This window comes from Corvus moneduloides, chromosome 3 (assembly GCF_009650955.1).
Source record: "Corvus moneduloides isolate bCorMon1 chromosome 3, bCorMon1.pri, whole genome shotgun sequence".
Classification (NCBI taxonomy): Eukaryota; Metazoa; Chordata; class Aves; order Passeriformes; family Corvidae; genus Corvus; species Corvus moneduloides.
In genome coordinates this window covers 97,005,436-97,077,524 of record NC_045478.1, presented here as the reverse complement: position 1 = coordinate 97,077,524, position 72,089 = coordinate 97,005,436, and the positions used below count along the sequence as shown (strand labels likewise).

General features: G+C 39.5%; 1 protein-coding gene and 1 long non-coding RNA gene across 3 annotated transcripts; both read right to left on the bottom strand.

Moving 5' to 3' along the window:
- Window positions 1-42,038: 42,038 nt before the first annotated feature.
- On the bottom strand, window positions 42,039-46,502 carry LOC116441218. Its single transcript, XR_004238967.1, has 3 exons — window positions 45,612-46,502; window positions 44,808-45,078; window positions 42,039-44,647 (listed from the first exon to the last, which is right to left on the bottom strand). It is a non-coding gene; the product is annotated as an uncharacterized LOC116441218 (long non-coding RNA).
- A 15,810-nt stretch (window positions 46,503-62,312) lies between these two features.
- LOC116441217 (cytochrome c oxidase subunit 7A-related protein, mitochondrial) lies at window positions 62,313-71,867 on the bottom strand. Of its 2 annotated transcripts, XM_032102865.1 has the most exons (3): window positions 71,713-71,867; window positions 63,995-64,126; window positions 62,313-63,117 (listed from the first exon to the last, which is right to left on the bottom strand). In XM_032102865.1, exons 1-3 carry the CDS (start codon window positions 71,782-71,784, stop codon window positions 62,977-62,979), a joined length of 345 nt encoding a protein of 114 aa, XP_031958756.1. In that variant the 5' UTR covers window positions 71,785-71,867; the 3' UTR covers window positions 62,313-62,976. The 2 variants fall into 2 exon arrangements, with proteins under 2 accessions (XP_031958756.1, XP_031958757.1); XM_032102866.1 differs by lacking the exon at window positions 63,995-64,126 and having other exon boundaries at window positions 71,713-71,856.
- Between the last annotated feature and the right edge of the window lie 222 nt (window positions 71,868-72,089).

Sequence of the window (72,089 nt, the reverse complement as noted above, 5' to 3'; positions counted from 1 at the left end):
ACAGAATTATGAATAATGTGGTGGAAATTACTGAGGGAAAGAGATTCAAGCTAATTAAAAAAAAAAAAAAATCCTAAAATGCTGTGGCTTGGGACTTCTAAGTTTTGGTCTGCCAAATGGAAAGAGTTTATTTGGGGGTTTAAAGCATTTTTCCATGGGCCTTGTGAATTGTTAAGACCTCCTTGTTCTTTCCCTGTACTGCACTCAGTGGGAGTAGATGTTTACTCATTTTGGTTTACTTGCTGGCATGATTACATTTTTGCATAAATCCTTTCATAAAGGATAGTGTTGTGGGCTCATTCTGCCTGTGCTAGCACATTGGCATGCTCTGCCTGATCAAAGAATGAGTCTGCCACACACTGGGGGTGAATATATTCTCATCCCTGCTACACCAAGGAGAAACTTCCCGTTAAAAAAAAAATCCATCTTGAGAGCAGGAGGTGCATGCACGTTGCTGTTTCTGTGAGAAGTTTCAAGAAGTTTGTTACAAATGTTGGCAGTACTATGACTTTCCAGATGTTGCACTCGAATACAAATATCTTAGACCTACCTTGCATTCATGAATTAACTCTCTAAACATGTAAATATTAGCTAGTATCCTAGAGCAAGCAGAAATAAAACTCAAAGAGAAGTTTTAAAAATCAAGGTACTAAATAGTGATAAATTTAATTATTGTGAGATAAAGGTTTTCTGTCTCACAATTAATATGGAGATTAATTATGCAAATTATTTTTAAAAGATTTGTTAGGATGGTCTTTTAGGATTCTGTAAAGATTTAACCTTGAATTTCCACACCACTTTCTCTGACAGTGTCTTTGGATACACTGACAGACTGATGTTTTATTTATGTTTAGATTATGATTACAATAATACACATCGTTGATTGGATTCATGGCTTCTGCTTTCCACTGTGAAGATGATTCATTGTATGGATTTCTGAATTGGGCCTCTACTGAAAGGGACAAAAGAAAATATGCAAAATTAGATTTGAATGTGTTTGGAGTTTAAAAATGTGCCTTTAACAAAAAACCATTTGGTCATGACAACTTTGGACCAGTTCAGATGACAATCAGTAAAAATTTATCCATTCACACTTATTTTCAAAAAGCTCTTTTGAGTACATGGATTTAACTTCTTTACAAGTGTTTAAATGCTAAACACATAGCATTTCAACCATACCAAGTTCCTATGTCTCCAACTTAAAAAAAAAAAATCAGTATTTTAGGACACTGTTTTGCTGAAGATGTGCAAAAACTTTGAATTTAAACTTCTGAATGTATTTTTGGATAAAGAAATTTAGTTTATTGCCTATAAATAGTTGATCAGTATTTCCATAAGCAATTATTCTTCAGCACTATTTGATTATTATAAATAACCAAAAATTAGCTCAGTGACTACCTATTTATATCTGCTGAGGGTTAAACTTGCACATTTGTATTTGATGATATATATACAATACTGAAGTAATTTAAATCACTTTAAAACTTTTGTGAACACATCACAGATGTCAAAGTATCCATCTTAGTACATTTAATTTGATTTCCCTAAATAAATGAGTATTTAAAAATTTTTTCAGTAGAGGTACTTACTCTGTTTCTGAACTGATTTCTACTGGTAATTGTTATAGTCTAGGAAAGTAGTTACACATTGTTAAAATACTTTGTAAACACAGTATTTCTGTGTACTGTCCCAGGGCTGTTGTCTTCCTTTTACTATGCAAGACTTCCATAGTGTTCTAAAATTGAACACTAGAACTGCCAGTTCTAAGGCTGCTACTCATTTCTATTGTGTGTTTCTTTGTACTGTGTTGCATGTCAATACTCAGTTCACTTTAGTAATTAATGTCAGTAACCAAAATCTGACATACAGCAGTCTTCCTTACAAAACTTTCAATTCTGTTCATCAGAAGAAGCATTTGGATTGTACAAGGGCAAAAGAGAAAACAATGCTTTCTTGTAATTTCTGGTCTGTTATCAGGCCAGGAACAACGTGGAGACTGTCTAATGTAGCATAAAACAAATAGTCTTAGCCTCGAATGCAAGCATACAACTGGGTTATTTTACAGGTTGCCTCTCTCTCTAAAAATGTACTTCTTACAGCCTAATGAAAGTAAATCTTGACGTGATTGGGAAATGATTCATGAGCTTCCAATATTTTTCCCTAAGCCAGAGGACACCAGTAAATTTTAGTCCTTGGGAGGCGTTGCCCACCTTCATGTAGAACCCTGCCAGCGTCTGTGGCAGATGTGCTCCTGTCCTTACTGTGAGCACCCGCATCCGAGGGGAGATGCTGAGTGCAAGCTGCTGTGGAGCTTGCTGCAGCAGGCATAAGGGCATGTTTTTAGAAGCTCCTGCTTGGATGTGCATGCAACAGAAGTCTTGTAGTTTCCTGCTTAAATTGTAGTTCCTCTTGATTGCTTTATAGAGAAAAGTACAGCTGTGATAGCATCACCATAGTGAAGCAGGAGGGTTGTGAATGATGTGGACTTGTGAGGAAATTTCCTCTGGTTGTGCTCTTTTTCTTTGTTTTCTGTGTCCTTTTCTTTGTTTCCTCTGGTTGTGCTCTTTTTCTTTGTTTTCTGTGTCCTTTTCTTTGTCTATTCCAAGACAAATGTCTGCCATTGATTTTCAGTGTCTTCTTTCTCTGCTGTGAGGAATATCGCTGCTTTTCCGACAGTGCCTACATGCTGCATCACAAATCAGGGTGGGATGGTACAGCTATGCACTGTACAAGCTGGGCTGCTTTGGGCCCTAAGTGTTAGAATCTCATCTAAAAGCACTTCCCAAACGGAAACCAGGCCTAAGGGTACCAGATTTTCAACAATATTTGTGCTCCTAGTGAAAACCCTACCCTTCAAATGACTTTGGCATCCTCTAAAATCTGCTGTTGAGCTCCACAAATGCCCAAATTCACTGAGCACAACACTCTTGCAAAAACTGACCTTGCCTGAAGCAGAGGCTCAAAGTCATGCTGAAGTCCTTACGGCTCCTAAGTGGATTCAAACTAGAGATTCCCCCCTTTCCTTGCTGGTAAGGCCAAGTCATTCATCTGGGCTGTGACTGCATCCGCTTCTGCTGTTCCTGCACATGTCTGTCTCTCTTTAGGAGCCCCTGTGAGGCTGTCCTGTTAGGACTTTTTAGTTACACAAACAGTAAGGAAAAATAAAGGCCAGAGGTAAGTGAATCTGAGTCCAAACTGCAAGCACTGCAGACACCTCATCTGACAGGCAGGGAGATTTGGCCATAGAGGGGTAAAGGGTTAAGGCTCTGACATGGAATTCAAATAACGTTTTTTGAGGGTTGCAGAAAAATGCCCCACTAACTTCTAGAGGATTCTATGGCCACTGTAGGTCAAAAAATTATGATCTCTTTATAGTGAAAACAGGCTGGAAAAAATGTGAAATTTTTTTGTACAGGCATGCAGCTTTTGGGTTATTTGCTGGTATGTAGTGGTAGTGAGACTGCAAACATTTTAAAACACAAAAGAGATGAATGCTTAAACAAACAAAAAATATATCCACAAACGCTGTTCTTGTAGTTCAAACCATACAATGGTACAAAGAACCAGTGTTGGAAGATGGGGGGGGGGGAGGTGTCATTGGTTGGTTTTTGTTCTTTTAATTCCATCCCATTTACCATCTGGTGTTGGTTGTAGGCATTTTTAAACAAGAAATCATACACTGCACTTGTTATTTAGGTTATTTCCTGCTTCAGTTCTTTCTTAAATCTTGGATAAATATCTTCTGGTCCTGATGAACCTGTTTGTAAACTTTTTCTGAACTTCAGTTGAATGAAGAATCACTGAGATAATATTTATGGGGAAAAAACTGTGTTTGTGTGGTGGGAAGAAAGCACATTTCTGATGAGAGAATTTTCTGAACTCCTCTGCATTCATTGTGAATAAAAATTCATTTAATTTATCTGCTCTGGTCTTATCTTCTGAATGCCTCTTTTGTGCCTTTATAGAAAGCTTTTGGCTTTTGATGGTTCTGTAAAAGGTTTTAATATTACTTTTTTAATCTTTAGTAACTTTGTTCTTTAAACTCTTTGGCCTGCCTTGTGTTTCTAACGTGACAGAGCTCATTCTCCATTATTTTCTTCATTTGAACACAATGCCAACTTTTTAAAGGTCACCTTCTCCCTTCTGAAACCTGGTCTAGAGCACATGGAACTGATCAAAGCAATGATGCAGTGAGTTAAGGTGAAGCCACTGCGGTCAGTGAAAGTTGCAGTGTTAATGAGATATCCATACAGGAGGGGAGGGCTGGGGGATAGTCAGTAATTGAGCTCAAGAGGACTCAGAAGTTCAAAACCTCTTTTTTGCCTCTCTATGGCAGCTCCTGCTTAGAAATCTGAACAAACTGCTGTTGCTTTTTGTTGTCCTGAATACAGTATGGAAAAAATGGCAATTTAAATGACCAGAATTGCATCAAAAAGTCTTTATTCAGTTTTTCCTCCTAATGGACCTAAGACCCTCAAAACTGGGCTATCCATTTTGGTCAAAAAAGAAAAAATATTTAAACTGTCGAGTGACATTAATGTCAAGCTTAGAAAGATGCCATACATTGCAACTATAACACAATAGAGTGAAGGGATACAGATTTTGCCATACAGTAATCTTGTATCAAGGAGAAAATGCAAATAAAACAGTGCTATGCTGTACTATTACTAATTATGTTAAGACTTGTTACTCGATATGCTGAAAAGCCTTAAAGCAGAGCACACACAATAAAAATCAACACAAAGTTCAGTTCAGCTGAGACAAATTTAAAAAAACAATTCCTTTTTGCTTTTAATTCCAAAACTCTAGCAAGAGCATTTAAGAATAAAGTAGGATTTTTTTCAAGGAACAAAGTTTGACGAATCTGCAAAATGAAAACAAGCAGCTTGATGTGAAATGGCACCTGTATCTGCAGCATCTACTCTATTTTGACTCCCCTTAGGAATATATAGAGTAACATCAAGATTTTCTTTTCAAATATTTTAAAACTTGGAAATATGTACTTGCACATGCTTAGTGTAGATGGGGTGTAGCTTCACTTAAGAAAAAGAAAACAGAGTAACCAGCAATACCTCTTATACAAGCAGAGTTTGAGAGCTTGGTCTGTTACAGCCAAGAGTTGCAGTCAATTATTTCTCTGTGAACACCAATTGGCATAAAAATGCTCCATAACTCTGCTGCATACAGGGGATTTCCCGCTTTTAATTCTTTTTCCTATCACAGCTTCAGGCTGGCCTGTAAAATTCACTTCAATGTATTGTTAGGTGTGATGGGATTTACATAGATTTGAAAATCCCCTTACAATAGAGCCTGGGTGATAATTAGGTTATGTGACTCTTTGTCAATTGCCTTTATTACTTGAGAAATAGCACAGAATTTTTTATGGATCACAACTGAAATTAGATGAAACTTTGGAATTGCAACAGTGGCATAAGATGGTGGCTATACTGTCATATAAAACACTTGTACACTCACATTATTTGTGCTCTTTTCCATCAATGTGAAACCTTTGCTTTTATAGTTCTGCTTTTTATGGCTCCTTGTAGTTTCATAGGCATAGCAGTCTCTGAGGTTATTGTTTTTAACAAAATCACTATTGATTGGTGGTGAGAGGAACAAAACAATGAAAAAATGCCATTGGGCAGCTGATGTAAAAGTATTTTTTTTGCTCCTATTACTGATGCTGTCAGGAACTAGGTCGTATTAAATATGTGGTGCCAAGTCCCCCATCGGTCGTCATGGAGCTGCAGAAACTTACTGATGCCTCAAATATCTAGAAATAAAATAAAACACTTTTGAGACAATTTTAATATAGGAAATAATAAAAAAGCTTGTCTTTAATTGGAGGCCTCCAGGGGCAGGTATGGAAAAAGGCCCAGACCACATAGGGCGAATACAGTTTTAAAAGTTTAGCAAATTAGCATAATTGACAAGAATTCCCAATTAGAAGCACAAGTAATGAGGTAATTCTCCCCCTTGGTTCCACCTCTTCTGGAGCCCCCCTTTCTTGCTTCTAGCTGTACTGTTTTTTATGAGAAAGTGTCTTGGGAGAGTAGCTCGTCTGTGGTTCCCAGAGGAAGAAGCAAGATAGGACTGGGGCCTTTAGAATGTATTTTCTTTCTTTCTTTCTATCAGCACTGGAGTTAGCTAGGATCTATATAACTATACTGTGATATTCTACAGAGCTAGAAATATATATGAAGAAAATATAGAAGCAAAAATCAGTTTGGCATCATTACAGCCTGTGGTGGAACCTTTGCTCTGCAAATCCCATAGTGTATAGCAGTGTTGTGATTAATACTGTAGGGAATTAGCGCAAAAAACTTCAGTGTAAGACACCATGGAAGTAGAGTGTGATAGCTACTTTAAACAAAACCAATCTCACTCCCTTGCACTTGGATTTCATCCTTTGCCAAGACATATACCCATGTGGCTTGGCCTGGACAAGGAGTGCTGGCTATTGCATCCTCATCTCTCTTGTATCTTTTGTGACTAGAAGCAATCAAGCATATTTTGAATGTTTATGCCCCACAGGTGTGGATGGCGTCTGGATTTATTTCAGCTCATTATTTTGCTTCAGACCTTGTAAATCTTGGTCAAAATTTTTGTGTTTCCTGGTTCTTTTTGCCTAACCTTTTCTTCATCTCTTGTCCTCTAACCATTAGGCTGGCTTATTGTTTGTATGTGGCCATTCAAATGAAATCACAGAGATAGTGCTCTCTAGCAATTCATGTATGTCACTTTCACGCTCACATTTCCATTCGTGCTTTTTCCATAGCAGTCGATATTTGTTAGAAATTCCCACTGTCTAGCTCTAGGCATCAGCTATTTCTCAGGGAATAGCAGAGCTGGAGAAACATGGCACCCCACCCAAACCTTTCCTAAGAAGGGATGCAGAGGAACTAGGGATTACAAAACCCCTGAACAACTAAGTCAGTTAAGGATTTTTCAAGCAGGAATTACCTGAAGGGCTACCACTCTGAAACTATCCTCTCGGTGTCAGTACCACTGTTGTTTAGCTTTTCTGCCAGAAACACATTCATGTTTCTACCTGCCTTTTTTTCTATTTTTAGAATAATTCTGATCAGGGCTGGGATAATTTTCCTGACACACAGACAGCTTAGTTCTGCTTCTCCCCCATGACTTCACCACCTCTCTAGCCTCTTGTAAAAATGCTGTCTCTTCCAAAATGCTGCTGTTAAATGTACATTACTTTGAAGTCCTGACTTCTGGATTTCTACCTCTCTTACAAGATTCTCTGTCTCTCCTGTCCAGAGCCTTCTCTCTCCTAACACAATTTGTAAAGTAACACTTTCTAGAAGCACAAGGAAATAATGTTTTTTAAATACAATTAAATGAACCTTTTAAGCATATTTTAAACTATATAGAGCTAAAACCTTCACCAGAACTAAACTTCACAGCTTACTGGCTCCAGCTCAGGTTACTTTTACTTCCTAGCTCTTGCAATTTCAGAAGCTGTCAGCTTGAAATCCCAGTTTGAGCTCTCTGCTGAGTTTGCTGGCCAAGTTCCCCTAAGGGTGATTGTAAGTGATGGAACAATTAATCAAAAATTTGCAAAGAAACAAAAATCAAGCAATTCAGAATGAAAATGAATACAACTGTGTATAAAATTTTCCATGTGTAGTTCCTAGGGAATCTAGATGCATTCAGATCCTGTAATAAGATACTTAATCATCAAGTGAGGTTTAAATATTTTTAAAAATCAAATAATATTTTCATCCCATATTCGTCCTTAGCTAAGCAGTTCTTGTTTTGGGAAAGCAATTGCAAAAGGCTAAAGTCAGCTCTAGTACACATTCCCAGAGCAGAAAATTAAAAACAGCAGTTATATAGAGCTATTTCTTCTAGGATCTAATCAACAAAATTAATTCTTTTAAAGGATAAAGGGGACACCATCAAGTGTGCTACTACATGCATGATTTTGATGTGTTCTGACCAGAAAACAACCATGCAAATAGCAGCTTGGACCTGGGAATCTTAACCTGGAGCCCTCTGCCTCTAAACATGAGATTTTTTAAAACAGTTTTTCTTTCAGCCTTTGTGACAAGAGAACACACTCGGAATAGAAGGCACCCGCTATTTCATTTACTGTATTATACACTGGGCTTATTTGAAAGACTGATTTATACTTATATCGCTCCTCTTTAAACCTCAGCCACAGCAGAGTTCATCCTCAGGTTTCATGCAATTCTTTAATTAATATTTTTCACTCTATTGCCAAACAGATATGGATGTTATGAATTAGCTTGATTAATGGAACACAGATACTGGTCATCTTTTCTTCCATAGCTCAGCTGATTCTAATATATGTAGCTTTCACACCATCAAACAGCCACAATTTCACCAGGGCTTTTTAAGCTGGAAAACTTAGGACTGCATGGTTATAACAGTTTAACAAAGGTACTCCTTTCAGTGATCTTTATAGCAAAGATGCTGCCTTCTGCCCTGGTTGTTGGCCATGTGCAGTCCTGTTGTTTCTTGGCACAGGTATTATGTGTTGATTTGACCATAGGAAATGTTTTGGCCTTTGGCTGTGTTAGACTTAAGCTGCAAAAGAGACCTCATAAAAGCCATGTGGGGCCAATACCTTAGGCAAAGCTTCCTAAGCCTTTCTACTGCTAGGATGTCAAAACTTTTTGAAAATCACCTATCAAGCCAGCAGAGTCTGCAGACAGAAATGAAGAATTCCTGTACTCCAAAAGCTGCTAGGTTATATTGTTTTGGGGTTCCAAAATTGCATAAATCTGACATAAGTTTGTGCAGCAGCCTAAGGAACAGCTCTGCTCCTGCCCCTATCTATAGATTACCAGAAAATATTTTTCTATTGACTTTCTTATGCAGTAGAAATCCTGTTACAGTCACGTGATTCTTCTCCCAAACCAAAATAAAAGCAAGGCGATGAACCCCATTCATTTTTCAGCTGGTTCAGCTACCTGAGCCAGCTTAGCAGATAGTTTACAAAAGCTGTCCTGGCAGAAAGAGGAGCAGGGATAAGCACTTGAGGATTTAGTCGGCTGAGGTATGGGGAGTCAGCTCTTTCACTAGGATAAAAATGCTTATTTTGGACAAAAGAAGCAGAGCCTTTGAAATGGTGGTTTTCATGCTTCAGTGTGGCAGTTCTGTTTCTGTATTGTTTGCTCTTCTGTCCATTATTTCTGAATAACTTCAAAAACAAACATCTATGTGAATTATCATTGATGAGCATTCAGATGTCATGACTGTTATGGTGACATTTCTGTCAGTTTTAATGGACACCTGTAAGTGAAGGCTTAGGGCCTCAGCTTAAAAAACACAGGCAGAGGTCTCCAATTTTTCAGCTGGCAGGATTTCACTTGGTTCTCTTCAGGTCTTTGGCTGGGGTGCCTATGAGCAAAGCAGGGGTATCAGTTGTGGCACTTTGCAGGGATGCTGCAGAGTGAGTCAGCTGCAGGTCAGGAAGAACTTTTTCACTAAGACTTATGAAACAGAGCGCAAACAACTAATCGGTGTCAACAATTGTTTCGTTGATGCTCTGAGCAGTGAGAAGGTGAAATCTGCCAGATTGCTACAGACTCAGCTGTAATGCCTTCAGTCAGAAACTAGCAACTAGGAAATTAAATGTGTGCTGGAGAGTCTCATCAAACTCCACCCGAAAAAAGCATTTAAGTCTGCTGTAATCTCAAGCAGGGAACAGAGATGCTTGTGACCAGGGTGATAGTAGCTCCTCTTGCTGCTATACTCTGCTATTCCTTCATTCATGATGTGTCTCTGTATTTGGTCTTTGAATGTCTTCCCATGCAAAGCAGTAAACAAAACAAGTGGAAACTAAACTCAGGCTTGCAACAACACCCCCTGTAACACAGCAATGATGGTGGCGCAAAACAAGAACTGTAAAAAATGTGATACAGAGCTGTATCTAAACTTTGTTTAATACATTTAAAAGGCCAATATATGCAATGGAGATTATACAACAAGGTAAACTTATGCTTTATTTCATTAGAAGAAATGCTGCATCTTAACTCTTCTTGGTTATGAAAGGTCTGGGAGCCTTGGGGTTAAATCTGATGCAAAGTCACTTTTACGAGAGAGTCCAACAAGAAGATTTTCTGCTTCCAAAATACCCAACATTCTCGGGAAAAATTGGAATCAGAAGGTCATATTTTTTTCCTAAACTATAAAGAAACATCCAAACTTGTCTTAGTAAATTGTTTTTTAAAACAAGACTTCACATTTCTTTAAAATCAGGAAAGCTATGATGCTTAGTTTGCCCTTAGTGCTAACAGACCTTAGTGACACTGAATATTTTTGGGTTATTCCAGCAGATGAGAAGCAGTAGTTGGAAAGTGTTCTGACAACTGCTTTTGCTTCCCATTGGCAGCCCAGTAGGCTCCAAATGGGGGAGGCTGAGCCATGAGCCTTGTGACTGTTATTTTTTTCAGCCTTTTCCCCAACATTGAATTCTTTAGGGAAACTTATTTCATCATCTTGAGATCTCCTTTTTTTTGCAAGCCAAGAATCCTCTGAGTGGAAACCTGCACCTGGCTATTCACTTGAATGCTGGGGGAGGGAGAATCCATTTGCTCACTATGTTGTTCTCCATCCTGGACACATCCTCCCCTTGTGATATATTTGCTCTGACAGATGTGACCATCAAAAAGATAATTTGACTAAGCCGACTTAACTTCATCCCAGAGGTATCCATCCACAGCTAAAGCTCCTACTCTGCCCTTCCAAGGCTCTAATACAGAACACTTTTATCTATTTCCCTAGTAATTTTATTAGTCTTCATTAAAGAATTTTCCTTTCCTGATCCTTGCTGGATTTGCTGTCTGTAACTGAAAAATCTCTTATGCTAGCAAAGCCACAAACAGTTTGCTCCTAGTGGACATTAATAAGGGATCCAAATATTATATAACAAATACAGATATTTTAAAAAATAGTGTGATAGCTCACACTTGCAAATTATTGGTCCAGATAGTCTATAACTCAGTGACTGAATGCTGTGACAATATCTCACCTGGTGTCTCACAAGTTCTCCCAAACACCTGTCTAATATTCTCCCATCAAATTAACTTGGCTGCTGCAGAACGGTGGCTGAATGGCCTCATTCCCTCAGGATGCTCATGGGAGTGCTGGCCAGATGAGATAGTGAGCCTTGGCCTGACTTGTTCTTACAGTTTTCTGAAAGACTGGCTTTTACAATGCTGGATCGTCTTATTTATTACTCCTAGCGCAAGTTTGGGGTGTTTTGCTCTGTTCTAGAATGCTGATGGTCAAAATAAAAGTTGAGACAGCATAAATGAAGGCGTGAGACTGCAGTGATGGAATGCTGTGTTTATACCTGAAGGAAATTTCCACTGGTGCCACGTGTGTTTGTGAACCTTGAAACACAGCACTGAGGTGGGAGCTATTTCCATGCTTGGAGAGCTGGGGTTTTTTCCCCTGCAGAAAAAGCAAAATTAAAAGCTGTTTTTCTCCAGGTGATTTCTCTGCTCTGTACAGGGAGAAGAAATTTCCCTGATTTATTTAAAGAAAATCACCTGGCATGCCCATGTGCTTAGGTTTCCATCTTACTGGGGAAGTGAATTACCAGTCATCAATCCAGATGACTGATGGAAAAGAGTTTTCTTCTTACGCTTGCGTGAGCCTCTCCATTTCCAAGTCCCAGAGCAGTTTATCTGCCCAGCAGATATGTGTTTGATTTACAGGCACTACTCCAAGAGTAGGAGGGAGTGAGGTTTCCACAGAGCAGGGCTCTCAACTGCGATGTTGTATTGCTGAAAACATCCTCCTGAAAAAACCCCAGTGAAATCGCCTGAGCCCCTCTGTGTAGGGGAGGAAAGTAACTTATAGCCAGTAACTAACAACTGTGATTTCTTTGCTTCTCAATGCTTCCATTATCCAAATTTACTTGCCAAATAACTGATACGAATAAGGCTTGGTCTGTAGATTTTCCCAATCATTTCCAGTAATAAAGTCACTCAATTTTTAGCTCTTATTAAATACAGAGGTTGCACGGCATTCACATTCTCTCTCCAGTTGCACATAACTTTTAGAAATAGGCTGCCATTTCTAAGGTTTCTGATTACAAAACCTATTGTGCCCATCTATTCTGCTTGAAAGTAAATGTGTAACATTTGCTCCCTCTCTAGTTTGTAGTCAGGAACATTCCCAATGTGCCATTGCCTTTGTGGGATCTCTAAGGAGCACCAACATTGCTGAGCAGAGAGCTTTAAACATTCTGAAAGATTATTCTTAAAATGTGTTTAACTGTATTTGATCATCTGGCTTCAAATGAAGGATACTATCAGAGATAAGCTGGTAGATAACTGAGCAAGGGGAAAAGAATACTGAAGTGATAATTAGCTGCTCTACTTGGAAAAGAAAAACAGAATGAACATATGCTAAGCAAAATTAGAGAATTTCTGATTCCTGCCGACCCAGCACATTGACGCAAACACCTTTGTTTCTGCCCTTTGTATTTCCAAGTTCTTCAAGGATCTCCAAGTTTTCCTACAAAATTGCAGCAGTTACTGAAGTGGGAGCTGAAGTCACAACTGCCCTGCCTCGCAGCCAGTCCCGAGCAGCTGCTGCAGTGCAGGCTGCAGGGGCTGCAGTCCCAGTCCAGCTGGGAGCATCCCTCTGCCTGAGCTTTCCGAGGTGCCTCATTTCTCACCACCTGCCTTTTCTTCAAGTCTTTAAGCAAAAGGACTTCTCCTCATATAATGCTGCATGATATTGAAGTTAAATGAATTGAAGTTATTGAATTTAAAGGACTTTATGCCACTTGAGGCATAAAACCCACTAAATGTTAAAAAATTATTTCAAGCACACAGGCATAAGTGAACCTAAAACATCAAATGCACATCAGAGAGGACATTTTGTCTAAAGTCTGTACTTTTAAAAGAAAATTAAGTCAGGTCTGTTTCTACATGGCTGAACTTCTATGTGATAAGATAGACTTTTTTTCAGTGTACAGTAAACTCTCCAGTCTGTGTACACGAGTGATTAAAATATCTACAGTATGATGAAATGTGATCTCATATCCTATTTGAGTGGCCAAGTTAAATTAGAGGCAATTAGGACTAATTTGGCTTCTTCCTGAAATCATAAATGTGCAGATGAAAGCTCTGATTAGAGGACAGGGAGTGTAGCTTTATTTGATTTTTGGCTTTGAATGGCTAATGTGTTCTTACCTTTGAAGATCTGAATTACTGAAATAACAGCAAAGTAATAAAAACATCAAAGTTAAATTGATTTTTAAAGATTAAATGGTTGAATTAAAGTGAAGAGGTATGGATTTTGCAAACAACTTGCAAAATCTATTGGTGCTTCAAAATATCTGAATAGTAACCCTTTTGTAATTATGCTCAGTGGCATAAAATGCATGAAACAGAAAATTCCTGAAGTTTCAGGTCTTGCTCTTACAACCTGAGGAAGCAAAATAACTCTCCATTTTTAACAGGGATCTCTATAAATAAATAAGAAATTCCTTCTAGTCCTATGTCCCTGAGATTAATTGTATTTTATCCTGAAGAACACTTTCAGTCTAACTTTTTTGAGCTCTAGACTTCATGACTCTAAATTTTCAAGTGTTTGTTCATGAAACAAAATACAGACATTCCTTTATGTCTCATTTTGAATATAGATTTATAGCCTTTTAAAATAATTGTTTTTATGCTTCAAAGGCAAGTTACTCACATGTTCCCAAATAGACAATATTTGTGTATGTATACTTGTATATGTGAGACTATGCCCGAGTCCTGCAGCCAGAACACAATGACATCTTGTACATGTCATCTAACCAGAGACCACACAAAGAATGTCATATTTATAAATTAAATCTGGCTCTTCACTGTGGAAAAAATCTGTTGTAGAAAAAAACCCCCAAACAAAACACAAAGAATGTCATGGTGCAGTATCTGAGTTAAATGGCAACTTTCTGCCTTCTGAGCAGGTTAGCTGTTTAAGGTGAAAACATTTCTTTATATATTTTTTTTTTTCCAGAAACAGATTAACTGAAATTGCCCAACCCTTAGGTCTCCAGGCATTCAAATGGACTGCTGGTCTTTCTCAGAAAAGTTTGACTTGTGTCTTACCTGTCACATCTGCCCAAGAGAACTGATGAAGAGATATATAACAAAAAATTGTGAAGACAGTCTGGCTTCAAATACCTTTGGCATCTGGCATAAGAATATGTCTTTGTTAGACAAACTAAGAAGCAAATATAATTTATTTTTCAAAAAGAAAAAGTGCTCAATAACCCAAGCATTGTTTTAACAGGCAGGCCATGGAGCAGTGCCACAGCTTCAGAAGGCACCAGTTTGGTCCATGTTCCTTCATTACTAAAACAAGGCTGAACGTGGTCAGACTGGTGCCAGGTCTTTTAGGGCGGTTATTAATTGTGCCCAGAGACTTACCTCAGCCTAAATAGGTTCAAAACACTTATTAAACTTTCTATTTGTGATTTACCATCTCATCTGAGTTAAGAACAGTCTCCATTGATGGTAGTACATTCAGGTCATTGTAAAGGAAAGAATGTAAGGTTAGGACTGAAAGATAGGTACCTAAGCCAGTTATTTTACTTCTATGTGAATAATAAAATATGATGTTAAATATAATTTGCCTATGTCCCCTCTTTAGAAGGCAATCTAGTTTCCTTGAGATTTCCTTGTAACTTTGGGGAAAGTGTCATCTTCTGAAAACTCAGAGTATGTCTTCATATGACCTTGTCATCTCAGTTTGGTCATTTTCATGATGTTTTATCTGAGCTGATTCTGACAGTTTCTGCACATGGAACCACTAGATCCATTGTTTCAGTATTTGTTTGTTCTGCTTCAGGGTAAAGTTTGTGCTAACTGTAAGTCAGACACACATACCCAGTGGGTTGTGCTCGTAGATTGTTATTGCTTACTACTACATTGTACCTTCATCAGAAGCTTCCTGAACTACTGAGCCTTCATTCATAAAATTTTCTGCAATATTATTACTGACTGGCTGGGTAGGAGCACCAAAACCTGTATTGCTGAGTGGTATTTTGGCAAGTTGCTTTTCTCAAGTGTAACATGTTTATGTTGTCTTTTTCTGTGCCTGAGCTATTTTTAATATAAGTGTAGTAAACAGATGAGAAAATATTTATTTTCTGCCCTAATCTTTCTTAGGATCCAGAATCTTCCACCTCCTGGTCCAGCAGCATCTGCCCTGCATTTAGTCATGCTGATTTGGAAATGAATAATGTGGAAGAGAACAAAATAAACATTGCATAGATACAGAGGAAGAGGAGATGGATAAGTTGTGGATATTTCAGACAGAACACCAGTGCCTTTGAGAGGCTTGAGGTCTTTTTCCTTTGAGGTGTGATTTAATTTGTGTCATGTTACCTGAGCAGTAATGAGTCTCCTAAGGGTTAAGCACAGGGTCAAAAAATACATAAGAGGCTCATACAAGGCTTAGAGTTAATGATCCCTGAATTGGATTTGAGTGCTCGGTTAATTCCCTTCCTTTATTTTTATTTCCAACTTATGCATTTGATGCCAAAAACATGTAAGGCATGAGTAATTTTGTTTCTTAAAAATGGACCCTGAATGATCTGACTGTCTGATCTTTGCAGTGCCTTTGAGAAGCTCATACAGAACTAGGGGTTACTTGAGATGCTGGTTACATCATTTATCTGCAAGGAGAGCCCTAGTGCAAAAATAATGTGAACACACACTTTTTTGTTGTCTGTTGTCTTCTGGGAGTGTAAGAAGCTCTCTGTGTGTGTGTGTGTGTGTATGTACAGCAGATGCATAGCCCAGTCCAATTCTGAACTGTGTGTGTGAATTGCAAATATATCTCCGGAGAACAAGGAAACTTGGAAAGAATGAGGTCATTGTGCATAATAAATCCCCCATATGCTTCTCTTCTTCCCTACAGCCCACAAGAGAAACATTTCAGAAAGGGTACTATATAATTACATTCCTATTGTCAAAACTGGAAATGAAGCACAGATATGGTATGAGGAATGGGTTGTTCATTTTCAGTGGAAGGAAAAAGAACTGAGATACAACCGGCTGGAAAACAAAGTTGAGGTTCATTAAATCAACTGTATTTAAAGGGGGTGAGTTCAGAGATAAGAACAAAAAGAAAACTTACATACAATATATTTTTTTTACTACCATTCCTAAGCATCTATGCGATATCATAGATGTTAAATTTAGCCACACGAGGGCTCTCCTGTTCTTTACTTGAACAAATTTTTTTTTTCAAAACTGTGAAAGCTGCAGGGAAAAAGACCAAATTTTATATTCCTGCAACAAGAGTATTGGATATACTGCCCTGGTCCACAGGGCATAATCCGCTTGCAAGTAAATATCATTTAAAGCATGGTGTTAGCACAGTAACTTAATGCTTCTCTTTTTCGTACAAAAAGTCATTGAAATACTGTCACAAGCTCAGCTAGTTTTTGATCAGATAGGAAGCAGGGAGGACTCCAGGCTGTGAAAAATCTCTCGTGTAGCTGGGCACTGAGCATGGGCTGGTGTTTAGTCATGAGAGAACAGTAATTACAGACGGACATTTGTACGTCTGGCCCCGTGCCGGTGCAAGGATTAAACCGCACGCTGAACATCTGCAGCTCCACAGCCTGGCCAGCCTGTGTTGTGGCTAAGCAACAGCCTGTTAGAGGAAGTCTGAGGAAGAGCTCTGCATGTTGGCAGCTCCTCCAGGATTTCTACTTATGAGAGGCAGATGGTCCCTGGGGTGCTGAGAGCAGCTTACTGGAGTATCTGATTGCAGTCCTGCAGTCAGGCTTGAAACAGCCTTAGGAAGTGGATGAGAAATAATAGCCTCATTTGACCAGCAATCTGAGCAGCTGGATTCAGAGGGATTAACACACTCGGGTCTAGAGTTGTGATCCAAATCTTTTGGCTGTTGCCTCCCAGCAGCAGCCTGGTCCTGGCACCATCTAAACTCACTGTTGCCTCTCCACTCTTATCTGCAGTTCCAGAAATGCCTGTAGGCTGCACAAATATCCTCAGTGGCCTCTGCCTGAAAAGCTAGACTCTGTAAAACCAGTAGAGGGGCATCTCTGACATCCCAAAGGGATTTTCAGATCAGAATCGTACACCCTGCTTAATGATTAACATTTTGCAACTCAGTTTTGGCCTCTGATAGTCTGCTGCTTCTCAAAGAAGACACAGAGAGGGTAGCAGGAGGGACAGCATTTGTCAGGAACTTCTCTAACAAGCAGCTTAGAGGCTCTTAGTTTTGCACTGGAGAGAGTTTAGCGCATACAAACCAAATAGGGCATTTGGTTTTAGGGCAACAAAAAGGTTTCAGAACTGCTCTGATTAGTTATATAGAAATTGATATTCGGATCCTCATAAAGAGCAGTTGAATATTTCCTGCTCAACATTTGAGCAGGAGCAGTTGTGGACTACATTTTAATCCTTCATGTTAGCCCAGTGGCTACTAAGAACACTTGTCTGTGTATAGGGGAGAGTTGAGTTCCCTTCCATCAGTCTCTTGATTTTCTCTTCCTACAGACATACCCTAATGCAAGGCTAACTTTTGCTCTTGCTGATTTTCCTTCTTGACATAGCATTTATTCTTAAAACTGTCACCATGTGAGTAAGAACATAAAATTCAGAACTTAAAGATAAGAAGGAATTTGGTTCTGCAGGCAGAGGTTAAAGCAGTCCTTTGGGGTTTGGCTTAAAGTACCACTTGGCTCTGCTTTGTTAAAGGCTGTAAAAAAATGAATTATGATACTGCCTCAGCTGAGATTGAACAGGAATGACGATCACTTTTCCCAAACAGCTTGCTGGAAGTTTTTGCTAGGGAAAGGAGTGTTTGGTTGAATATGAAACCTCTGAAGAGGGAAGAAGCTCATATGCAGTCCTGTCTTCCTTATATTGGCTGTTGGTTGGCTTCAGGGAGTTTCCTGCTCAGTGGTTTTTTGTATCCCTAACTTTTAGAGAATTCGTGTTTCTCTTGTCTTATACAAGAATGCTAGGTGTCCAGCTAAGGATTTAGAGTTCTCTTGAGGTACTTCTCAATATAGTTCAGCTTCGAAGCTTTTAGGTCTTGCAATGGTTCAAGTCATTATCTTATGGGTATAGCTGTTACGTAGAGGTTTTTTTACATAAGCACTGCATGGTTTCTGGACACTTACCTAAGAGCTGGCTTGTAATTCCCACTCTTGGTTTTGCTAAACAGAATTAGAATTATCCTCTCTTTTACAAGAATTTTCTTCATGTTACAGTGCACTTAAAAAATTTAATTCCTGAAAGATCAGAATTTGTAACAATGTCATTTCTAAATGCCTTTTTGCAGAAAAGGAGCTCATTCATTTTTAAGTGATTAGTGTGTTAAATACAGGCTGCCCCAATAGCTTCCAAATATTGTCGAAGGACTTTTATTCTGCTAATCTTGCCATCAGAAAATGCCTGAATCAAAAAGATGCATACTCTGAAACTTTTCATTCACCCTCCTTGTCAGGTAGCATAATTTTCACTTGTTGAAACTTGATTAGGGATCCTCTCCCTTTTCCATGTCAGCGCTTCAAAGTCCTTGTTTTCTATAACTGTTTTCCTTGCATTAGCCAAAGCCTTAAACCACTTTTCTTCTTCATCTTTTCAGTTTCTGGTTTGCCTTAATGAGACTATTTTATTTATTGTTGCACTAAACATCCAACTCCAATCCTGCACCTTTTCCAAGACATTTGTTTTTTTTAGCTTGTCTTTCATTATGTTGTATTCCTGCCTCCTAGTTGCTCAGTTGAGGTTGACCTGCTTTAGCAGTACTATTAGTCTTCCGAGGCAATCAGGCTTGGGCATAGTGTGACTGTAATGGAGGCTGTGGAGAAAAAAAGGTATGGGCAGGAGAGAATAGAAATGCTCCCTGTCTTATTTAAAGTGATATATTATGTTTCCTTTGCTGCTTCTGCTGTTCTGACTTCATGACATAAGCAATATTATTTGCTCCTAAGTGTTCATCTGGGGCAGTTTTATAGTGCTGAATCAAAATAGCCATTTTCACTGCCATACTTTTTTCTCTCAATAAACACATTTAGGGTTTCTGGCCACAGTCTTCTATAAAATGACCTGACTGCAAGTTTTAATGATGTGACGAGCTTTGTGCTTCTGAGTTATGAGGAATGGTTATTGTATAACATTCTGTTGGCTGGAGCCTAATTTTGACATTTAAGCTGCTTTTCAGAGTACTGCAATAAGAGCACCTGAAATCCTTACTTAATTTAACATAGTCTGTTACTTATGTTTTTAGTGCTGTGGGATATTCTAGCTGTCTGGATAAACCTGAGGTCCATGAAACTGCAAACCAGTTGGTGCTTGGATCACCTGCTGTTTGTGGTATGCCACACAAGCATTTATTTCCTTCTGCATCAGCTGCTTACGCACAAAACTGTAGGAAAATAAAGCTGAAAAAGGGTTTGGCAAGTTACAGAGTCTGCTGCTCTCCCACAACATTCCTGACTGTCTCTTAAAGACTTCCTGTGATGGAGATCATTTCAAAGTCATTTATTCCAGTTCTTTAGTATTCTTAGTATGAAGAAGTCTTTTGAAAGTTCAACTAGCTCTTCATTCACCTCAGGTGAATAATTTCTTGTCCTCCCTGGTACAACTATGGACAATAGGCCACTCCATTCCATTTTGAAGTGTGATAGGATGTCCGAAGACTGGAGACTCTGAAAAGACCTCAGTCTTTTCTTAGAAGAAATGATCCTACTTCTTTCTTAGGTCATGTTTTCTCATCATCTTTGGGATATTCACCCCCCCCACACACACATTTTGCTCTTGACTGTAAGGGGCATTGCTGTCCCTGTAAGAGGAGAGAGTGGTAGGAAGGATCTCTTAGGGCAATACTGCCAGGCCTTTTCATTGCCAACTTGATCACATTGATCTGAATGTGGGCTCATGTTCAGCTTGTGACCCAGTGTCACCCATAGGCAGCCTATGCCTACCTAGTTGGTTTGCAACCAGTGAAATCCATTTAAGCGCAAAAGCTTGCACTCATCCCAGGTCTTCAAAATCATAATTGAAAGCAGTAATGTTTTTCCTTCCAGGCTTTGCCATCTACAGATTTGTTATCCATTTTGTGTCTCTTTCTTCCTATTGATTATACAGGACATGCAGCTCAGCCATAGCTGTCCAAATTGGAGATTCCTAAAGTCAGGTAAGGCAACTCTCCCCTGAAAGATGGACAGTCGAGTTTAACCCTCCCAGGAGTAACTGAGAGCACGACTATAGCTGAACAAGTCAATGTAATGAGTACATGCCTGACCATTCCCTCCAAAAACAGTCAGGCAAAAGAGCAACATGTCAAAGTCAGCTGATGCTCTGCACTCTGTCAAGTGGAGGCAAACACTGGGATGGATCAGAGAAAATGCACTTTATTTCTTGCATAAAGTAGTCTTGAAAAGGGCAGGGACGAGGTGGGTGGCTGAGGAGATATTACAGCCCATTCGTTGTGCAGGTCAAGGGGGGAATTCCAGATTCCTCAGGAATGGCAGGGCAACAACTGCTGCTCTCATGTTGTTGTAGGGGCACTGGTAGTACCGTGTCAGACACTACAGCCTGCACTGGTTCAGTGAAAACGTAGCCTCTCCTCCCTGTGTTTCGTTTCTCCAAACATGACATGGAGTTTCAGATTTCCAGCATAAATATTACATGACACTCAGAAATTATTTATAATCAGTGTATTTGAATTCAGAACCAGCTGTAAATATAAATAAAAATAAATTTCCAGTGCTTCAGAGGCCATTTTACTTGTAGCAAATACAGATTAAATATGCATTTTGCCAATTTATCACCTCTCAAAAAACATAAGGAAAGATTGATAAATGAAATTATAAGATCCAAGCACGATATAAAATTGCCTGAGGTCTGATGACTTGTAACTGTGTATAAGTAATCAAAAGGGTGGGTGCCAAGATAAAGACTCTCACAAGGCCTCCACTTGAAAATAGCCATTTTTCAGTCTCATATTGATATGGGCCTTTGTAAAGATGACACTTTGCATAATTTGGAAGGAAGGAATTAACCAGCAAACTTTATGTTGTCAAGCTGTTCTTTTGACTATACAAATTCCTTGAGAGGGGGAAGGAAGAAGCTCAAGGAAAATAGTAAAAATTACATTTGTCTGTCTATTTAAATTCGCTACCATTCTGCCAAGGTCAGCAGGTACTGTTCCAGACTGGGAACAAGTGAGCCATGGTGCTGCAAAAACATTTAAATGCCTTAAAACCACCAAGGGCATCAAAATAGACCCTGGGGAAAACTCCTTGTATATAAGAGCATCCTTTTAGACTGTGACGAAGTTGGTCACGTCTGTGGGGAGAGCACAAGTAAGAAGGGAAAAATAGGGACTGCAAGGAATAGCTTTGGGCTATTAGAGGCTGTGTAGGGCTACAAGAAGAAAAGCATGATGCAGAGTGCAGAAATAGTTTTAGATGGTTCCTGGTAAATATTGTATGTGTTCTGGTCATTTTCGTTCAAAGGTAGTTTTATGGATTTTCTGAGTATTCAGAGGAAAAGAGTCAGGAGGAACATTGACAGTTTGGGCTCTTTGTTTCATGTAAACAACCAAGACACAGTTTGCTCCATATCTTCTTGAAGAGGACTTACTGCAAGGCATTTTTTAAATTCTATCGGGATACAGTTGTTTGCAAAAATTAAAAAATACTGCTGTCAAAGCACTACCCATTAAAGCTGGAAATGCACTTCTGTTCTGGAGTCATATTCTGAGTTCATTCATCTTTGGGCACAACATTAACAGTTGGTGCCATCCTGAAGGTTTCTGGAGGAAAATGTTGTATTTGAAACTACTCTGGAAAATGGCACAAAAACTCCCAAGGGAGAAAAATGATCTCACAGTTTGGAGAAGGATCTGCATGCAAAGCTGAATTTCAGGGGAACTCTAGTTTTCATATTTAAAGTCTTGCATGGCTGAGGATGTGTACAGAGCACTTGGAGTAGTTCCAAACTGATTTCTTACAGAGAATTCATATTTCAAAATACTATCCTGTATATACTGTTCCATGCTGTGATCATCCTTTATGTAACCATCTCAAATGATGGTTCAGCTTTTATGAAGCAATTGAGAATCTCTGTTCTGCCACCAGTAATATATCTGGCCTCATTCTAGAGAAGTGTCCTCGTCATATAAAACCAGAGGCTCAGTGCCCTTCAGGAGAGACAGGACAAATGCAGAGACAGACCAGAGGGGGGAAATAACATCCAGGTTCATTGAAAACACATCTTCTGAAGGGAGCCTGAATACATTTTTAAACTAGATAAAAGTAAAAGCAGTTTAATTGCAAGGGTGTTCTGTAAAAAGAAATAAAATAAGAGAATAATTCAGATTAAGGGGGCCCTCGAGAGGTTTCTCATCCAACCTCTCCCTCAAAGCAGGGGCAATGAATTCAGACTAAGTTGCTCGGGATTTTGAACAGTCAGATCTAAAAACGTTCAAGGGGGGATAGTCTCATCCAGTCCATAATAATCTTCACAGTAAAAATATTGTCCTGCTGTACATCCAGAACCTCCCTGGTTCCTGTGTCTCTTTAATTTATGACCATTGCCTCCTGCCAAGCACCTCAGTAAAGATCCTGACTCCATCTTCTCTATAAGTTCCCCGTAGGTATTCAAAGGCTGCTATTAAGTCCTGTCCAAGCATCAACTAGCTATTCTCTCCATCCAAGACACATAAGACTGGAAAAAATCCCCAAATGGGTTGGCAGTGGAAGGCTCAGCTTCAGCAGAAGTTCAAGTAATGAGGTTTGAGAAGGTGAATGTGGACCACCCTCCTCTGTCATTGGAGGTTGCTAAGAATAAATCAGAAACATGTGTGGTTATCCATCCACAGGGTGGGAATGCCAGGGGATGCTCAATGAACCCTCAAGGTGCCTTCCAGCCTTGTTTTCTGCTGTTTTGATTTCATTCTAGAAGAGCATGTGAGCACAAGCTCTAGTGGCAGCTTAGGGCCACAGAGCTATATACATCACAAGACTGAGCCCTAGGTGCATAATAAATCTCAGCACTTATTAATATTTCAGGAAGTTAGGAATGCCTGAAAAATACCAGGGAAATACAGTTATAATGGAAATAATGTTGTAGCCTGAATTACTGCAGTGGTAGCAGATGTCCATTCTGCCTATGTCTAGTCACCTGAGATAAACTGAATACAGTGCCTTTTGTTTTTTTAAAGGTCAAGGAACAGGTTTGCCAATAATGGACCTTTAAAAAATCTGTCCCCTCTATCAGTTGACTTTAACTCTTTGTATTTAGTAATTTATTTTCAATATTGTCTTTATGACTAAATAGCTATGTGGAATAGATTGCTAATGATATTACTATAAGGTATAGTTTTGCTATAGCTACAATAGGTGCAGAAACCAGGAACTAGAAAGGTTGTGAAGTGTGATGTTACTAAAACGAAGAGAAGTGAGATTTTTTTGATATCATGCTGCTCCGAACTATGCAGGAATGGGAATTCTTCCCCAGAAATCAGTGAGCCAAATTCTCAGACATTTCCCTTTGCCACTTAGGTTTTCCAGATGCAGGTGCAAAAGCCCTTGAAGTGCACCAAATTAGTGGCTGCTTCAGGGAATTTTACCTTTCAGTTGGTCTGTGCAAGGATGCTTGTCAAAGACAGCTGAGGGTTAGGGGGTAAGCCAGCCCTGAGCAGCCTAACACATCACCCACCCCACTCTCCACCAGCTAGCCTGTGTATATGTCTGAAAGCAGCATGCAGCAAAAAAAAAAAAAAGCCAGGCTCTGTGTGTCTTCAGACAGCAGGGACCCCTTTCTGACCTATTCAGTGTGAAACTTTGTTCATGCACTCTATTTTTGAAAGCCTTCCTTGTTCTTTTCACATCTCCATTGTAGTCTTACAAAAGAAATGTGTTTCCTTCAACAAGGTTTTGATACCCAGCGAAAAAACACCCACCTATCCTCTGTGTTCATTTCTGCTCTGCTGCCACAACCTGCTGATTGCAGAGAGAGCATTTTGCTTCCATTGTATTTTAAATAAAATGATAGGCTGGCTACATAGGCAATCCATTAGCCTTACGCAGCCTAGTCGCTGCTAATTATAGGCTTTAGACTTCAGAAAGCTGGGTCAAAATTCTCCATTTTTCAGTGGAAAGCTATGTCATTGAAATGCTCTCTTCTGTGCACCACTCATTCACAGTTCTGCTGCTCAAAACTCAGCAGTGACTCTTCTGTGGTAAGTGAGCATCTTCTTTTTCAGTTTGTGCTCAGAACAGAACCTAAAGCAAAAACCTCATGAAGCAGAGTTCACTCTGCAGACGAGTGATTTGTTTCACAGTATGTTGGTGTGAAGTGGAAAACACCTTGTAAAGTTGAAGCTCTTAATGTTATCTAAGAGATGGAGCTGTGAAGGAGAAAGTGAGGTGGCGGAGTCAGTTTAGAAATAATGTTTATTTCAGTGTTTGAGGGTTTTTCCAGAGCAAAGCTTGAGTTTGGGAACAGAGCCAGCAAGGGATGTTTATTGCAAATGTAAGCTTTTCAAATGGAACTGGAAATTTTATGTAAAACTGTTTAGTCAACTGTCACTTTGTGTTAAGGTTAAAAAAAAATACAAGCACAAGGTTTTGCTTTTTAAAAATAATTTCTACCATGTAGTTCAAGGAATTGATCTGTAAAACCCTTGATGCTGCAGGTTTATCTTTTTGTGGTCTGTTGTGAATGCACCAGCCAAGGCCCCGGTTTTCCCACTTGCACACAGGGGATCCCAATCCCCCAGACGAGGGAGGGAGCCAGAGTGCACAGCCCCTGCCACCCACCCTTCCTCCAGAACGTCTGTGGAGGGAGCCTGTGCTTGTAGGAAGAATGGATCCCCTTGGCTGGCTGTGTTTGGCCAGGGAAAGTCCTTCTGACCACTGCCCTGACCAGAGCAGCTCCTAGAGCAGCTTGGGGAGCATCAAGGAGGCTCTGGTTTACACGGAATATGGATGCAGCACAGACAGCACCACTGTCTGCATCTGCCTCTCACCTCAATTCCTCCTAAGGCATGTGGCAATCACAAGGGAAGGAAAAGAGAATGCAGCACAGGGCAGCCCTGCTTTCTCCTAAGGAAACCTGAAGTCAGAATTTCTAGGACAGTCTTGAAGCTTTTATTATTGTTGTTGTTGTTGTTGTTGGGATTATTATTTTTTACTGATAATTTCCATGTAGCATTATCCTAAACCACAAATGATTCAAGATAACAGAAGTTGTCCTTTCCTGGCAATATATTAGTGTTTTAACTGATAGAAGCAAATAATAGGAAAATTTGCTGAAGAGAATGAAGGATTCAAGTGAAATCCAGAGTACTGAAGCCATGAGAATTTTGATGGGCTGATTCTGTGTGAAACTGACTGCAGAACTTGGCAGACAAGAACCAAAGTCACTGTCGTGGCATCTTGTAATCTGTTTCTTGTTTGTTTGGGTGTTTTTCCCTTTATAATAGAACAGTAATTTTATGATAAAATGAAAAGAGGATCTCCTTACTCAGGCATTTAAGTGACAATGTTAAGGAATTTGGGTCAGATATCTGCACTATTGCCTAAACACAGTGACTTTATATCCATGTTAGACTTGGCTTCCTACTAAATTCCTCTTAGACTATTATTTGATAATGAAAGTTCAAAATGATGATAGAAGAGCGTTACAGTGAAGTAGGAGCTCAAACCTCATTCAATTTCAGTAGAACACTGCACAAGGATTTAATATTGGAAATCTTATAAGCTTCTAAGTTGGTTGGAGAATTTTAGTGATCAGTTTTTGAAGACATTGTAACACTGCTTTTGTGGATACCTTTCTAAAATGTTCTAAAAATGGTATGTTCTCTGTTGGAGCTGAGTAAGAAAAAAATAAAATCAGAATGTAATGTGGCCATACTGTATCTGTATAAAACCCAGTCCTCTCATACATAAATTTCTAAACTTTGTGGGAAAGAAACCATCCAGGCTGTGGCAGACTGAGTGTCTAGCATGCTCTCTTCTTATGAAACAACTGATAAGTTTAAATTTTTCACTAGATCAGTGCCTCTACCTTAAGCAGTGTTTCTTTGATGGTGCCATATAAATACCAGAAGATTGAAAAAGGATGGTTTATATATGTCACTGCAGAGATAAACAGAACAGTGTTCAGGTGACTTCTCTTTATGAGTCAGTTTTAGAGTGACAACTATTTGAAAGTAATTTAACGTCGTTTCATTAAAGGTTAATGGTGTTTCTATTTTATGAGAGTTGAATACCACACAGATTTTGCTAGAAATACAATTCTAACTTTCATTTCCTTTAATTGTTCTTCTGCAGCAATTTCCTGTGAAACTATTAAGTCATAAGATAGCTTTTATTGAACAGAAGTCTGCATTAAAGCAAGCCTAACACAATTAAATTGAAAGGGTTATTTATTACCTAATGTGTCATTGTCTTTACTAAAAGTAGATTTTCATTTGTGCATTAAATTATTACTACTAAAGTTCAAAACAAGCGTTATCTCGCAATTTAGAAACACAGAACACTATTTCCCTTGATCCATGTGGTCACTCATCAAATCCTAATTATGGAGGTACTTCCCTCTAGCGGACAAGAAGATATTTCTATTGCAGTGTTTTTCAGACCCATTCCGAATTTGATCAAGATTTAGGGAAGAGCATGCCTTTAAAAAGGCACGGAGCAGGAGCTGAGCTGAGCAGTCCCTTCTGACAGGGAAGAGCAGGATGAGGAGGGAGATTCTGAGATGGCTCAGAACTGGTGCCACTGGGCACAGCCAGCCCGTGGGCAGGGAGAGCAGGTGATCACAGGGTGCCACTGCCTGCAATTGCCACGGGTAATCAGGACAGCCAAAACAAAGCTGCCTGAGGAACTGCAGTAGGCTCTCCTGATGCCATAAGACAGTAGGCAGGTTTCAATATTGATAGAGGCAAATCAGTGCCCCGAGTTAAAATAAACAGAAAGTGGGGGCATTAACCCTTACCTGTCAGGGAAAGATCCTGGAGTCACTGTGATCTTGGTGTTTGTTCTCCAGAAATATCATCAGTAGTAGAAAAGGTAAAATAAATGTTTGAAGCAATTAGAATAATGAAATTAAAAAGAAATATTGTGCACATGTGTGCAACACTTATGAGATTACAGGAGGATGGTTTGGATCAAGCCCTCTCTTGGTACATAGGAGCAGCCTTATGTTCTGATGCCCACAGCGTGAGAAGGACATGGAACTTTGAAATAAGTCCAGAGGATGGCCACAGAGTTGATGAGAGGACTGGAGCACCTTCCCTACAAAGGCTGAGAAAGTTGGGGCTGTTCAGCCTGGAGAAGAGAAGGTTATATGGAGTTCTCACAGCAATCTTCCAGTATCTGAAGGGGGCCTGCAGGGAAGCTGGAGGCAGACTCTTTATCAGGAGCTGTAGCAATAGCACAAGGGCTAATGGGCACAAACTGAAAGAGGGGAAATTTAGGCTAGATTTTAAGAAATTCTTTACTGTGAGGATGGTAAGACACTTGGAACAGGATGTTGTGGATGCCCCAACCCTGGGGCAGTGTTCAAGGCCAGTTTGGATAAGGTCTTGAGCAACCTGGTCCAGTGGGAGGAGTCCCTGCCCATGGCAGCAATGGCTGGGACTAAAGGTTCTTTAACCCTAACTTGATGATCTTCCAACCCCTAAGATTCTATAGTCCCTGGGTCTTAAAAAATGGTAGAAGTATGGAACAGCTTTCACACAAGAACAGACTAAATCAGAGAGTCAAAGCCAGAAATTGAAATACAAGAGGACACTCCAGGCTGCAAAAGAGGAAGCTAGAATAACATATACTGAATATCATTAAATCTAGGCACAAGGTGAATAGGGACTATTATTCCCATTTCTCATATCAGAACGAGTAAGAGATGTTCTAATACCTTCATTATCACAAAAGGTTGAAAGTATAAACAGCCTCTGTAGAGAATTAAATGGAATTGATGGAACATAGTTATGTTGGCAGCTACTGAGTAAAACAGTCTCTTTGAAGCTTGTCTCTCAGAAAGACCCTCAGCTTCTGACTCTCAGATGCTAGCTGGGTTTGCCACGGGCAAAAACACTGTATGCCTGCTTTGGTTCCATACACTCTTCTGTCTGGGATGGGAGATGGGCTGGCAGTTTTAAATCTGTAGATGAAACATGGCCAACCTCAGTCATCCTTACTGCGCTATGTATATCTATGGGGACTTCTTTAAAATCCTATTCAAACATTTATTTATCACTTGTATTTTGAATGGATACGTTGTTGAGATATCAATGTTACCAGTTCTTGAGATTTCTTTATCATAAGTCTTTCTTGAATTACTTGATTAGTTTATTTTTCTGACAGCTCTAACCGCAGGTGAACTTGCAGTTGAAAGCATCTTTAAAAAGAAAAATGAACCAGAGATTTTTAAAATAATCTAACTTCAGTTTATGTAGAAAAGCTTAATGATGTGTATCCAAATCTTTGAAAAAGTAGTAAACATTAAGGAAAAAAAAAATCTGGTGATTATATTTTTTTTAAAGTTGATTTTATAAGCCTTTCCTACTAATGCATGCACTTACCAGCATACCTTTTCTATAACAGAACTGGTAATGAAATGTTTTAACTATGTGCTATGTAAATCACATTAAAATCTTGAGCCCTTGTATATCTTGCAGGAATATGGCCTAAGCTTGATCTATAAAGGTAATGTAATTGGTTTGTAGACAGTTTCTCTTAAGTATAATGTGCATGTGTAAAACTCGGAGTTCTTCCCATTCCATGAGAATTTATAATAGTGGCAATAATTTAAACATCACTGTTTACCTTTTTCCCTTGCTGGCTTAATCACCAAAGCCCAAGAGCTGCTTAATGGCCCTTTGATGAATTTCTAGAAGAAATGAGGGGCCTGGAACCATAAGAGCAGTGTACATACACACATGCTGCACATCCCTTAGACACCTCATACACAAGAAAATGCTACAATTCATGAGAGGAAAAAAGGAAGCCTGGCTGGAGAACAGGGGTGTTTGTGACTGCTAAAGCATGGCAGTAAAAGGACTGAGGGTAGCTGAATGTAAGAACAGGTCCATGCAAAAATAAAATTGTATGTAGAAGTTAAAAAAGGAAAAAACTACAGAACCTTTCACAGCTCAATTATTTCTAATACTATGAGGGTTGTAGCATATCTTATGTTTGAATACTTTAGACTGAAATTTTCATGTTCCATTGTAAATAATAATGATTAGTCGAACACATTATTTTCCAGTATTTTCTCTGCTAAAAATGCAAAGCAGAACATTTAACTAGCAAGCTAATTCAAGGTCCAACCAGTACTTTTAAAACTATCATTTTGTTAGCTCACCATCCCATGGGGTGGCGTGGAAGGAAATTAATTTTCAGATCTTTTTTTCTCTTGTCCATCCTTTGCTGTGTTACACCATTCCCATCCCAGAGGAAAAAGAGGAAATATCTGTGCTATTCAATCTGCAGATACAGTGGCAATTAACAAATGGGTAAACTTCCATATGTAGGAAGAGGATACCCCCATGTTGCTCAGATTAGGACTGGGGAAGCTTCATGGTTCATGTGGTTTGGCTGCTCCCAAGATTTCAATTAACAGAAAAAGCCCCTTTACACTTGTTGGCAGAGGTAGCTAAGGATACTGACCATCACACAGCCATGGTATGGATGCCCTTGAAGTCGTCCAAAAATCAAAACAAGTTCTATGAGATTTTTGGACATTTTTTTACAACTTACCATGTCAGCAAGCAGATCCACTTTTTTCAAAAGTGGGAAAAGGTGGGAAAAGACATAAAGTATCTGACAACTCTAAATTATCCCCTAACATGAACTTTCCTATAGCTGGTACATATTCCCAAATGAGGATGTAAAAATGTATTATTTTTCTGTGAAAAAGTCTAAAACATATAATATTTTATTAAACTAATCCTTTGCTGTCATCAGGTGATGGCCCATAAAAGTCAGCCCGCCCAATAAAAATGCTGTTGCCCAACACTTTTACATATTCCCCATTTCTTTACTGTGTGCCAGAGGGCTTTCCTGGCTAATGCTGCTCACTGGAAGATGGTTTGCTGCTTAGAATTGCTTCTCACACCAGCTGCAAGTGTTTTAATTCATGGTGAACTGTATGGGATGGTCTAGAGCTCTGATTACAGTTCTTCATGCCCAGGCATGGTGAATGCCACAGTTAACCAGCTGAATCACCCCTCATCCAAGCAAAGTTAAGATATAAGTAAAGAAAAATATTTATTTCTAAAAAAGCCACCAAGGATATGGAAGTTTTTCAAGGCACAAGTGGGAGAGATTAAAGATCTCTGTTGTGTCTGCTTGTGCAGAGCTCATATCTGAGCTGCAATGCTGTGCTGCTGCCAGCCTGTTCCTAATCCAGGTTGTTGGGGGATCAGCTCTCTTGCATGTTTACACTCAGTAAATAGGCTGTCAAAACACCCAGTCTCCTGTATTAAACCCTTTACTTGGAATTTCATTCAGCTTCAGTTCTTCTTTTTCTTTGGCAATTATTGATCTTCAAGATTGACAAACTTTTCTGGGAGCAGTTTTGCCCCTCTGCCTTCCACCTTCTGGAAGTGCTCATATGCCTTTGGCAGAACAATTGTGATCTGTTGTACTTGACTAAATTACTGACTGCTTGACTAAATAATTAACTGAATTAGGAAATTGTTAATTTATGAATGAGAAAATGGGAAAATCTCATTGAGAATTTTTTTTCCATATGAAGCTTACATTTTGTATTTTTATGTAAGCCACCAACTGCTCTGAAAGAAAAATGTAAATACAGTTGATGCATGTGGCTCATTACCAGCTCTGGCTCTCATTCAAAAGCAGAAACCTGTGTGACTCACTCTTAGGAGATGAGAGTCAGCTTGAGGCAAAAGAGTGTGAACAATGAATTATTTGCTTTATTCTTTAACAAAAATTGTTACCTTTGTGTCTGATGGTAAAGCCCACACCATCTTGAAGTCCTCAAACATACTAGAAATTAGGGTGTTGCATAACATACCATTAGCACAAGGAACAGGGTGTTTGTCAGATGTAAAAATCACAAATAAAAAGACTTCAAGAAATAACCCAATTACGCTTTGGAAATGCCAGCAGAACCTTTAGAGCTAGGAATGATATAGAATAAAATGAAAGCATGGTAGAATGATTTCTGCTCTGTCTAGTTAATGATGGAATAATTAAGGCTTTTGCTCTTTAGCATCAGTAAAGGGAAGAAGGTCTTCAATATGACAGCACAATAGCCTTCATAAGGAAAACAGGTCATGGTGTTTTTTCCACTGCTGTATTAAAATTCAAGTGATGAAATCTGATAAAGCACAAAATGTCCTTTGCTTGGAACACCATCATGTTCTATGACAAGTCTAAGACAAGTTGGAAGAGAGAAGTTGAACATGAGGTGTCAGAAAGTTACTAATACTGTTCAAATCTGTGAATCATTAGCAACAGATGTAGAGTAAATGAAAAGCTGTCTGTAAATTACATGAGTAAAATTGAAGAGCCACTGTAGTGATTTTGCATTGGATTTCCATCCATGTAGCTCATGGAGAAGTAAAGTGCAAAGATGCTAAGCTCCTTAAGAAGCAATGCTTCCAAAGGAAAATTAATAAATAAATGACAACCAATAGTGAAGTAAACATAACTAAAGTTAGCTCAGGCATGTGCTTAGGGAAAATATGAGTATAGCTTTGACTGGGATTTACAGGTTGATCTTTGTTCGAGACACTTGTAGGGCTTGACACACATATCATTACTGGTGACCTAAACCAGTTGAAAGCAACAAAAATCAGCACCATTGTGCCAAATGGAGTTTGCCTTGACAGAAGCAAAGGAAACTTCATTCTGAGTATGGCACAAAGGGAAAGCATGAGAATTGCCTGCTTACCTTAGTCTACTATGCTGAAAATGCTTCAAATGCATTTAAAACAAGAAATCAAAATGCACAGTTTTCTTGAACATTATATTTTTCCTCCATATCATTATTACACACCTATTACTCTTTTACTACCGGATAATGGCATGTGCTTCCCAGAGCATATCTGAAAAGAAGCCGCATTAAAGGCTGGAGCAAACGTCTGTGGAGGAACTGAATTGTGCATGACTGGTGCCATTGTTGTGTGGCTCCCACAAAACACACCCTCCCCCTTCTCAGACAAACACACAGAGGTGCCCTGTTAAGAATATATTGAAAACAAGCTATTTGAAGAACTCTTTTTAGAAAAAAAATAGAAAAGAATGAAAGCACACCTTTTAGAAACTCTGCACTGCATTTCATCTGTTTAGCATGGACACTCTGTAAAGCGCAGAAGAGGTCATTTCCCCATGGGTGTTGGAACTGATTCTCCTTTGAATTTTTGTCTGCCACTTATTTCTGGATCATCTGAATTTTCTAGTTTCTGTGAACCTACAGGGTAAACTTTCCCCTCTGCCAGTAAATGGAAACCTTTCATAATTCAATCCTCAACCACTTTCTTTGAGTGCTCTATTCTCCCTCCAAGTTCTACTGTGTAATACCACCTTTGCCATAAAGCCTTTCCCATTGAAGTTTCTTGTTGAGATGAAGGAAAAAGCAAAGTCAAGTCAGAGCAGAAAGAAAGTTCCCAGACAAGTCCTCTCACGTGACCTCTCATGCGGGGTAAGGGAAAACTGACATTATAAGAACTGAGCTGTGAAAACACACATGGATATCTAAGCTGGGTAGAGACTGAGTGTAGGTGGCAGCCTAATTCCAGCAGTTCAGCCAGATCTCTTGACATGACTCCAGGTAGCTTCAGAGTTCCTTAAGCTATATCCTGAGCTTTTAAAGTAAAATATTTTCCATGAGTGAGCTTACACATGTGTGTTTTCTGCAATTGCTGAATTTCTAGATACAAAGGAGTAGTCAAATTCAGCAAACTAAAAAAAGGGTAGGTCTAGATAGTGTATAAAGAAAAAATTCTGAAGGCAGTGGAGCAACTTGTCCAGAGAAGTGGTGAGGGCTCCCATCCCTGTACGTGTTCAAGGCTAGGCTGGATGGGGCTTTGAGCAGCCTGGTCTAGGGGAAGGTGTCCCTGCCCATTTCAGGGAGTTGTAACTGGATGATCTTTGAGGCCCCTTCCAATTCAAACCATTCTATATGAGGGACAAATTCTGGATGGTCACTAAAGCCACCAGCATTCCCTGCCCTGGAGCTGACAAGTTGAATTATTGTTGCCAAGTCTGACCTGTCTTGCATCTGGCACTGTGTGTAACAGTGGGCGATGTGTCAGCAAAACATTCTCACTGCTCCAAGACCTCAGCTGAACAAATGGTTCTGGGTTAGCCCCTTGTATGGATTTTTGATAGACTTTCCAATGTTGGTGCACTTCCAAGCCCACAAGATTTTTTTCCTTTCTCTTCTAGAAGTGTCATCTTGCTTGCTTTGAATTTTACTCATTTTGTAGACTTTCTTAGAAGAGAGTGTTTAATCTAGATGCTGTGCTCATTTTTGCAAATGCGTGTCTTTGGAGATACAGTTTTCTTTCCTTGAATCTTCAAATTTGACAATTTTTTGTAGCTGTTTTTTTAAGTTTGGTAACTAATTAAACTCAGGTGTTAACCTCTATCATTGTATTTGAAAATGGCAATTCTACTCGTCATCTTTTTTAATTGTTAGTTTGGATAAAATTAGGAAAAGGGAGGGAAATTCTTTAACGTACTGCTTAAAAATGACCAAAAATAGCAAAGAGATTTATAAGTCCTTTGTCTTCAAGTAAATTTTCTGCAGCTTTCTCCCTTTGATGTGTGACTTGATGGTTGGGTTTGTTGTTTGGAGTTTTTCAATCTTGTTCTATATGTTGGTTTAATACATTAGCTACCTTAATGAGGATTTGAATGATTTAGATATCTGTGATGTCAGAAAGACACTAGATACCTATCTGTATAGCTTCGTTAATTTATTGTGCATTAAAATGCCAAAATTCATTCTGAGCCTTACTTGGCTGTTTGGCAGCTCTTTTCATTTAAAAGTTGTACTCATTTCAAGTTTTAATAGGTTTTCTGATTTCAATTAAAAAAGAACAAAGGCAAGGACTAAAGAGAGACAGTGTTCTGGGTGGAATTTCCAAAGCCCTTAACCATCTGTCTACATGCAGTCACTCAAAAAACTACAGTGTATGATGCAGGTATCTAGGCTACTTGTATAATCATTGATGAACAAGGTTGTTTTGGTAATGTATAAATAAATAATAAATAAAATGGGAGAGGACTTTCAGTGGATAGGGACCTATCCCAAATATGATGGCATATGTTAAAACCTGTCCTAGTTTGTCCTGACCTGGTAGTACTTTAAGAACAAACTTGCCCTAGCTGTCAAATGCTTTAATTCCACAAAACAGGGGCTTGCAGCCACACAATCTAGCCAAAAGTTAATATATTTGGAGAAATAGCACTGATTTCCTCTGGCTTTGAATTAGAGTCATATTATAATTATTTCCCCAGGAAGGAAGGAAGGCATTAAGATTAAATGTTGATGCTTGGAGTAAAACATCGGCTCTGCTGTGGTTTTACCCCTGCTAAGCAGGGTTCATAATCCCTTTGTGCATACACAGATGCACTCCTTACAGACTTCACAGATTTCATTAGAACAAGTTTCAGAACCACTACCAGCCCCAAAACTGTCCTATTAACTATGGAAAGTGCCCAAATAGCAAGGTGATTGCCACAGAATAAGAAACCTCATATTTCCCACATACTTTTCTCAAACTATTAGGCCACTGTTTTGCACAAAACTAATTTATTCATCTTTGTGCAAATGTTTCATCACTCATCTGAGAGCAAAGGGAAGTCTGTCCTACATTTTGCTTTTATACAGTTGAATATTCTGCAGTTCCCTTGTGCTTTTATGAATCCAACATAAAGACCTAGTTCCTGAGAAAGAAATGTGCACAAGGTCAGAGAAATGAATTTTGTGATATATTGCCCTGAGCTCAATGTACAAGTAGCAACTGCTACCAATGTATACCGCATGCAGAACTCTGAATTAATTTCTCTCTCCATTTTACATTCTGCTTGATTCCCCCTGCCTTTTCCACTGGAAACTTCTACCTTTCCCTTTGAATGTTACATTCCCCAGCATTCTTTTAGTTAGAATAGGCCCCTGTGATGATTACTGCTTTGCTAACTGCAGGAGGCACTGCAGACAAAAAGAGATGCTTCTCTGGCTACCTCAGAGCAGGGTCCTAGGAGGTTATTGTGCCCTCCATGATCCACAGAAGTACGAACAGTGCAGGACAGAGAGGACCATCAACATGCAGAGATGCCCTCTGAGCCTCAACCACACCTTGGTACAATCTCATGGCACACTGCAGCAGCAAGTACTGAAGCTGGAGTAATGCTGAAAGCAGCAAGGCTAGATAAGTGTGGGGTTGTATCTCCTGGAGGAGAAACCTTTAGCCATGCTCTTCCCAGCTTCCTCAGTGATGAAACAACTCTGAGGTGTGTTTCTGCCCCATTCCCCCTTCTGCACAGTGGCTATGCCACTGAAATCATGTTTCCAAGAGTACAGAGGCAATTTTTCTAGAGATGTCTGTGCCTGTATTAGCAAGTAGGACAGTGCAATAGGAGCAGATCTGCAGAACAAAACACTTGGTGCTGTGGGTGGAGCACCCACACTGCACACCTCCACATTCATGGAAATGAAAGGGACCAGCTCTTGGTCCCATCTTTCAGCTCAGCATGAATCTGGAAAGAGTCAGGTTTGGACACTCTGAGGCAGCTTCACTAGGTGAGACACAGCATAAGAAATGGGCATGGATTGGAGATTTACTGCAAAAGCTGTCCTGGTAGGATCCAAATATTAATATACACACACCTGCCATCAGTTCCCACTTCAGCACCAATATAGAAGGTACGTTCTCAAAAAACCTCAACACATGGAATGCTAAAATCATTTGAAGGTATGCTCAGTTAGTATCAGTATGTGAGTGCAGAAAGAAAACTTGGTCTCACCTAGCAGCTTAGATAGTCAGGAAAATTTAACCCTAACTGCAGCATTGGCCATCTGAATACTCAGCCCTGAAATCTTGAGGATCTGGTCTGTAAAAGGTCTGGTTCAGCTGCTTATTTTTGATATGGGGTGATGTTATTTACTGATGACAGCTCTTAGCCTTTTATTGCAAACCTTGTGGTTTCATCATCCTCTGTAATTCCAGGTCCAAAAGTCACAAGACAAGCAGAACTTCTCCTTCCTCGTTATGAAGAAGTATTACAGAGCATGCGTTTTTAAGGGTGGTTGTAAGTGAATCCCACTAATTGAAATTGAGTATTCTTCTACCTACCATTTGTGTACTTTTTGCTCTTTTGTGCAATGACTGACTATTTGATAAAGAGCTTACTAAAGGAGGCTGAAATAGGAGTGCACTTAGGAAAGAGTTGAATAACGTTGCACTTCGCCAGCATTACCCAGGAAGAATGAAGCAAACATTGCATTCGTTCTTTCCAGGAAGAAAACCTGATGAAAGCAGAGGTTTCTTTGATAAAAACATATTTCTTCAAAAAAAAGTTCAAGGTTTCATTTCACTGTATGCAGTTGCATAAACCTGCAGCAGATTTGTTTCTTTGACCACAACCTGTAACCTGTGTGATTGTGCACTTGGCCCATAAGCCTTCTAGAAGCTCATCTTGAATCTTTCGGAGTGCTCCTCTGGTTTGCATCTTGTTTGTCTGGTTGTCTGACTTCAATCAGAAATTTGAAAAACTGAGTAGGGAATGCCAACATCTACCCACACACTTCCATACCTACAGAAGAAGCACACACCACCATAACACTTCCCGAGAGGCCTGGCACATGCACTTAGATTTGTTACACGCAACTGAGTTTTGATGTAAAAGGTTATCTCATCAAGGAGTTTATGTCTTCCTGTTCTTTTAAATGCAAACCCCAAAACACTTGTGCTCTCTTGTTTTGATATGTTTATTCCCAATTCACTGTAAGCAAAATGAAACTCAAAATGTGAGGGCATCTCTTCAGGTGTCTGAAAGGTAACCAGCTTGTTCTGAAGGAGGTTTGGAATAAGAAACAAATTGAAACAACAAGAGCCACAGCTGTGAAAATATCAAAATGAAGTTGTTTTGGCAGAAAGAGGAAGTTGAACAGCTTTCATATAGCACAAGCAGTCCCTAAGCAATACTTTTAAATGGTTTGCTAGATAGCACGTCTGCCTCATTCAGCAGAGAAGACAGATTTTTCCTGAGTAACACAACCCCTTGAATCTATTTTTTGCCTTTACATTCTCAAGATCTCTCCATACTGTGTTTCAACAAAATCCAGGCGTCCAAGGGCTTTTATTTTTTTATCTGTAACTTTGAAAAATGACATAGCAGGGCAGACTACTAGGTAAGTATTAGATATTGCTTGAACTCTGAAAACTTCTCCCCATCAAAGGCCCAGACTATTGTATTGTCATACACACACCTTGCAGGTGGAAATCTAGTTCTCTGTGCCAGAAAAAAAAACCCAATTATTTCATTTACTAAAATGCTTATCTCGCCTAGCAAATTAGCATCCTAACTCTAGGCTTGACCTACAGAATAATTAGTCTTTTTACATACATTATAATAATGCATCAGTTCAGCTGTCTTCACTGCACAGCCACCTTCTGCCTCGTCAAGCTTGTGCCAAATCACAAAACTAATTTTAAAAACAAAACCTTTCATTTAAAAAGGGTATGCTAGAAATCTCCTGACAATTATGTGGCAGAGAAGTAGAGAATTTAAAACAAGGAGTTATAGTGTGGCAGAATGAGGACATATCCTTTAACACAATGTTTACAATTTTTAATTAAAATGGTTCAATATAAATCAAACAGCTCTTTTTCTGTGGCACAGATTACACAGTAGTAGGAACTGTCCTTGTTAAGTCAAAAGAGTTGATTTCTGAGCAGGATGTAAGGGCTGAGAGGAATGAGGAGTGTAGAGGACGATGTCCATCTCATGGAAAGGTTTGGTAAATTTATAACTCCCAAACCTTTCTAAGGTTTATCTGAAAGAGAGGTTAAATCAAATCTATGTTGTATGGCAAGTAACACAGAAGTGGAGAGTCAGACTCCACAGCAGGGTTAAGATAAATCCAAAAGGGAAGATGAGTAGATGAGTTCCTCTGCTCCTGTTGAAACCTGCCAGTCACAAGCATCAATTTGTAACATATCTGTGCTGTTTTCAGACTGAAAATACCAACTAAAATGATGCCAGCTCAAATCAAGATCTCAAGATCTGGTGTTTGACTACTTTCATCCATGATGACACACGCGATTTTGGCAGATATCAGTAATGAGCATGGTAGCAGCTCTCAGGCACATTATATCCTCTTTAAAAATTCTGTCTTCTGCATTATTTATTGCTAAGACAGCTAATGACCTTCCAACTTCTAGAAGCTTGTAGCAATGAATTTCTGTCATGATTTCATAGCTGTTGTTTCAGGGTATGCCAGTACTACAGGTAATGTTGAATCTTGTCATCTCTGGGAGGAGATGGCTGTGACTAGGTCAGGGACAACTGAATCCTGGGAAACCATTTATGTTTTTCCCACATGCTCCTCTAGCAATAGCCATCACCTCCTGTGACCAACCCTCTCTTTGCCCAGCAGCAGCCAGATTGGCCTTCCAGGTGGCAAAGGCAGCATGGCCATGCTGCTCCCTACAGCATGCCATGGCATTTTTGTCTGGATGGCAGCAAAAGCACCAAAGATTCTGTTTGTGTACACCATGTTTTGCTTTCAGTAGAACAAAAGGACTGCTTCTAAGAATCCATAATAGTGAGCTGGGACCCTAAGACCAGAAGTCTTGTTATCCACTGGTAAATAAGTACAAGTGGCACTCATTCAGTACCTGAATGCCATCTTCACTGGCATGACTGTGCTTGAAAAGTGACTTTTGTCTTTTATCATAAGAGCTTTAAGCAGTACATAGCACTGACACCACTGCATGGATAGTTAAGATTTCTTTATTACTCTTCAGTCCTCTTCTTAGGGTGTGACCCTAAATATTTTTGATCTGACAGAGAGAAAAGTAATCTGTTCGGTATTTAAATTAACTGGCAATAATCCATATAAATCTTGGAAGATAAATGCTTATATAGCAGTTTTCATTAAGGTACAAAGACTAGGTGAGGCCAGTTCTGACTGCCCTTAGTTCATACACATCACCCTGCCCCTGGTCTTTGCTAGCTGAGACGTTCTGCCCCATGCTCCAATGCACATAACATCTGTGTCTTTGCAAAATACAGAAAGGAGAGGGAGAACTGTAGGTTTCTCTGCTTTTCTTCTGATTTTATTTGGTTCAGCATAGCCTCTTTTCCTCAAATAATTCCAACCAATGTCCTTGTCCTGTTAGAAGCTGTGCTACTTCCTGTGCAGATGTGAAAGCAATGCTGTCCTTGTCACCATAGATCATGCAGCACTATGGACTCTGACCCATTCCAGCAGCATCTTATGCTGCCTCTGACTAATTTTTGTCTTGCCCAATGTCTGTATCTGTGCTCTGTAGGGTGATGCACATTGTATATTATGCAGTATAGGCTGCCCACACAAATGATGTTCATTAAAATGAGGTTTACGTACCTGTTCTATGGCTTTTGGCACATATGGAATCATTAAGGTTGGAGAAGACCTCTAAGATTATCAAGTCCAGCCATCAACCATCAACCTAGCACCACAACTGAGTTCACCACCAAACCATGGCCTCAATGGTTTGTTTTTTGAACACTTCCAGGTACATTTTCTTGTGTGTACAAACTATGTCACTGTCACCTGCTTGAAATCATCTGAATATATAAGCTGTGTATATTGTTAACATGGATCTAAAAATATAATGTAAACACAGTTAAACATGTCAATGTTTTCATCTTGAAAGGAATTGTTCTTTTCTCTCAAAAGCTTCAGAGACAGGTCCTATGCATGACATTCACTGTGACAAGCAGGCAGCATACGTTTAGGCTTTGACAGAACCTTTGCTGAAAAGGTGGAGAAACAAAAAAAGCAACAGATCAAAGCAATACAACAAATCTTATAAGTTTTAATTAAGCATCAGCAGCTGTGTCCTGTCTTCTCAGAAAAAGTCCCATTATTTGTGCTATGTAACATTAATGCTCACTGAATTGTAAAGCTCAAGGGAACTCAAGGCACAATTTGGAAGAGACAAACATTTGTTTTTCAGAAACAGATTCATTATCGTTTGAAGTAATGGTATAATCTAACCAGAGATCTTGTGGGAATATCTTTGAAGAGTTCTGTCTCTGCAGTTAAATTTAATTTGTAAGAAAAGGAAATAAAATTACTAAAAAGGAACCAGATTAGTATTGCAAAGAGAACACTGATGGTATTTCTTCTAGGGGACATTTTACCCTTCAGAAAATCATCAGAAAAAAAACCAAACAAACCTTACTTTAAAAAGAATTTTAAATAATGGATTAAATTCTACCTCATGGAGCGCTGAAAAACATGAAAATGGAGATGGCTTTGGCCACAGTCTCCCAAAGGGGGATTTGAACTTTTGTCTTTTTAACAAAGCACTCTCAAAGTGGTTTAGAGCAATACCAGTAACAGCAAGATATTTCTCTAGAGATTCTGGCAAGAGAAGCGGCACAGACTCAGTGTAGTTCTAGTAATTCAAGCATGGCTTTGGAGCATGTGCTCACACCTAGGCTGTGTTTGCACTTGCAAGAGCTTTTTACTGCAAACACATTTTCTTTACGCAAAAATAATCATACAGGACTAAATGGGCCAGACTTCTTTTCTCAGAACTTCTGATTAGAAGATAGATTTCTTGGGTCTGATAGATTTCTGAACTGTACTTGATTCCATAATTACAAATGATTAAGAAGATGCCTTAATACAATTCATTTGTACCACTGTGAAGCCTCACCAGGGCAGAAATTTTCTAGAAACACAAAGTAGAGACAGCTCACTGTCTTCAGCCAGTGAGCACTAGCAAATAACAGGTAATCAAGGTCAGATTTATTGCCAAATATAGCTGTTCCAGTAGCACTTACATTTCAGATTTTTATGGTATTAATTTAACCACTTTCATTTTGCTCAAAGGAAATTGCAATAGATTACTCTTTGATAGCACCTGCCTACACAGTATCAACACTTCAGGAGAGCAATGTGGCCAGGCAGCAGCACAGGATAACAAAGACAAACAGTTCTTGATGGCTGAGTCAATCAGCCATTGCTTGAATGTGAAGTATTGTGTGATGTTATTAGTCATTGTTAATTCTGGTTAATATTCTTGGCTGAGAAAAGGAAGGTGTGGAGCGTAGCACCTCAAACGGGACACAGCCTGAGCTATCTGGAGCTGTTCAGGGTGTTACTCAGAGCTTCGTATTAAAAACATGCTGACTGCTTAGCACTGGCAAATCCCTGTTGGACTGCTCAGCTGAAAGTGGCTACTGGAGAGAACCAAACAACTTCAGATCCTATAACCAGCAATTAAACAGTCTGTACTATTCTCCAAAGTTGGTTTGTGCTTGAAGATACTTCTCACAGCACAGTACAACAGCTTTGAAGATCTTTGATTTCTTCCTAAAATTGTCCTAATAATTCCTATAAATAAGAAGTTTCTTCAATCTAATGAAAATATTAGTGTGACTGGTGAAAAAACTTTTGACCTTGTCCTCTTTTCAATGTCAAATTTATTGACAGAGCTGTGAGCCCACCTCATGCTGTCACTAGGAAGAACTGGCTGAAGGCAAAAATCCACCTACCAGCATAGGCACAGAAAGACAGAAAAAGCTGCTAAAACTGGGCATAAAACCACAAGGAGACCTTCTTTGTGAATTGTCTTTGCATGAGAACTTCAAAATGTGGTGCATTCCCGCAAGTATGATTTTGAAATGGCAAACAAATAGAAAGTATTTTTTGAATAAGAAAATCCATAAAGAAAAAAACAAATGAAAAGAAAAATATTACTATACATATGAGGGGTTAATGTTAGAAAAATTATGTTACTGTTTTTAATGTTTTAAAAAGAGAACTGCTTGGAAAAGCAGTTACAGTCTGTTGTTGTGTGTTTTTAACCATTAAAAATTTTTCTCCCAAAGAGAATTATAACAGTATCTAAGGAGGTCAAATATTTTCTGCAAAAATCTTTATGTGGACCAATGGCTAGACTTTTAACTAGAAGAAAATATGGAAAATATTCAACTGTAATAGTTGAATTTCTTTACATATCTCTAAGCAGTAAAAGATTTTCTCAGACAAAAGGAAGAAAACTAGGCTTGCTTAACGTGTTCTTGCAAACACAGGTGTGTTGCATCCCAAGTTATCTGCCAGACTGCTCTCAGCAACATTGGCAATTCTCACACCTAAAACTGAACTGCAAAGTCTAATTTTCACAGCTCAACTGCTAGGGAAGAAAGTCAGTCTTTGAAACAGCATAGACCTTAAGAAAACTTTTAATTTTTATTCCTATTTCCTGATAACCAGTCTTCTTTCTGATAGTTATTTTTGCATTATTTCTGAATGTTCAACTTTTGTTATTATAATGATGGAATCAAGGACCAAATAGGAACAAAGCCTGTATATGCTAAAATTTTGCAAATACAGAGCAACTAGAAATTCTTATTCTTCCCAAGAATGCAAACTTGGAGTGGAAAGGATAGAAAATCATGCAGAAGGTGTAGATAGAGCAGTCAGTGTGACTGCAGGAGTGGTAAGCTTGTTCTTCTGATAATGACTTTTTCTCTTTCATTGAAAAAGGAGGATTTCACTGGGCTCTCAGAGGGGTTTTCTCTTAGAGTAAGATTTTGAGGATTTTCTACCAAAGAGGAAGAAGAGTAGAAGGATGGGCAGAGCAGTGCTGGGATGAGGAAATTACACCAGTCTGGGTAAGAGAGCAAGGCCATAATTGCCCAATCAGCAGGTGGTGGAGAGTATCACCTGGGTGTTGTCCTCATTAGTTGCTTGGGGGCTGGTTCTGCTGTGGTTGCTCTTCCCTTGCTCCTGCAGGCAATATTTCCTGGTTTGGTTCCCTGCTAAAAGTCCTTCCTCATTCCAGGAACAGCAGTGCTGGAGGAACTTGGATATTTTTAGAGGTATATGAAGACCTTCTGAGTTGGGTTTGGTAGTTTCCATGGAGTGATGGTGGTGACCAGCTCCACCTCACATCCTGAAAGCACAAGAGGAGCCCATCATGGGAACACAACTGCAGGATGGGGTCTCAGGACCGGGGCCTGCCAGTGCTCACCCAGGAGGGAGAGTTTAAAACTAAGTGTGACCCTGCCAAGGTAGGGCATGACATCCATGTGGGATCAGATCCAGGCAATTCTGAAGGCATCACAGTGAAACATGTGCTGTTTGTTAATCACCTGCAACTAGACTTGGAGAACTGAAAAGATGAATTTTGTCTGCTGACTGAGCATAGGGAAGGACTTTTGGATGAGCCAAAGCAAATTTTCTATCTCTACAAGTAAAGGTATTAAAACTGCATTACCTTTAAGATATTCATGCTGTGTGATATAGTGCAGCTGAAAAATTAAATTGACAGTAAATTGGGGTGCTACTTGAATTTAGTATTTATTTTCATTAGAAGCAAAAGGCTGTTGAGATTATTCTTAAAGAAATTATCATGGTGTATTTTGATATTTCTTGTATAAGACCGAAAAGCTTATGGAAACTGCATGCTTAATTTTAAGTACAGGAGTCTGATAATCTTCTGTTCTTGAAGTGTGTGGTATTTTCTTTGATAAAATGCTTGGTGACGTAGGGTTTCTCTGACTGCAATTGTCAGTCTGTGCAATTGAGATTAGTGTCATTTTCTCCAAATAGTCTTTATATCTCCAGAGAGAGATATTGCTATGAACAACAGATTTCCCCCAACAGAAAAAAAATCACTTTTTTTTAGCATTATCTTATACCTTATGGAAAGGAGATGATGGAAGGAGTGAGGAATAAAAATACTTTTCTTCTAAAATCTCAAGGGAATTGTATTCTTCATATCTCCTTGGTGTCACTCGAGGTTCTTCCCTTCATAGTTTCTGTATTTAAGCTTTTTGTAACAGACTGTATAGTTACTTATATATTTTTTTTTCACTATTTTAAGGGCAAGGGTAATACTCAATATTCTACTAAAAATACTTTGGGAATTACCCTAAAATATATGAGCTGGATGTTCTGGCTTAGAGCAGAAAGACAGAGACTGATAAATAGTTCTTGGATCCTTCTTCATGAAGTAATGGTTCCTGCCATGTGAGGTTTGGGGGGAGTTTGCTTGCTTACTGTTTTTTTTATTCTTACTGTGATGGGTTTTATTTATATTATTATTATTATTCTGTTGGTTACTAGAACATGAAGATTTCTGCCATCTTACAGAAACATCCCTATCAAGATTTCTCTTCCCAAGCTGTAATTAATCTGGTCTAGGTGCCTCACTGAATAATTACTCATCTCTTCTGGCATTTTATGAAGCTATTTAATATCTTATTCCTTCAAACAGCAAACGTTCCATAGTTGACAGGTATCATTTTTAGCTTCTTTCATAGTGCATAGATAACGCTCACTTTGGGGCATGGTAATACCACCCTGCTCACTCATTAGCTTCCCACTTATGTTCTCGCACATTCCTTCGAATTCTTCGTCTGGTTGTTTGTACTGAAGAAATTAATCTACCAAAAAACAAACAAACAAAAATTTAGAAAGGGTGCTTAATACTTATTTCAGATATTTCTATGAAGCTTTTGAGCCATAGCTATATTTCTCATCACGACCTCATTTGCCAGCTTTGGCAGCAGTGTCCAAAGGATAGGAAGGAGATGGTTGTCTCACCCAGTGTGCAGACCAGCCCTTCTTCTGAAGGATGTGGAATAAGTGTTGGGCGGGATCTGCAGAGGTGGAGAGGAGTCACCCTTGCCTTCTTATGAGCTTCTCTTGAACTGCTGAAAGCTGTTAATTTCATGATGCAGCAGAAGCCACAAGCTTGCAGAATCTCCTTCCTTCCCCAGATGTGCTGGTGTTTGTACTTGACCCAATAAGCAGGACAGAAAGACACAGCATTCTGAGCTTCTGTCTCTCCCCAGCAGTGACCTTGAGGAAGCATCTAGGTACAAAAAATTGCTATTCATAAGTGGCATGTTCTGGTAGATGGCAAAATGCCTCTCTGCATTAGAGTCAACTTTTCCTGTTTGCATGCAAAGGTTATTCTTTATAGCTAATTTTTGTGTGACAAATAACCCATGCGTTATTCTTCGTGCATTAATGAAGTTTAGAACTTGTTATCAGTGTTGTTTCACTGGCTTAGAACCATGCAAGAGAAATGATCAGCCTGTATTCTGCTGGGACTGTGAAAATAAGTTTTGATTTCTTCTATAGACCTAGTAGGAAGACATGGAAGGGAGGGATTTGTTGTTCTTGACTTATTTTTTCCCTTTAAACAGAGACTGTAGCGTGTGTGCATGCACCATTCAAATGAAACAGTTAAGGTAAAAAACAAAGAAAGTGTAACAGCACTATCTCTTCCCCTGAAATCTGTTAGATACTTCATTGAAGTAGTTGAGTATTCCCCTGGAAGAGGATGAAGAACAAACCAGAGGGTGAGGACATGACACACTATGTGGCAGTGAGGGCACTCACCTGGGGGAAGGTAAACCTCTGTCTCAGCTCCTGATGTGTACTCTGTGCAAAGTGAAAGTGCATCAAGAAATGGAAAGCAAGCCACTGAGTGATCTCTAGCAGATATTTCAAGCATTTCTGTGGAACAGAAGAGAACAGGGTGAGGTTGCGCGCAGGGAAAATCTGAACACAAATTGCTGTGTTGTGAATGTAGTCCTTCAACAATATATGGGTACATACTCCAGTTAAGACTTCACGCATGCAGCAAAAGAAAGACTTAGTGTTAAGGCATGAGAATGAGCCAAAACAAGAGTAGGTTTGGAATTAGAGTCACAGAAAACTGCACACTTGAAGGGACCTCTGGACGTCGTGTAGTGTATCTTCGTTGTCTGAACTGGGCTCACTTCAACGTTAGATAAGGTTGATTTGTGTAAGTGTCCCATCTGGTATAATGAGACTTCCTCTAATCTGCTCTCATTTCCAAACCCAAAAAAAGAATCCTAGGAAGTGCTAGAAAATGAATCATTTGCATTCACATTACTCAGGTCTAGTTCAATAAAGCATCGTATGCCAGTCATAAATGGGGTGCTGAGGTAAGGCATTGCAAGCTATACCAAGGAGTAATAAAGAACTATGGATCTAATCTAGGAAGTGAAGAGGCTTGTGATGCATAATAAAGCAACAGAGGAAGATTAACAGAGGGAGCACAATTAAAAGAAAACATCAAATGAAACAGAAAACCTTCTCTGCTTAATAGTTTTGCCAAGTGACTTAGTAACTGCTAACATGGAACAGGAACCACAGAACAGCTTTGCAAGTCTTTCTTTTTTCTCTTTTGATTAATGATCAGGAGATTATGGTATTAGAAAAGGAAAGATTAGGATATCCACAGATTACTCCTGACATGGTTAATGTAAAGATAAAGGCTACAATAGATTATAGAGTTCAGAGTAAAAGAACTGGGAATTTTAGTATGACAACTGGAAGAAACATTTTAATGCAGATTAAATAATGGTATTTCACTGGAAGTGTAAGCAAGTGTTCAATTTGAAGTCCATGAAGATTGAAGGGAACAGTACTTAAAATTGTCAGCCACAGGAAACCTCAGAGTGTTACAGTGTCTGTTCTCAGTGTTAATTAGCTCTCAGAAAGAAAAATTATACTTTCATAAAGGGTTTTTCATGTCTTTGAGAATGGTACAGACAAAGAGTGTTTTCCTGCTTGCTAAAATCACTTTCTGGGAAGGGGAGATGAAATTATAGCAACCTGAAAGGGTTCAGTTTGATTTCCTTTCCTGATCTGCAGGTGGCCAGGCACTGTAGTCTAGGGGCAGCTGGGCAAGGAACACAGCAAGGACCTACCTTCTGTTTCATGAGGTGACTTTGTGCACGTGATAGGGCTCTGCTGAACACTAGACTTAGATTCAAAGTTTGAATCTTAAACAGCATGTGAGGGAGAGAAGAATGCTCGGTGAGGTGAAGCCACAGAGTGGTGTTAACTGGGGTAGCTGTGCAGCTCATGCTGCCTTTCATCACTGAGTTTGGATTTTTTGCACCCTTGCTGTTTACATAGGAAGTACCCTTCCTATGGTATGGAGATGCCATGAGGGAAAGATGTGTCCAAAACCAATGGAGTTCCTGGATGTGGAAGTTCTGACTACATCCATGTGCCTCTGCTCACACAGGGCTCTGGTGCACATGAGAAGTGAGGGGCTGCGAGGGGAGTCACAAACTGTTCATGGAGGGGGTGTGCAAGGTGTCTTAAAACAAAAAAAAGTGGACTAAGTAAGAGAAAACCAGGTTGGCTGCAGGTCTAGATTCTGTCAATCTTGGATATGAATATTTCTTATGTTCCAAGGTAGAGTTTCTTTAAACTTCAGAAATTAGATGTTTTCATCACATAGTCAAGAGATTTACTACACAGGGTGCCTGTCTCTCTTCATATTTCAAACCATATTTCATGCTGGAATATTTTTGGACTTTGTAGACTTTTTTGTCATTTCAATGCTTTCTTGTGATAAGAAGGTGTGTTTTCTTCTTTTGTCTTTAGTTCTTGTCTTAAATATCTGGTGCTCCTATTTCTTAAATGCAGACTCAGATAGAAATTTGTCATGTTCCAGCTGGAAAAATACAAATGCAAAGGTGATTATAAACTGGAATTCATCTGTAACTGTTTGTACAATCCTCTCTGAAGATGTTCTTATGTAGTGGTACATGATACTTTTGTGAACATGACTAAGCATTACAAAAAAATGTGAACATAAATGTGCCTATTTTACTGATAGTGTGGACTAGACATACAGGGGTTGAGTTGTACAGCTGAAGTTGTTTTGTGTCAATAGTCAACATCAATCCAGTGCTGTGAAGCTGGAATAATAACAACAATAAAGAAGAAAATTAATGAGCAGTAATGTAATCAGATGAGGGAGGATTTAGAACATGTTTGGTACCTGGCCTGATTACAGATGGAAAGAGGGATGTTCAATTTGTAGATAAATTTAGAATAACAACTCGCAGAGTATAGACTACAGTGGAAGAATAGCTGCTAGTTGGAAAGGTGCTGTTGCACACTGAATAGGAGGTTGACTGGTGAGCTAATTTAGAAACATCCCCAGAAGATTTCTGCTGAATGCTCAATGGCAGAGAGCAAGGGACGTGAGGATGAGGCTGGTATTGAGGGTGAGCCAGAACCTTCTTTTTCAGATGATTTGCAAACACAGGATTAGTCTGAATTGCACTGAGACCACCTTGTGTCCCTGGCTCTAGGAACCCCCTTGGTTCCAGGGGACAACATTCTTCATTTGCAGGGAAATTATTATTGCAGTTTGTGTTGAGGGATTGACAATGAACCACATACTGTGGGCTCTGTGAATTTGAGCCTCTGAAACAAAAACTGCAGAACCAAAGAAATCTCACTCTGAATAATACTTTTGCTACCTCAAGAAGATAAAATGAAAGTATTAAGTATCAGGAGTGGAGAGGAAGACTTGGTCATGAGAAATGCTGTGGTTTGGGCTGATAAGATTCAGAATGTCTCTTAATGCAAACAAATACCATCCATAGTGTTTGGTGAGATTGTATTGGCAGGGCTCTGGCAAAACTGTGATGTGGTATTCCAGCTAATTGATCTAGGCCAAGAAGAGAGATTTTGTGTGAATTTCTGAGCCCGGCCTTGTATCAGTCTGCCAGCTATTGCCTGTCACTGGAGCAGGACCATGCACAGGTAGTGCGATGGCAGGGCTGAGACTCATCGTACACTCACTGATCTCTCAAAGCAAAAAGTTCTGAGATGGGGTGAGTCAAGGTTACCTCCTCTGCCTGCCTCACCTGAGGCTTGTTGGCACCCTTATTTGCCTCATGGTTATGTCCAGAGTTTTAGGGGGAAGCTGTGGTGCTTCCTTTTGAAGAGGGAGAGACAGGAGGCCTTTGCAGTATTGATCCCCAGTCCATCCACATTGTATCTAACCCAGCAAAATGTAGAGCACAAGGTGAAGGTGTTCCCTTGCCCCATGTGCTTGTGGAGCAGATGGGTGCAGTTCCCAACTGTTTTTCCAGCAACTGGAGGATTTTATTCTACAGCTCTTACTTTTTTTAAAATATAATAATGAGCTTTTAAAAACTTCCTAGTGGGAGTGTGGGTTCAACATAGCAAATACCAGCCAAGCACGAAGTGTTGCTGAGAATGAGGCTGAGACGCTGCTGTGTTGAGGGAAATGGGGCAAAAATGCTTCACTGAGCTGTGAGCTCAGAGCCTGGTGGCTAAAGCTAAAACTTAGACATTCTGCCTGCTCTCCACCTGCAACTGCACAAAGCCAGTTTCAGTGCACAGCCCACCTTAATAGCTTAGACCTTTGTTTTCTCAGGCTTTGTTTCTACCTTAGGGGAAAACCCTTGTGTGTACCGCTATTCCTTTTTACCCTTCCCTCAAAAAAGGCTTTAACATAAACCCAAAAGTACTCTCAGAAGCTGACCTTTTCTTTTTTCAAAGGCAATGTGCAACAGGCTTTGTGGATTCTACTCATACACAGAATTAATGTAATGATTTGTAATGAGACAACATTATGATTAAAACACCAGCTGGTCAATGAGAGCAATAAAAGTATCAGAGGTTTTTATCTTCTGAGTATTCTGAGTTCACAGCTCACTAATAACCTTGGGTCTTAGGATGCTAATAATAACACTTGATGTTGCTAGGGAATGGTGCTGCCTGACACATGGTGAATTCTGTGTGGTAGGATATGCCTAAGGCATGATGGCAATTTGCAAAATCTTTTTATTATTTTATTGATCATAAATAATTTGGATGCAGTTTGCAGCATTTGCTCATTTTGCTTGTCCTGATTAAGTGGCTTATTAAAACAGCATTTTACTGCAGTGTGACTATTTTCAATATTGGTTGCTGATGACAATATTCCAGGTGTAGTAGCAGGCAGTGAGTAGAGTTTTCCAATGTTCTGACAGTTACGTGCCACTAAATTGCCACACATCTTAATGAATTGTGCACCTCCTTGTACCTTTGCTTACAAAGATGGTGCTTACCAGAAAGGAACTCATGGAAAAGTTCATTTCTTCCTCCCTTTTTATACTGCTTGCTACCCAGGATTTCCATATTTACCTGGGGCAAATACTAATTTTCAGGTTTGTAGGGTTTTTTTCTTTCAGATATGTGATTGATATTGTTATCAGAAATTGACATTTTCAGTGCAGTATAGAATTTCAGATTGACTACAATGCCTCATTTTTAAAATAGAATGTAGACCTTGTAGTACTGCTGTGCCTGGTGGCAGATACAGCTGAATCACAGTGCTCTGACAGATGAGGGTAGTGATGCAGTCAGAGCACCTCAAAGAGGTCAGTCATGATCTCAAACCAACTTGGCCACAGTGTCTGGGTCCTATGGGCCATCCCAAGTTATCCTTTCCCTCCTGCAGGGTGTTAGTGTCTTGATGCACTGAAATTGCTTCCCTTTGCTTTGGCCAAAGGACTCATCTTCAGGTCTGTTTTACTTTTTGAGGAAGGTTTACTGAAACATAGAGGTCAATTATGAAATATATGATTTAATCTACTCTCTGCCTGTAGATCCCTCTCTGATAGTGATCTAAATGTGTTTGTTGATCTCCTTCGCAATATAGAAAATTAAATTTCTGGAAATGTCTTTAAACTGATGCTTTGACAGAGTAGGAAGCTAAGAGATTTGTGCTCTTAGTGTCAGAAAAAGCAGGAGAATGCACCTGCTGTTTGTGATGTGTTGGAGCTAAATTGCCACTTGTAATCTTGTCTGTCAGACTGTCGGTAGCTCCAGATTATTTCTGTGTTGTCTATTACCTGATTAAAACATTAAAGAGGATCCAGGACAAGTGTTACCTTGAAGGGAAGGGAGGAGGTTTGACATACCAAGTGTGACTACCATGGGAGAGCAGGCATGAACAGTTCTGCTGAACACAGAGAAGCTCATCTTTAGTCTTGCCTGCATCCTTCCACACTGCCCATGAGCGTGGAGCGTCCTTTCAGGATATATCCACTCCTAAGTGGCTACTTAATAGAGATTTATTCAAATATATACCATGGATGTGATTTTGACAAAAATAACCCTGGGAAAACTCACCACTGTGCACAATGAGATCCTAAGAGAGGTAACCAGCTTCCATAGGACTGTGTGTTGAAACAAATCCAGTCTTACAGTTTGAAGATCAGAGCACTGTTGTTCAATGGTCTGTCTTCCACAGGTGGTCCCTAACTTTTGCATTCTACCTGTTCAAGCAGGCACTGAGCTTATTTTCTCTCCTTCCCCTCTGTTTCAGTAATAAGATAAATTCCTGAGGTCAGCCTTGGGCAAAGTAATTGTGATGGGCACCATGCTGTAACCCTGCAAAGTACTGAGTGCTCACTGCTCCCCGTGCAAAGCTGAGCTGCAAGTGTCAGTATTCCAGTAGGGGCCACAGTCCTTCACTGGGACGGAAAACTAAGAGTTGGTTAGGGGTGCTGTAGGGCTCATAGTCAAATAAAATATTGCAGATTCTCAGCAGACCTCCTCTTGCAGCAATGAAAATGTTTGAATGGCAGAAAGCCAAGGAGAATATCCCATCTCACCAGCCACTCTTGTTTCCCTCTCATACACCCCTGTATATGATTTCTGCTTGTTCTTGAAGCCTCATGTCACCTTTGGGTGCCCAGAAACGTTTTTTTTCTGAAATCTTGGGTTCCTTTCAAAGTGGTGGTCAGTCTTGGCATAATCTGAGGCTGCACCAATATTGGGCATTTATCACATTTAAATTAAGATATTTTGAAGATATGATTATCTTAAGTTTTCTATATTTTTGGATGGGAGAAGGACAGGTCATCATCAAGGAAAAGAAAAATATATTTACGTGAAACATTGCACCACCCAAATTCAATATCTGGGGTTAAACACAAAGGTCAATGAATCAGAAATTGTTTTCAAATCATTCCAGCTAGAAGACACAGTATAGCCACTTTAATTAATAACTGAGTTTTAAGCACCAGACAGAAAACACTGCTTTATGTTGTGTTATTAAACTCTGGAGTGTTCTGCATCATCAAAGTTCCACTAAATGGTAGAAATTAAATCATTTTCAAGTGTTCATCCCCAGACCTCTTCTTCTTAACGTCTATGTTCTTAGCATATGTTTGTCTGAGAAACACTTGTAAACAACCAACCCTCTTTACTGAGATGTCTGACTACTCTTGTTGCCTTCTGAGAGGAATAAGCTTTGCTCAGGCACAACTCTTAATGCTCTGTAATGGAAGGTTTGCCTTCTGCTGTCCACTCCTACACTAGTATCTCCCTTGGAAATGTAATTAGCCCTCATACAATGGCAAGAATTAAAACTATTTGGATATTGACTTTGCATAGTGGTTTGGACCACTAGGGAAACATTGCAGGGAAATCCAGTGTCATAATATATATCATTCCTGTTCTTTGGATGCCATTTCCAGTTTGCTTTCATGAAACAGACTCAGAATTTCATGTCATGTGTACTGGTCTAATTTTATTAAAATCTGTAATCGTTCACTGCAAAACCTCACTCAAATTTTTTCCTCCATACTTTTTTCTCCAGTCTTCGTTATGCTTAGTTGCCCTTAAGATTAGTCTCTCTGATCTCCCTTTTTTTTGTTTGTTTTGTATGCTCTGTTCTAGTGTGTTCACTCTAGTAATTTAGCCCCATGAAAGGTAAATGTGCTTGTTAGAACACCATCACGCCATTTACACTAAGAGCCAGATCAATGTAGTTTTATTTTGTTTTCTTAAAAGCCTCCTGTCAAGGCAGTCAGTTCCCGTGGAACACAAATGATACAAGCTTGGCTTAAATTCAGTGAATAGTTTAATCAGCACAAGGAGGAAGAGACCTATAAGAAATTGTGCATGTGTTTCTGTGCAATGGTTTTACCCCAGAAATTCTGGAGTGGGGTTGGGTTTCCCCCTGTGTTTTGGGGAGGCGTGAGGGGTGTTTTTTGTTGTTGTGTTGGTTGGTTGGTTGGTTTTTGAGCGGGTGGGGAGAGATGGGGTGTCATTTAAAGGTTCAGAAACTGTATGTACTTTATTTCTGTTCTAAAGTTGACACCTTCTCGAGGTTAGATTGCCTGAGATTAGTGCATTTTATTTCAAACCAAATGGACTCCTTTAAGATCAACTGAAATAGAAATGCCCCAGAATTTTTCTTAGCCCTATCTGGCCATTGAATTAAAATGTCATTACCCTAAATTTTTTTGAGCAGATATAACAATTGCAGCAGATAAAATGAGAACCACACCTCTTTTTTCTTTTTCTTCACCCAATTCCTCTTCTTCAAATCATAAAATAGATTTCAAACCTTTTATTACAGTATTGAAATTAAAATCCCACAGTTAATTTCTAAGAAAATTTTATTAATTAAGGATTAATAGAGTAAATCACATTTGATTGGTAACCAAAATGATACAAATAGCTACAAATAAAGGACCATTTTGCTATTCTAAAAACGGAGCTGTTGCAAGAAACAACAGAGCTTGTTCTAAATTCTACAGAAATAAAATGTGTAGTGATAAGATGATGCTCCATGGCCATTCAAGCTGCCAGATCCAATGGACTCTTCTGGCTCACAGAACCCAACTGCTCTCCACAAACACAACTCAGAAGTTGCTTGTAGTTGTTAGTGCCATCACTACTAAAAAATGCTACATTATCTTATAACAGATAACTGACCTTGTATGAGATAAAGGTGGTTTCAGAGTGAATCTAAGAAATATAGTACACAAGATTTATTCCAGTGTGTCTGACCATGAATTACACTTTTTTGTGAAAAAATTATAGCAAATACACCGTTACTTCTGCATTGTCTTCTGCACCTTCCATGTATCACTCAGGTGGAACTCCAGCCAAGATTCACATGGACTGTAATATTTTGCTTCAGTCACAGAGTTGGGTGTACTGTAATTAGTGCTGTGAGTAAATGAAAAGCACTTAGATGAAAATCAGAAATTGTAAATGGTATTATATACCAAATATAACATTAAATCTCCAAGGATCTTTGTATCTATAGAAAAACATTATAAAATGACTGTGAGGAACTTTCAATCTTAATTATACAAGACTAGTTCTTGCTCTCTCTGCACTCTTAGGCAAAAATAGATTTTTCACATCACTCTTGTACTCCTTATTTTTGCTTCAATACGGTAAATCAAGTCTGAAAAATAAAACAAATTAGCACAAGGTGGTAGAACCAGATTCAGGCAAAGCATGTTTGTCCTTGTAGAGAGAGTCAAATGAGCCTCTTGGGTCTATGTGGTACTCAGTGCAAAATTCTGTAACTCTTTTTAATTTAAAAAACAAACAAAACCCCATACCTTTTGGTCATTGTCACAGTGTTTGGTAGGCAGTAGATTGTGAGTCTACCGTTTGTAAACAGTGCTTTTGCTAAATGCTCTGGTCTCATAACAGGAAACATGGGTGAGACCTAAACCCCAGCTGTGTGACCCATCTTGCAGCCTCTAGGTTATATTATCTCTGCAGATGATCTCACCAGGCTGGTATACACCACAGATTTATGTGGATACCGCAGATGGTCAAAGGACAATTTTATTATAATTGCTCTACACTTTGGTCTGTACATTGCATCCCATCAACTTTCCTGTCCTAAAAGAGCATCAGAATGGGTCACATATAGTGGTACAAATTCACAGTTAGCACCTTCATTGGCATCTTGCACAAGTTCTGTGGAGCTGCAGAGAAGTGGCCTATTACAAAGAGCTTCATAGGAAAGAAATTGCTCCCTGCTACTTGATCTTTCTGAAGGGACAGATGAAATATGGAAGGAATCTTGAGAGGGGAAAAATCTGCAGGTATTTCCTGTCAAAATCTGTAAAAATGGATAGAAACTGTGCCAGGTGTCTTGGTTTTGTGGTTTGGTTTTTGTTTATTTTTCCCCTGCTGCTCTTCACCCTAAGTCTGAATGTTTGTGTAACAGATTATTGTAACCGAAGCATAAAGAACTTTGTTATTTGAGTGGTACCACTTCCGCTTTGGTCTGGATTTTCCCACTAAGAATTAAACTTGGGCAGGTTGCTATGCAACCTACAAGTTGTGCTGATAAAATGGTGAAGAGTATGGAAAGACAGTCTAAAAACGAGTTTATACCTTGCCAGAAACAAGACTTGTTCTGATTCAGCCCCAGGAGACAGGATCCGTCTGACTTACGGCAGTTTGGCAGGGCTCTTCTAGTTCTGGCCTAACACTGTGTGTCCTAGCAAAGCTGATTCTAAAAATGATAGCATATAGGATATTTGCAATTTTTCCACACAAAAATGCATGAATAGAAAACCACTTGTTTGAGACCTTTCACAAGCTCAGCTGGAGACCATCATGTCTTCAGCGTTTGCAGCTCTAGGAGAGCAGTCATGCACCTCCTCAGAGTGTAAAACTGAAACAATTATTTAATGAGAAAAGGAGTAGCAAGGCATTTTTGCCTAATGTATGTTAAAATATGATGTTTCAGAGTGCAGTAATAGTTAAACTCCAAATTGTTTAGAATGGATTTTAACATATTGGATAAAAAGTGGGGGTTTTAAGCTTTTCCTTTGTCTTATGAAGACAGATTTTGTTGAGTTTCATATAACTTCAATTTCTTCAAGCCTGTTTGTTACAGGCAAAATGTTTGTTACAGGTACTAGATTCCATTTACTTATTTATTGTTCTTCCTTGAAATATATTTTTCCAGATGTACAACTGAAAACCAGAATTATCCTTGCAGGCACTGTGTATGCACATCTGTGTGTTAGTTCTGAGAAACAAAGCACATAATTCCTCATTTGTGCACTGAGATGAGCAACTTTAAGGCTCAGTTATCAGGATCAGAAGTGGTAATAAAAGATACTATAGCTATCTAGAAAAAGCTTAGCAGAAATACCTAATAAAAGCAAGGGATGTTAAAAGGGCAGTTTGGGCTTGATTGAGCATTTGAAGACTCTTATGCAGCCTGTTAAAATTTTAAGAGATTAAAAGATAAACACAGACCAGTGATCCTGATAAAATGTGTGCATCAGGTGGCCGTTTGAGTTTACAGTATGCAAAAACTAGAGGACACGCACAAGTGTTCACCCAAGAGATTGTCATCTAGCGCTGCTGAACTTTGGAAACAGGGAATCTAAACCACAGAGTTGATATAATCAACGCACACACAGATGCGTATATACGGAATAACCGTCTGATACATGGTCACAAGGGATGTTCCTGGTAGACCTGCTGGCATTCCACTGTGCTTTGTACAGGTGACAGCTTCATGTAGTCCTGGTGGCTTTGTTTCCAGAGAGAGCAAGTATCACTTCCCCTTTTCTCTCGCTGCCTGCTGTTGATGAGCCTGAATATCCATGAAGGCCTTTCCTTCCTTAGGCCTGTCAGGCATATGAGGCACTACAGTTTTGGAGAAAACTGCCGAGTTGAGCTCTTTGGTTGCATCCACAAAGAAAGGAATGGCTGTCATGGAAACAAGTTGGTTGTTCTATGGTCATCTGGTCTCCCTTGTTCTAGAAGAAAGAAAAATCATACTGTGTACAGGTGCATGATTACTTATTGCTTCACGCTTCCAGGAAAAGTGGCAGGAAAAGCATCTCCTGGGGATGAGGAGCAGCAAACCAGGGAGAAGGGATGACTCTAGTTAATACCAAGACCGACAGATTCTGTTTTCCCTTAGTTTGGTTTACCCAATACAATTTAAATAAAGAGCATAGGATTTGAGTTTGTAAGCCAGGAAACCCATACCACAGTTTTTTTTATTGTAAGCTGTTGGTCAGTGAAATTAAAGATATGCCACACACTTGATAAATTTCCTGAAGGGCACATGTCTTTTGGAATTATTCTAGCATTTTAATACTGTCACATTTGGATATTGTGCTATGCTTACATTTTATACATGCTGCAGTAGAGAGAGATCAAATACACAGCTTCTCTGCGGGCAGGTTTGACAGGCATTATCTGTGAGGTTTTGGATAGCTGGGAATGTGTCCAAGCAAAAACTCACTCCTTTGTCTAGTGAGCCATTCTCCAGTGGCCATGGAGGGCTGTTACAGAGCTTCAGAAAGAGCTCCAGGTGAAACCTGCAAGTCTTTGAGAGCGCCAGAAATCATTCTTTTGGTTTTTTTGGAACATATGCATCTCTAAAAAGACGGTGTAAGGATACAGTGCTACAAGATACTTGGTGTCTCCACCTTATGAACCTTACGTGGACTCCAACCTGCTTGACTGCAGAATAGGGCTTTGCTACTGGCTTTTTGTAAGAGCCTAAAGTCTAGCCTCCTGTTAATTCCGCAGGGTTATGCTGCTGACAATGAGTATGATGAAGTGTGGGTTTTGTTTTGCATATGAGCAGAATTGCTTGATCAGTTCCAATTAGAAGACTAATAAATTTTCCTTAAGCTTATGCAAGAACAAGCTTTAATATGTAGCACTTGTTCTTTATGCTAGAAAAGCTGCATGTCATTAGTCTTGCTCTCCTTGCTACAAGTCAGGATCAAGCTGGTGGAATTGACATTTACAAGCTCTTCACTCCACCAAACATGTTCTCTTTGTTTCCTTCCAGAGTGCTGCTCTGCTTTTAGTTTAAAGGAAGACACGATTTGCATTTATGTAGTATTGTGGATTAGACAATGTACAGTCTTCTCTTGTGAGTAGGTAACAACTAAAGATTATACAGATGATCTTCCTCACAAGTAACAAGAACCATTCAAAAGGATAAAGGAGAAGAATGGCTTCCTGTGGTTGGAAGAACATCTGGCTACCCCTGGCAGATTGTAATGAACTCTGCTATGGATGCTGTCAGCTGTCTGCCTCAAGTGAAAGCTTTGTAATGGATGCACACTGTAATTGATGCCTAAATTTCCAATTTGGGTGCTCAAAATTAGGGCTCAGTGGTGAAAGGTATCCAAGAGGTTTGAGGTAGCACCACACCATAAATAGATAAAGCACTTTCAGCAAAATGAATGTGTGTGACTGAATTGTAAGGAAGACATGAAAGAGAGAACATAAGTACATTTGACATAACATGGCTTGAAGTGCAAGAATGTTGCAGGGAAGAAGTATTTCCTCGATTTCTTTGAAATACAGTCTGGTGCTTGCAAGCAGCGAGTAATTTTGTGCCCCTATATTTGCACACCTGTAGAACAGCTTCTTCAAAGACTTCTCACTGAAGACTGTCAGTGGGTTGACAGGATCGTGTACCTGACAAAAGAGACTTCCAGGGCTTGTTCCAGCTTGCAGAGAAAAAAATACATGTGACAAATTATATGAATATGATAGGAATATTTCAGAAGTTCTCCTGAAGCCCTTAGAAGCAATTTCATTTCTTTTGTGAGACAGAATATTTAAGAAATGCTGTAAAAAAGGAAGTAACTAGAAAGATTTTCACGGTCTTCAGAATAAAACTGCGGGAGTGAGGAAGGGGGAAAAGCGAGAGTGGTATGCAGCTGATGTGAAATGAGGAAAAATACTTCCCCCTCTCTCCCACCTCCCCAGTTTTGCAGCACTGAATGCATCAGGCAAAATCATTCAGAAAAAAACACATTTTATCAGGGAGTATCATGTCTCTTTGGAGCCAGAGGATGATGGCTGCCTTCTTGTAGCCCAGATCTGGTCTGCCTACAATAGACTGAGAGAGGAAACAGACACCTAAATTCAACTTTCTTGTATTTTGAGATAATTAATGTACAAAAAAATGATTCCTTCTGTCTAGTGCTATATCCAAAAGCAGTCTGAGATCACGTGAGAAGCACCAGGAGAGAAAATCTGGTGTAAGTGAGATGCCACACTGATGCTTGACAGCGTATACCCTATTTCCTGATCCACAGGAATGCTTGCACTCCCTCTCACAGCAAATATGCTTCTGTCTCTTAGCAATCTGTGCATCACTTGCACTGCAGCTAACTGGCATTGTTTCAAATTAATGATATTTTATAAATGAAGATGCAGTTAGTACTGAATATGCAAAATGCTTAAAAGGTTGTTTATTGTGCCTACTGCTTAACAGTAATGCTTAGAATACTGGCAAATGCCTCCAACTTTCCATGTTAAAACAGAGATCAAGCTTTGGCTTCCTTGTGAAACTCTTCACTGAGGCGAAGGGCTGGAAAGGGGAAAAAATGTAGTATATTATGTCATAAAATGCAGGTATCTTGCACCTTTTTTAGAGCAGTTTAGCATGATTTTACACACAACTTAGCCCATACATGCCCATTTTTCTCTTTGTACAGAAGTATCTGGATTTTTCAAATTTTATGATCTGCAGTGGTAATGGTTTGTGAGAGGAGTCACCAAAAGAACCCCCCATCTGATCTGTGATTCTTAAAGCCTCTTGGAAGGCAGAAAGAAGGATAAAGACAGAATAAGTACCGTGTACCTGTATGCAAAGAAACAGTTCTTAAACACTCATTTTAGCTTTTTTTAAGTCTAAGATTAGACTCCCAATTTTCTAGTTTTTCATGTTTTTATTCTTTACAGTGCCTTTTAATTTGAAAGCTTTGCTTTAAGGCAAGCTCAAACAGTATGGAAATAATCAGTCCGTTGACAATTTAAAATGTTAAGGCAAAAGCCTATTGAGACTGTATGGTCACACTAAAATACTGTGGAGGAATCCTCTCCTTAACACACTTTAATTTTTAAAGCAGCTGAAAGACATATGTGCATACTATCAGCATCTTCTCAAATGCATTTATTCTACTACTCCCACACAAAAGGTAGGGGAGGAGATCTTATTTAAAAACCATTACAAAGATATAACTGTTGAATCCAGGTTGCCAGAGAAATCATTTAAGAAGGAAAACCAGTGTCTCTCAACAATCAGATAATGTCATGGGGGATGGATGATTATCCATGAGATAATTTTGTTCCCGTGTATTCTAAATCTCAGCTGCTTTCGCTTCCAAACTCGGCACCTTGGGGTATGAGAGCTTATTATAGTTTATTCTCTAATATACATTCAAACCAAAATACTAGAGTATAAGCTAGCATTTTAAAAATGCTTTTTTTTCCCCCAGTCCTCTGTGTTGGTAGGTTGCATATTTTCTAAGACAAAACTGAGAGGGTTTTTAAATAACAACATAACACTATAAAGAAGTCGCAGTTCCCATCAGATTCTTACTTCTGGGGATGACAACTCACAATATTGAAGTAGCCTTGATGCTGCAAGTCACCTCTGGTTCTTCTTACTTAAGACTTTATTTAACAATCAGGCCAGGGTCAGACCTCTCTTTTTAGAGGTAAGGGTGTTCTTGAAGGCATAAGATGATGATTAGGTCTCTGCATCATGAATAAGTATTCAAAACACTTGGACCCTCTTGAATTGTCACAGAAGTCTGGCATCAGTATTTTAAAATAGATATATTTTAGAGGTTTTTTTCTCTAGGAAGAAAAAAGATTTATCATGTTGCAATTTCTTCATGGTGATCTCAAAACAAATTGAGGAAGGGGGCAAGATTTTGCTGCCACAGACTAACGTGGTTACAGCTTGGAAGCTTTCCTGTTTTTCAGAGCACTTTGCTGAGGGAACACAGAAATGCAGTCTGCCCTTTCTCTCAGACCTGGAGCTGTACTCAGTGGCTGCAGACAAGCCTCTTTGTTCTTTAACCCCCAACTGAACCAGGGGTGTGAATCTCACAAGCTGAAGCAGAACTCTCATCCTGCTTACTGGGTCAGCTTTTGTGAGAAGGGCAAAGTGAAAACAGTTTTTCAAAATCCAGACACTCGGGAGGAGTGTGGGAGGAGGGGGGGAGAGGTGCAATGGAATATGTAGTCTCTGTTTATTTGCAAGATCTGATGGGTGGTTTTTGCCCCTTTGGCACGTGTTCTTAGCTGCTGACAAAGAGCTGGAAAAAGCGAAACCCAGGGCAATTCTGCTATCCATGGCTCCAGCCATGACCTCTAACTGCAGGACATAAACCCAGTGTCCTAGCTGAGTTCCTTGCAGCAAGCTGGGCTGTCATCCCTTCCACGAGGGTATTCCCACTGGCAAATGAGCTGCGGGATAACAGCTTGGTTATTTTATCCACATCTGCTTTAGCAACAAGCAGAAAGTAGTTACCCTCTAGATGAGCGCTAAAAATAGCTGGTTTAAAACAAGAAGCCCACCACAAAACCAAAAAAAGAAAAACCCGAACCCACCCCTCCAATAAACCAAAACCAAATCAGAAAACTAAGTGCATGGAAATACTCTGAGCAAAGCTCAGCTTCATGAAAATCTACCTGTCAAGTTTATGTGCAAAATATCCTTTATTAGAAAATTCTTGTAGGCAGTGCTTGATAGATGGTATGTAGGGAAGACAGACAACAACCTACTGTGCTGTTTTCTCTTTCTCTCTTCTTTTCTTTCATTTTTTTCTTTTCTGTTTTGTAATCTTTAACAGCCTACAGCACAAGATTTAGTGCCATGGAAGCATGGGCTATTGAGAAAATATTTTATCAGTAGAGGCAACACAACTGTCAATTCCTGCAGAATTTATTCTCTGCTGTTTTTTGACTCCTGCTGTCCTTACAAAATTATTTTTCATTGAGTTAAATCACTCCCATCCTAAAATACCAACACTGACTGAAACCTGAGATCACAGTACAAGCACCTATCTTCTTTCCTATGAAACAGCCAAAAGGCTTTGATGTAACTTAACTGGAAAAAAATCAGAATGTTTTTGGTAAAAGATTGAAAAAAAGCAGTTTTGTTTTCCCTTATCAACTATTTTTCTTATTTACTTTGAAGGTTGTTTCTGCACAGTTCTGGGAGGGATGGGTCTTTAGAGCAGCCAGCAAATCAGTGTTCAGGGGCAGAGGAGAAGCTATGAAATTAGAGGATGCTTTTTGTGAAGCCTTGTATGGAACTTGCAGTTCACGGCTATGCTATTACAAGGGAAAGGGAATACATAAAGGGTTTTATTGGCTTGTCTCTCTTCCATCCACAGAGCAAAGAAAATGTGTGTGAATGTGTGTACATAAACAGCTATCTGCAGGCACTGAAAATAATAAGCAGCTGAGTTATGACAGTGACCTGCTTCACCAAAAATTATAGTTAAACACACATGAGGTGTGAGAGAGGGTTTTAAGAGATTTACCATCTCAAAAAGATGATGATAAGATAGCTGAATCAATTTTCTGATTTGAGATCTACAAGCTGAACTTAGAAGTGTACCAATACGTTTATTTCATGACCAGGAGTGCTGAAATGGTCTGAAACGTTCGAGACTTGCCTATTTCAGTATTCATGTAGTTATCTTTATTGCATGATAATACAGTTTGACAAAGGAAAGTCCAAAAACTGGTGTAACTGATGCTACAATAATGGTGCACTCTGCTGCATACAGTGATGCTAAAGTTATGGAATAAATCCACTTTAAATGCTCCAGGCAGACAAGCCCTTTGTCCTACCACCAGAGGTGGTATATTACTAAATAATATACCAGCAGTTGGAAAGGTTCCATTGCCAGCTACTTACATAAAATGACCTGTATAGGATGGAAACAGTATGCTATAACAATTAAATTATTTGCTTTTAGTGTTTTGGAAACTAGCAGCATCCTTCCACTAAGGAATGTGGTGCACAATCCACAAATTACTTGTTCTGTCCTCTCTCTAACTTTGTTTAAGTTGGGGGAGGGAAGGAAGGAAGGAAAAGCTTAACTTTCTCCAACTGTTCATAAACTGCAAGACAAGAAAAGCTACAACCATATGTTAAAATTGTGTATTTCTCTGTTTATATGGGTTTTTCAGAATACATAAGGCAACCGATTTAAAAACATTTTCTCCAAGAAATCTGATCTGAATAATGAACCCTATGTGATTACAGGGAACAGATTTAAGTGCAAAGAGGTACACGCAGGAGATCTGTCAGAGGAGTGCTGCGAGTCCCATGAGGTGTGGCTCATTTATTTTTTGGCTGTGAGGCAATGTACAGTGCTACCAGACAGTAGATAGTTCCTCCTATTGTCAGAGCCATCGTGGTCCGATAGAGCATCTTATCTGGAACTCCTCGCTTCAGGTGTACTGGTAGCCCATCTGATCTCTGTGGGAAGAGTTGAAGGAGAAAACAAGCAAAAAAGAGATCAACACCCATACTGAGGTCATTAATGAATATGCTACCTTGGTTAAATTAAGAGACTTCCAAGAGGGAAACCTCCTGACAATTAGGCTCACTACAACCAAGTGTATTATGTGTGTTTTATCTAGCAAGACAAATGCGAAGGCAAGTTAATTTTGTTAGCCAAAGCTGTTAAGTGCAAGTGGAAAGAATATATCTTGAAATATTTCTCAAGAGGACCTGGATGGGAAAAGTGTCACTAACAACAGAATGTGGAAAGATACGTATAAAAAATTATTCACCAAGTCAGACTGACACATTCCAAATGGAAGTGGCATGTAAGAGAGAAAAGGAAACATTATATAAAGCACATTCTTGATGCTTAAAAAAAACCTTAACTAATTTGTTTTAAGAAAAGTCCTACTACATTTAGAAATTGCATAGCTAACAAACTGGCTTTGAAAACTTTACTGTGCTACTCTTATACTGCACTATAAACAGCTTCAGCAACATTCAAATTATTATACACAAAACAATAATGATTTGCTTTGCTCCTGCACATCTGCTTTAAGGCATACACTTGGATTCCCAGAAAGAAAGTGCTTCCAAATAGTCAAATAATACAACAATTTCTGAAGTCAGCAAAAAACAATGTTACTGCATTTATCCACTTTCAGTATTTATCTCCTATACAAGGCACATACTTTGTAGTACAGTACAAGTACACAGGTTATACTGTACTTGACAGTTTCTTGACTAGACTTTACAGAATTTAGGTATTGTAGAATGGTAAAAGCTATGTTAAAATAAGGACAGATATGTCCCACTCTCCAGTTTAAGTTACTCTCAAAGTTGTCATTACCTGAAAAACTTTCTGTAGGTCTGGCACCTTGTTTTTACCCAAGAAAGACTCAGCTGCTGGTAAATCTGAAGGAGGTTTACTTGTCCCAAAAATCAGAGCTGGGGATTCAGTGGGAACTAATGGTTTGAGTCCCTGCATAAATAAAGATTAAAATAACAAAGTATATCACACTTGCAAATGTACCAATTGTCACATTAGGCAGCCACACTGCCAGTCATTGCAAGGATACATTACAAGGAGTATTTATCTGGTATGAAGACTTGTGACAATGACCTACAAACACATTGTTGGCCCACTGATATCTCAGTGACAACTTTGGGTCAGAGCTTAGCAAGGAAAATAGAAGCCTCCTTTCCAATTTCCTCATGCATGAATTTATAGCTGTTATTTTTCTGTGCTGGTAGTTGGTCCAAATTACTGCTTCTATTTTGTACACAAAATATCTAGGACTCTCTCTGAGCAGTAGGATTAGGATCAAGAATCTCTGATGCTAGGGTCAGAGTGAGGAATGAACTCCACCTCCTGAATGCTGCCAACAGTAGCCATAAATAATTGTGCCTTAAATAATTTGGATGTATAGTTTTGGAGATTCAAAAAAAGAAAAGGATGAAGGATCATTTGGGTCATACAGAAGTTGTAAGTGGTGTTCAAAGCCCTTCAGAGACCCTGATACAGTGGATATTTTATGCAGGTGTAACTATATCCTAAAATTCAGATGAAACTATCAAATCCTTTAAATTCAGATGCAACTTCCCACACCTCAGTGTACTCCCCATGAGCAGCACAGCTCAACTTCCTTTCGGTTCACGTGGTTGTACTTTGCATTTGCCATAATTAGAAACTACATAATTCAGTTCTATGATTAAGGGCACAAAGTCACAGCCAACATGAGGTGGCCTCCTTGTCTTTATTACACTAGTTAGATTTAACAGTTATGTCTAGACATGTGGCAGTGATGTTTTACATTATGGCTCTCAAAATAGCCGCAATTTTTTTTTTCTCTAACTTTCCACAGAAATTAAAAGCATTGTACAGTTAGTTTAATGCAACAGGTTTTTACTACAAACAGAAGCAGTCATGGGTCAAGTTAAGACTGCACTGAAATTCTGGTTTCTGTTCAAAGAACTAGTTGATGCATTTTGTATTGAAGAGAGCTGTCTGACAGTATCTGGAGCTGGAAGCAGACTGGCAATCTTTCTTTTGTGCCAGCCATAGACCAGATGTGTTTTCCATATGTAAATTCTCTGCTACAACAGGCATCTTCAGCAGAAAAAACGGGTTTCTCAGCTTCCCAAAATAGCCTATGGAATGGTCATCAGTGATCTACCCTGAAGATGTGGGTTCAGCTTCCCACTCTTCTAGTGCCTGAATGAATAGTAGAATCCATTTATGACCTTTCTGGTTATGTTTAGAAAGGCAGCAGCAAAACTGAAGTTTTTGGCACATTCAGTAACTACTGCCTTCCTCCTGAGCAGGCTTGCACAGAAGGTAAGCACTGAATTATTTAAGACCAGTGGCCAGTTCTGGCCACACTGCTATGAAGGAAGCATTTAGGGAACTATTATTAGCCAGGGGAGGTTACTAACTGTATATTCAAGGCTAAGTACCAGCTACATCAAAGGCCTTGAAGAAAGCAATTTTGGACAAGTATTTTTGTCTACAGGAACTTTGATTAATTTATTAGATTTGTCTTTGAAAGTTGGTGATTTGACAAAAATAACTAAAGAATAATGAATATACAGGTGACTATAACATAATGAATGTACAGGTGACTTTTCTCCAAAGCTTTTCTTGCCTTCTTTATTGTTAGTATCACAGCAAATGTGAAAATGCACATCTTTCCTCTGCCTTAGTTTCCAGTTCTGAATCTCCCCTTTGCCTTCACAAGAGCTCAGAGTTTTCAGGAGCAGTGCCATCTATTAACTACAACAGTTAGTAAATCACTGCAATTCTTGCTTGTTGTGCTCATATACTTTATTTCATGAGCTATCTGTACTGTGTAAATACTGAGCAATGGAGTAAGGTGCAAACTACTTCCAACAGTTTCATGATAAAGATTCTTCTTTCATCGTTTCTAAACTCAGGGATAGGAGGCAATGCCTATCATTTGTGATTAGCACTAAAACTCCTGCCTCTATAGGAGACTGGATGCAATATTCAGGGATTACTATAGTAATAGTTTAATCAGTGTCAACAACTGTAGGTTACTGCATACTTTTTCAGCCTTTAGAAATAGATTCCTGTTCTGATAGTTGTAAGATCCCCTTCTGTAGGAGCCATAGCAGAGTCAGACCTGATTCAAGCGACAAACTTCATCGTGAAATCAAATGGAACCAGTTCAGAAAACTCACATAATCATCAGTGTACTGGTGTAAATTACTTCCAAAGCAGCATGGCACCACTTCAGAACATCACATAGCAATTTAAATAAAAAACTCTGATGTAGCTCACTGGCTTCAGGAAAGAGTACAACACAACACATGCTGCAGAAGGGAGACAGTTCAGTTTGCTTAACCCCGACATTGCATTAATTAGGGTTCCTCACCCCAACATAAAATTTTGCTTGAATTCCATCCATGAATTGTGAGTCTTGGCTAACTCCAACCAAGCTCAGTTAAATTAGTGCAAATGCCTGCCTGTTCCAACTTGGTACTTCTCTGTGGTTATCGAGAGAAAGTGGCAAGTGCTTTATCTCACACCCAGCTTACTAAGCTTAGCATGACTGAAGAGAAATTCAGAGTGTAATGTAAAGGCTGAATTTCACTGCAGATCATTTTTAAGTAAGAACTGACACACCTTAAATGACCCTTGGTCACTGTATTTAACATTACTAAAACCATGGGTTTATTTAATGACATCAGTGTCTCACTACACTCAGGATAGTACTGAGGACTTAATGCCTCTACACATTTGACCTATGCTTCATTAAAACAAAAAAAGTTATACATTGATAATTCCTCTTCTGATATTACAGTGTTAATCTTTCATTTCTAATCACTGTGACATGATTTTTTTCAAATTCTTGGACAAAGTACAACAGATGTGGTTATGCAGAAGAGTCAACAACAGCTGATTTCATCAGCATGCTACAGCAATGACTTTTTCAAATGCTGAAGTCATTGAAAGGTCAAGACGTGTAGCTAATCCAAAAGAGCAAACAGAATTCTCTGCCTACCCTTCTGTAGAGTGTGTTTGTTTTCCTATCAGAGGTCTGAAGACCTTAGGACCCAACGTCTCTGTTGGTTGGCCATGAGGCTCAAAGTTAAAACAAATTTACATCTTGCTAGTACAAATTTGCAAGTTAGATTTACATTTTCCTGACAGCAAAAAGAGTTAAGGATTTGGAACATAATTTAATGGAGATAGCACCACTCTTAAGTTTTTAAATGTAAGGGGAGTTGCTCAAACAGATCAGAGAATGAGAAAGGAGAGAAAACTGAGGTAAGGGCCAAAGAGAAGAGGGGAATGGGGAAGTTACTCTGAGAATCATTATTTCAGAACATGCATTGAAATAACTTTTATTAACCTACTGAACCTAGACACTTCTAAACTAAGTATCAGGTCCTTCACAGTAGAACACACCTCACTGTATAAGGTTAAATATATTTGTTATCACTAACACAAGGCTTTTAAGTAACATCACTTGAGTCTTTGTGCTGGGATGATGATTCAGTGACAGTGATTCCGTGTATATATTAAGTACCACCTAGGGCATAAAAGGTTACATATTATATATTCTCAACAAACTCTAAGCAATTCATCTTGGCTTAAATCAAAGTATCTGTGGGTCACAAGGGCTTTAAATAGCTACAAGCAAAATAAGTTGTATCAAGTGAAGATAGGGGAGTACAAATAAATTTCTACTAAGATCATGTTCAGTAGAAGAACCAAGGAAAAGTTTATGTAGTTGTCCTTATCTGACACCATTTGAAAGTGATCCCACTGCTTGTACTTTAAACATAAGCTAACTCTTTGAATTAATATTTTTTATTGAATTTGTAATGGTCATGGCAATCATTATCCTCCTAAATATGAGTAGTTTTTAAACTATTTCACTCCTCAACTAGCTAAGGAAGTTCCCATTTATTCAAACAAGATAAATTGTTCCGATTACTTTATACAACTTTGTTAAATACAAAATTAAGTCTTCTAAGAATGCTAAGTCTGAGACGCAAAGAACAATATAGATTTCAAACTCATTATTTTTTTGTTAGTATAAGCTGTTAGTTATGTTACTGTCAGCAAAAGAATTTCTGAAATACATTTGAACTGGATATTTTGCTAGCCCAAAGTAAACTTAAACCTGCAGCAAAACAGTACTCCATTGGGAAACACCAGAATGTAACAGCACAGAATAAAGAGAATTATTATACTGCGTATTTTACTAAGGAAAATTTGAATTGCAGAATGTCTTCACTTGTCTAGAAACATCAAAATAAATAGAAGCATAAAAAGCAAACCATTTTACATGCTGAGCTATAGTTTTATTAAATGGAGCAATTAAATCAATAGGAAAAAATTTACTTTGTTTTGGACTTAACGACATACTCATGGGATTACCCTTATACTTCAATTGCTGTTTATTGAAAATAGTTTTAGCAGACTGATGCATCTAAATGTGTGACCTGGGAATTCAGTCAAACTTCAGGGGGAAAAAAAAGGAAATTCTACCAAAAAGCTGGCTTAATAACACTGCAAAAAGGGATTGAAAGTTAACTTTTAAAAATGTAACTTCTAGAAAGGAGGCTCTTTACTGTTTAGGCTTGAAGCCCTTTCCCATTCCTCCCCCAAGCCTTTGCTCTCCACTGTAGAAATGAAGTGTCAATGTTTGTTCTTTGAACATGACTTTGCCTAGAAGAGGTAAGAAGTGCCTAAGTCACTGCAATAGTGCTGGATATATTGCTAATGAACAGACATACTAGAACATACTATTTATTCTCCTGTTTTCCCTGTTTCTTACACCCCTGTCCTCCAGCAGCTATCCAGAAAGCCTTCCAAAGTGATTGGGAAAGATGAGGGCAAAAAACCATCTTGGGATGGAAACTGCCACATCAGAAACTCTCTGTTACCTCAATGTTTACTTAAGATCCTAGGGTAATTCAGGATGGAAGGGCCCTCTAGTGCTCTTTAGCCTCGAGCAAGGTGACACCAGGTTGCTGTGGGTTTTGTCTGGCCTGGCCTTGAAAGCCTCTGAGGACAGAGTGCACAATCCTCCTCCCTGGGCAGCCGCTCCACTGCCTGACTCTTCCCACCACGAACATGTCTTTCCTTCTAGCCAGTCTGAACCTCTCTTGTTGCAGTTTATGCCTCGTGTCTTTTGCCCTCCCACCATGGGCCACTGTGCAAAGCCTGGCTCAGCTGGCTGCTGACCTCTGCTGAACTTGCTCCAGCTGCCATTCCCACAGCAGGAGGCCCACAACTGGACACAGCACCTGGATGTGATCCAGTAAGTGTTGAGCAGGGGAGAGTGTTGCTTTCCTCAACCAACAGCTCACAGGGTGATAGAGCTGGCTTCCTGCCTGGCAGTGTCTCCAGGGGCTCTACCACAGAGCTGCTGCCACCAGCCCCTCAGTTGCCACCCTGTAACCATGCAGGGGCTCTTCCTTCCTACATGAGCAACTTTGCCTTTTTCCCATCATGAAGTTCACAGCATTCCTGTCAGATCATTCCCATCTTCTTGATATGTCCTTCTGAATGAATGGCAGCTCTACTTCAAACATTTTGGGGCCACTTCCCTGGTGTCTTCTGTAAACTTTACAAGAGTGCACTCTGTTGCCTGCTGCAGGGAACTGATAAAGTCCTCCAGCAACCTGCAGCATTCCACTTGTTACAGGGATACTGGTGGAGTATGAACCATTAACCACTCTACCCAGTCTGGTCATCAAGTTCTCTTAACTTCAAAAAAAATTTAAAAATAAAAAGCTCTGTAGTTGTTCTAGGCCCCTTGAAATAATCTGAGATCTTACAGCTGCTTAATACAATATTCTTGCATGCAGCAAATGACTGGATTTTCCAAGTAAAACTCTCACAGTCAAGGACACCCAGGAAAGCAGAACTGTAAAATAGGTTGCAAACAGAATTAACAGGCTAAGAATGAAATAAGAGTTGTGTATCACAACAATCCACATTAGTCCACAAAAGAATGTGGTGACTTTAACTAATTTCAGTTACTTTTTATTAATGAATTTAATAATAATAAATAATATTATTATAAATAATAATAAATAAATAATAAATGAATTTGGGAAAAAGACCAACCATAACTTTGATTCCCTGTTTATGTGCACACGTATCTACTTTTTTTCCTTACGACTTGTATTGTTTAATCAGATGTTTGCTCTCTGGAGGCAGTTCTTTGAAAGGCTGATTTTTTTAAAAATCATTTGTACAACTCTTAACCTCCAGATGATGTTTTTTTGTTGGTTTGGGGTTTTTTTAAAGCTGTATGAATTTTCTATTTTTCAAATTTTACTCAGAAAACTGAACACGGTGTAACAACCACGCTGCATTTGTCCCATGATAAAATCACATTACAAATCTTCCTAATATTATTTAGGAATTTATGCTGATGTACAGAAAAGCAAACTATTTCTGTGATTTATTTTCACCAATATGCAACTCTCCATGTCTTGAAATGACTGATGTACTTGGGATTCATTGTCCCATCACTCAGATTTGCTTTGCTCCTGAAGAATTAACCGTGTACTTTACTACACAGTGTGAAAAGTGTAAGCTTATTTAATGCCACCTTTAACCTCTATACACTTAGTTACTAAGTTGGTGTCACACAGAGGAAAATTGAGTTTTCATTTTGAGTGAATTTGAGCTTCGTTGCGTTAAACTAACTTTTCTGGAGTGGTGTCCTCCCTGGTAAGGGTTTTAATGCTTTCAGTACTTGGGGGTTTTTGTTGCATGCATGGACCAGAGAGTCCAGAGAGCAGTGTTGTTCCCATTTGCCAGCTGCAATTTACAGTACGATGTCCTGTTCTGGGACCCTCGTTTCAGAAATGACATTGAGGCACTGGAGCAGGTACAGAGAAGGGCAATGGAGCTGGGGAAGGGTCTGAAGCCCGAGTCTGATGAGGAGCAGCTGAGGGTGCTTAGCCTGGAGAAAAGAAGGCTCAGGGGTGATCACTCTCTACAGCTGCCTGAAAGGAGGCTGTAGCCAGGTGGGGGTCAGTCTATTCTCCAAAGCAGCTAAAGGCAGAATGAGAAGAAGTGGCCTCAAACTACACCAGGGGAGGTTTAGGTTGGACATCAGCAGGAATTTCTTCACAGAAAGGGAGATTAGACATGGGGATGGGCTGCCCGGGGAGGTGGTGGGGTCGCCGTCCCTGGAGGTGTTTAAGGAAAGACCGGACGTGGCACTCGGTGCCACGGTCCATCTGACAAAGAGGCGTTCGGCCACAGGCTGGACTGGATGACCTCGGAGGGCTTGTCCTGCCTAACTGATCCTGTGATTCGGTGATTTTAAACCCCGCCAGGCACTGCTCAACTCTGCGGCCGCCCTCTATGATGAAAGCGCGCTAATTTCTTGCTATAACCCCCAGCCCATCCCAAAACTGACTCAAAGGCTGCAGGGCTGAGCGCGGAGTCCCGTCCCGCCCAAGGTCACGCGAGGGGCCGGATACGTTCAGTGCCCGTGGGGGCGGCCGATCCCTCCCCGACTCAACAAACGCCCGCGGCACCGCAGCGCCTGCCCGGGTGTGGAGTGTTACCTGTGGGGTGTAGGCGGCGGCCGCCGTGGCCCCGACGAGGCGCTGCGCGAAGCCGCTGAACTTGTAGTACATGGTGGGCCGGGGGGGGCACCGGCTGCGACAGCTCGGCCGAAAGGACTCGCCCCGCCCCCAGCCGGCTTTTTGCGACGCCGTAACGTTCAAGGGCCCCACCAACTCGCAGGTGCCGTCCACGGCCGCCTGCGTGGGAAGCCGCGGAAAGACTGAGATTTAAAAAAAAAAAAGTCCGAAAAAATACAGTAGCCTGTGCCAAAGCAACGCGAGCGCGGCTCTTCCAGGCACGCCTGCGTCTCCGAAAAAAGTGAGGTCGGTGGCAATTTTCAGTCAGGCAAAAATTGTGAGTCCCCTAAGCGGCGGGG

Coding starts and splice junctions, on each gene's coding strand:
- LOC116441217 (XM_032102865.1), bottom strand. CDS start 71,784: ATGTACTACAAGTTCAGCGGCTTCGCGCAGCGCCTCGTCGGGGCCACG. Junction 64,127..71,712: donor CCGCCGCCTACACCCCACAG/GTAACACTCCAC, acceptor TTATTTATGCAG/GGACTCAAACCATTAGTTCC. Junction 63,118..63,994: donor ACCTACAGAAAGTTTTTCAG/GTAATGACAACT, acceptor CTCTTCCCACAG/AGATCAGATGGGCTACCAGT.